At 33.6% G+C, this 72,089-nt stretch overlaps 1 protein-coding gene across 5 annotated transcripts; it reads left to right on the top strand.

Moving 5' to 3' along the window:
• Positions 1-26,933: 26,933 nt before the first annotated feature.
• LOC128241900 (uncharacterized) lies at positions 26,934-61,982 on the top strand. 5 transcript variants are annotated; one of them, XM_052959020.1, is made up of 19 exons: positions 26,934-27,279; positions 36,519-37,091; positions 38,635-38,739; positions 39,383-39,565; positions 39,649-39,867; positions 40,175-40,282; positions 41,343-41,486; positions 41,856-41,957; positions 42,365-42,460; positions 42,878-42,979; positions 43,798-43,902; positions 49,573-49,698; positions 54,100-54,162; positions 55,428-55,514; positions 55,790-55,855; positions 57,048-57,134; positions 57,782-57,844; positions 58,390-58,456; positions 59,732-61,982. In XM_052959020.1, exons 2-18 carry the CDS (start codon positions 36,533-36,535, stop codon positions 58,437-58,439), a joined length of 2,265 nt encoding a protein of 754 aa, XP_052814980.1. In that variant the 5' UTR covers positions 26,934-27,279; positions 36,519-36,532; the 3' UTR covers positions 58,440-58,456; positions 59,732-61,982. The 5 variants fall into 5 exon arrangements, 3 of the variants coding, with proteins under 3 accessions (XP_052814980.1, XP_052814981.1, XP_052814983.1); XM_052959021.1 differs by lacking the exon at positions 43,798-43,902 and adding an exon at positions 43,335-43,358 and having other exon boundaries at positions 26,935-27,279; XR_008262507.1 differs by lacking the exons at positions 58,390-58,456; positions 59,732-61,982 and adding an exon at positions 56,655-56,758.
• The last annotated feature ends 10,107 nt before the right edge of the window (positions 61,983-72,089 follow it).

Raw genomic sequence — 72,089 nt, 5'->3', positions numbered from 1 at the left:
ATCAGCTATACTGCGGTTTGATTACCTCACAAAGTATGCTAAAAGCTTCTAAAGATTTGTGTATTGCTCACTTGTTGTGTGTTCAACTTGTACCTCAGAATGTTTGTATATAACTAAAGATTGATTTTAGGACATCTGAAACATGTTGGTGTACATACAATCCTATCAGTTTTAGCATGTCTGTTTTCAAAGAAAATATCACCATGGTGCCTGGTCAGCGGGGGAGTGAAAACTCTTCAAATAAAGTCACAACCCTTTGGGCAATCATGGCCCTCTTGTTCAAATATTAGCATATTTTCTTGGTTGAAACATTGATAATCATTTCATAATGAACAAAGAGAATGACAACCAGGCAATATCTGAAGAGAATGATGAAGGTGATTCTGTAAAAGTGAAATGACCATGGAGAGAGAAATGGAATTCAAGATCGAGATTAAATGTATAAGGTAACAGAAAAGGTCTTGTTTCCTTCACCGGTAAAACCTGAATGTGTCTGTTTTAAAAGCTTGTCAAAAAGACATACATGTATCCCTGATGCAGAATGAACCCACAACTGTTTGAGTGAGATACCTGCCCAAAGACCAGATAATTAACCTTGCTCTCAACGAATCTTGTTTTGTCATTTCATTTTATTGATTAAGTATGTGTTCAGTGCACATATTATGAATAATGTTAGTTTCTTTCATGTACTACTATAAACTATAAAAACATCAAATTGGTGACTGCTTCGCCAATGGAAAGGGCTACAACAGATACCTTTCCATGGAGGTGTGAAACACTTCTAAATCAGCTATAGGTGACTTGTGCTTAACTTTACCTATCCGGTATATAAAACAATGTTATGTACCGTAAGCATACTTTGTAATCTTAAGCAATTGTTTGCAGGACATGTTTTTCTATTTTTGTACATGTTTTTTGCAGCAATGTTCAAGATTTGACCCAGGAGCAGCTACAGTATATAGTTGATCAGAGTGAAAGGCATCTGCGGAAAATATTTGGAGGATATATTCTCTGCGAGAGACATATTGCATTCAAGCAAAGAGGAAGAAGCATAAGTAAGGCATTTATGAGCTCAAACAATTTCAGGAATAAATGCACTGTAATTTTATGGATAATGTAGATTGAACTTTAGGCCACACCAAATATTTGTTTGCTTGTTTGATTGTGACCAAGAAAAGTTGAAGCAAGGAGCGGGAGCAACAAAATTCATATTTCCCATTTCTTTCACAACCAGGAGTTGACAAAGCTGATTTTTTTAAATTGAATAATGCCATAAATACATCCTTGAATTTTCCCTCCTAAATACAAGTTAAAATAAAGAACAAACAACACAAAAAGTATGCACATTATTATCCTCTTGTATTTTAATTCTTTATTGTTTCGTATGAACTGATATTTAAAAAAAAGATTCATAATTGCTGCTGTTAACAGCATTGTAAAAATGTATCCTGTTTATGTTTTTTTCAGGAGAGCTGGACTCGAACTTGCGTATTGGTTCTTACACAGGCCAGCATGTGGACACAGTCATGCATGTCCTTGAACACATCTTCTCTAAACCGGATAACAAGGTTTGTCAGCCACTTTTACAGAGCTCAAGATTAGAGGGTTATTTGTCATCAACCCTTTACTTTATGGCAAATGCCCTTTGAATTTCAAATGCAGTTGTACTGGCAAACTTTGATTTTCAAACCACTGGATGTGGTACTCATAATTTTCTTGAAATAATTATGGAAATTATATAGTCTTTTACTTAAAAATATCTTTTACACCCACATACCAGTAGAGTAAAATAACTTTTTGCATTAAAACCTTATCTTTTGGATGAGGAAACCAGAATTCTTATACTACTGCTTGGCAATACAATTTTAAACAATCCCTGCTGTATATAACCCAGGATCTAAGCCAGCCAAGAACGTATTTTACGAGTGCAGCGGTTGTAGGCTTGTGCTAATTTCAACCACAAGTGAACAATATGCTTGACCCAAAATGGTCAGCAATCAGTACCATTAACCCTACAGAATTATCAGGAGCTCTGCACTTGTAATTTAACTTTTTATGGTATTCTGCATCATAATGTTGTTTGGAAATATGGTGTTCATTATTCAACAATATTTAAATATAGAGAGAGATTTCCAAAACTACTAGAAAACTGGCGCCAGTTTTTTAGAATGACTATTTAATGCTATTACAGTTCTGTTTGGTTGGCGTCTCGGTTTTAGCTGCATCGTTCAACATGGTCGTTGTTTCATTTGTCTTTATCTTGTAAAGACAAATTGCCAATTAAAATTAAATGGAAAGAAACAGACTTATTTTCTTTTAATTTAAAAAATAATATTTTGTTAGACTAATAATATTATTTTGCCTAATTGTTCTCTCAGTGCATTCACAGAAATAGTCAATAGTGGAGTGAAAACATTGTTGATTTCTATTTCAGTACCTGGACTATCTGCTCAGGGTTCTGCTTTCAGAAAATGCTTGTGAAGATTCATATGGACATACAACATACCAGCCATGTGGTCAGTGAATGGATTCTGGCCCATGACTTCAACCCAACCCTCTATAATACTGGTATATAATATAGACTGAACCGAGAATGTTGCAGTTTGAAAAACTTATGTTTTTGAACAATGCACTTGCCTATTGGGTTAAATTATCTCTCCGCATTTCAAAGCAGAGGGAGACATATTAATTTTGGTGTGGATGCCAATCTGTCAAGTCTGTATCTCTTAAATCCCTGGAATTTGGGTGAAATGTTCACTACATCAAGAAAACATGTGTAATCTACACTACATGGGTGCTTGATAAAGGTTTAATTTAAGGTCAAAGGTGAATGTCATAGGTTTCATGTCTGCTTCATATCCTCAATGAAATATGAATAAAATAATCCAAAGATGACAAAGGGGGAGTAACATAATCGGTCAAACGTTTGTATTCATTGGTGATGGATTTTTAATAGATATTTTTAGAAACATTTCAGTATAATAATTAACCTTTCAATAATCCCTTCTATCAATGCATTTCAGATGCTGTTAAGACGATTATACAGTTGCAGAAACTACAGAGATCTCGGAACCATCTGAAGATGCTCTTGGTGCATCAACAGAAGAACAGAAGTGGAACATGCTTATCTTGGTAAACTGCAGGCTTCAATGAGCTTATTATCTGTAAATAGGTACATACTTTTTCCTGTTGCACCTAGACATGCATTGACTTTAGTACCTCATGATGTATGCTAAAAGTATGTAATGAATTGTGTGTGTTGAAGTTTAACCGCAGATGTTTGTTCACCTTGATTTATTGTTGCCCGAAATGACAACACTTCTTGATTAATACATTTAGATCTAATATGTTTGTAACATTTATAATTTATGTATCCAGTAAGTTAATAATTGCATGTGCTATTTATGTACCTGAATACCAGTACGCTTTCATAATATTGTAGCAGTTGACATTCAACTTAACTGTGTGTTTCAGATGCTACGGGGAACAATGGTACAGTTGCCCCATCCACTGTCATCTCTGAACATGCTGAAGGGCTGCCTGAAGGTAAATTGATGTTTTTATGTTGCTTACAAATGTAGACTTATTTTGTTTCCCATTAAAAGTGTTCGCTTAAAAATAAGAGTTTTATTTATGATCCAATAGCTTTGCCGCAATGTTGCTGTCTGTTATATAGACAAAGTATGCTTCCAGTTACTGATGAAATGTTTGTGTTGAAATGAAGCACCTCAGTGTGCACTAGGTCATCTTTTGTTGAAAAACTAAGTTGTTAGGTCACTTAAAAAAGCCCTGTTATACTCTAGAGACCATTTTGGCACTGTCTTGATAAATCTGGTCATAATGTTCTCATTGACAAAATCTTGGACAACTTTGATACTTGTTTTCCATAATTGTATTAAACCTGAGATTGACCATTGTTTAGACAACACAGCTCAAATGCAATCATATTTGTTTTAAAGGCTTTCTAAAGACAAGTCTCTATGAGTTTTTAGCTCTACTGGCCAAAGGCCAGAAGAGCTTATGCGATGGTAATGTGTACGTAGTATGTGCATCCGTGCGTCCGTGCGTTCGTGCGTCTGTAAACAATTGCTTGTGAACACGAAACAGTCTTCAGTTTTGATTGTATCTCGATGAAACTTGTACAGTATCTAGATATCCATTAGAGCTCGGTTCCTTTCGAAAACCAGCCAGATCCGCCCATGCATGCCTAGATTATGGCCCTTGATAGTATAAAAAATGCTATTGCGTAAACACTAGCTTGTGAACACGATACAGTCTTCAGTTTTGATTGTATCTCGATGAAACTTGTACAGTATTTAGATATCCATTAAAACTCGGTTCCTTTTGAAAACCAGCAAGATCTGCCCATGCATGCCTGGATTATGGGTCTTCAAAGTATAAAAAATGCTATTTTAAGCTAAGTCTATTTTTAGCCAAGTCTACATGAGCGAAGTCTATTTTTAGCCAAGTTTACATGTAAAGTCACAATTGCTTGTGAAGGTTTGTTCAAATTATGCCCCTGGGGTCATTTCTGCCCCCCCACGGAGATTGTCCCGCAAGGGACCAGTGCGGCAAATGCAAACGACCTCGGCGCCGTTTGCGTAGGCACAGGGAAGAGTTCTCTTGTCTTTGTAAGGCACGGACTCCCCCCCCCCTTAAACTGGGAAATGTTAAAAACCTTTTTGTCTGAAACCACTATGCAAATCCTTGCTATTTTGAACAAGGCTTTATTTAGTGGTCCACTACCATGGTTGTTCAAATTATGCCCCTTGGGTCAAAACTGGCACTGCCCTGGGTGTCACAATTTTCCTAGAGACTTATTTAAGAAATATTTTCAAAATCTTCTTGTTTCAAACCACAAGGCCCATACCTTTGATATTTGTTGTGGAGCATCATATGATGCAATTGAAAACATTTGAAATAATGCCCCTTGGGCAAAAGATGGCCCCACCCCTTTTGTCTTACTTATTAATTTTTAAAGCTACAGTAATGAAATTTTGACCATGTGAACAGTTTTGCAAACAAGCATTAATGTTGTCCTCGGATGTCCTTAACTTTGACCTTTGACCGACTTTTTATTTTTAAAGCTACAGAAATAAACTTTTGGTGATGAGTACAGTTTTGAAAGCAAATATTTTTACCCTCAGATTACCTTTACTTGGCACATATTAAAATAGTTCATGCAACTAATCTGCTTACAACACTTCCTGTCCTCAGATTTTGAACGTGCAGCGTTTTCAGCTAACCCAAACACTAAAAGTGAACTATATATGTGTTGCCTATTACTCAAATGTACATGCTCTGGATTGTAAATGACCACAAGAGCCATGCCAGTAGAGCATAAGACCTTTTGGGCCTCTTGTTTTACCTCCCAAAGTATGCAAAAAGCTTCCTAAAATTGGTGTGTTGCTGTTGGTTAAAATTGTACCTCTGAATGCTTGTATACAGCTAAAAATTGTGTACATGAGGCAAATATTTTATATCTCACAAATGATGTTGCAATCATGAAATGTTATACATTTTTGCCGATTTTGTGATTTTTTAATCCACTTGTGGAATGGTGAGACCAACATTCACATGATCATTTAGAGTTTCAAGCTCTAGTTCCAATTTCCTCAAACCAGTTTGCACATATCTTCGAACTCTTCTGTTGCTCATAAGATTGGTAGTTATATATAATATTATGATTTAAAGTGTAACGATGTTCCTGGCTTGGTGATTTATTCATGTTATTATTAAACCTTTATCTTTTGTCCAGCTTAAATCCTCGCTTGCATTTCAGCCAAGAACGTTCAGCGTTTAACAGAGGAGCAAGGCCATCTCCTCAAGAAAATGTTCGAAGTGTTCAACATTACAATGACACGGGAACTGAAGATGATAGACTGTATTAATTCAATCAAAAGCCACAAGTGTTTGAATTCTCTGAAGTGGAATTAAATTTAAAAAAAAACATTACACAGTTGGATAACGACAGATTGCACACTGAAACAACAATAAGTTTTCAAAGTGCTAGTACATCTTGTACATAGTGTCAAGGTGTCCAAGCATATCTCTGTAAGCCAATGGTTTACTGCATATGAGGTTAACGAGAAGAAGTTGGTAATTTAGTTGTTGTTTTTTTGTTGTTGTTTTTTTACATTTATATCTTATAGTGGATTGCAGCAAAAGGCCAGAGGAAAATACGTTTTGATTCTCATCCGTATTTTGAAGAAAAAAATGGGGCTGAATGGCATGTTTTATTTTGTTATATCTGACGGCCGGGCTGGGATGAGAATCTAAAATATTTTTTCTCTGGCTTAAGGCTTTATTCTCAGTATGTATCTATTATGTCATCATGATGAAGTCATTGTTACTATTCTACATTATTAAAAATTAGATTCAATCATTTTTAGATTTCCGGAGGTTTTGAAGAGCATATTTATAACAGCCAATGGGATCATGAGCACATTTCGAGTGTTGCATGACCCAGCCTTTTTATCAAAAGTTGCTCAGAGTTCATTTTTGTGTGACAGAGTAATAGGCCTTGGAAACTTCAAAATGGCTGAAAAGGCTTGTCCAAGTACTTTATTTTCACTTGCAGTGTATATCATCTAGGTCAATAAATATAATTTCAGTTGATTTGCAGAAAGTCTATCAGGATAAGAATTTGTCGATTGTTTCTTTACAATAATAATTTCAATAAATTAACTTAGTTTTCAAACAGTTTTGACACAATGAATTTATATTTTGTCACAACTAAAACTGGTTCCAAGGTCTACCGCATTGTAAATGAAAAATAGAAGATATGTGTTGACATGTCATTATAATTTTTGTCACAAATATATTTTAAGAGTTGCCGATTGTTTTATTCAAACAGTAATTTCTCATTTGAATTTTATGGAGAAGTGTATTTTATAAACATTCACAGTTAATGTGTAATTCCATGGTGTCAGTCATTGGTTTGCAGTTCATGTTACTTTGTTGTTTCTCACTTGTATTTTGTGACGTATTCTTGACATGTAAAGATGGCAAATGTATGTGATGAATGTGAGAGATTAACGTTGTTCATTGCACATATGTGCTTGTTAACCTCGTTCACTATTTTATTTCCCTCTGCATGTAACCAAAAATGACTTGTATATAAAATGTCCGTAATTTATTTAAAATTCCATAAACATGGCAACTCGACTCAGTCTCTGCAATATTCAAGTGTAGATCAAGGGGCAATCCCCTGGCATTATTAATTATTAAAATATTTAATTTTACTCGTTTTAATCTTCAAAAAAAGGTGAGGGCTCGCTCCACGGCGCTCCTTGTTTGTTTGATTTTAGATTATTTTTGCTCTGAAGCAAAATGATGACCCCGAATTCTTTTGCTTATATTTTTAATGAAATATATAAAATACATGTACTTAAACGTGAAATAAATTTGCCTTAAAAGGATGCTTTGTTTTACACTGATGGTGAAGATACAAAAAGTTCCTTCACGGAGTTCCACCTACAGAATGGAATGTATACAATGTATTGAGCAATCTATATAATGGACTTGAAGAACAAAATACTACGTCATTATCTTGATGAAACCCTGAAGTGGCTTTAAGGGGGACAGGGAACCCGCTGCTGGGAATTGGCTTTTTGTGCTCTAAATGGTAGCCAAAAAGTTATACTATAAGCCAGTGGCCAACACAGTTCGGGTAACCGTTTAATATTGTGGTCAGTTTGAAACGTTGAGTGTGAAATAATGAAGATTTACATTAACAAGAGGACAAATTTCAAAACCAAAAGAAATTAAGACGTTTTTTATGAAGTATATTTTTACTCTAGCACCGCTTATTAGCAGGCAACTTACAAGTCCGAGTTTCCGAATGACAAATATGTCAAATTCTCTTACTCAGTTATTTCCCTTGACAATAATATCAGACATTTCTTTTGCATCATCGCTTTTAGATTTGACAGCCAACAAATTATACGCAATGTGAATAATAAGATGAAAATAAGCTCCATGGGTACACATAAGTATAAATAAAGGAAGAAACATAAACTTAGGCAAAACTATGCAGGTATCATTTTTAGTTTTAATTCTAAGTTTTAATTTTAATTCCGTCGGTTGTGTTTGGTTAGAATAAGGCAAAGGTCGATCAAGGGTTAAGTACAAAGCTCGTCTTTGTTAATTGTGATTAAGTTGATGAAAGCAACACCACTTGAACACGTGTAACATGTCTATCCGGTCTCCGGACAGGTGAACAGTTGGTTAAATCGAAGTCTCGATGTCAAAGTAGTCTGATAGTCCGCCGATACAAAAGAGAAAACGATTTTAGACTCCTGGCGTCTATCATGTACCATTCCAAATGACATTAATGGTGCCGCTTGTTTTTACAATTTGGTTATGAGCTTGTGCGTACGCAAACTAATTAAACCCCAGTAAGGTGTTAACCCAACAATCCTTGATAAACACCCCTAGTTTTATACATTATATATGTTGTGTGTCGTTTGTGCATGTTTGTGTTGTTTTTCTGTGTTTCTGGCTTTAACCCTATGACATTATGTTTAAACTTTCGACTACTGAACTTGTATCTGTACTTTCAAGTCGTCAGTATTAACATACATTAATGTAGAAATGTTTGCTATGCACCTTTAAAGTCTCAAAATGCGTTTGATATAAGAGCAATAATCAACGATATCACGGCATTGTTCCCAGGTTTGAAGTATTAGTTTAGTTTATTTACTTATTTATTTTGCAACGATTGTGAAACAAAGTTGTAACGATTAGTCACTCAAGATGTTACGCGATAGTGTGGTGCTGTGTTATGCGGGAAACCTGAGTGCCAAGAGAAATACCACTAGTCCAGCTTGGTGACCACAAACCAAGCCAACATCCGCCCAGGCTGGGAACCAAACCCGGGAGTGTTAACCGAACAACCTTAAAGGCCTAGTTTAAGCCTTCTATAAGTGCCCCCCCCCCCCAAAGTACCCAACCTCTGTTAATTGATCTTAATCTTAATGCCTAATTGGCTTATCAGATCTCCAATCTAAGTATCCTGTTGCGCAGTTTTCATTGTTTTATTATAAAAATGGATCCTAAATGGCCCTGAGCCAATAAACCAATGCACAGGATATTGGCCCCTAATATTTGTGATAAGCAGGAGATGCACAGCAGGGGATTATCATGCCAAACATTCCTTAAACTAGGCCTTTAAGAGCTAAAGAAAGCGGGTTCTGACTGGCGTGGTTACACCGCCTCATACGACACTCACAGTAACTGGAACAAATCATACACCATGATTGAATTTTGACAAGTTTCCGTGGCAGGAAACAAAACAACACAGTCTGTTTAACTCTCATGGTGTGCGCTCTACCCACCCTCCGGGGCAAAACACTGATAGGTGCAAATATTTTTAGAGTCATCAAACAATTCTGAAAATAATGAAGCGGGAAGAAAAAAGCCGTGTACAATAATGTGTCAAATGCAGCATAATACTTGTTCAAAGTCGTTAATGCCACACACAAAGTACACAAACGCAAAATGTTATGGTTAGATGACATAAAGTAAAATCTGTATGATAAGGAATGGGCGGAGCTTACGAATGCTAAATAAATAATAATAATAAGAAGAAGAAGAAGGAAACAAAAGGCCCAAGTGGGATAGATTGGGGTTTGCTCTGGAGGAAGAACACTTGAGGTAAAATCCTCCTAGGGGTTAAAACTTCATGATGAGTGCTAGTAAACTCGAGAATTAATGTATGATTTAACACAAAGATATTTTACCTCGGTGAGTAAACACTGATTATCAACGTTATAAGTTAAAACAAGTATTCACTAATCATCAACATTATGAGGCAGTTGTGTGTAATATGCAAACGAGGAGATGACAGACACATGTCATACCATATATGGAGATGCCTCTAAATGATGTTGAAAAGTTGAAAAACAAACTATTGATGTTATTTGAATTCTCGACAGCAATTTACAATATATGCCCCATTTACAATATTAATTTGCAAGATGGTTGCTCTATCTTCAACAGAAAGGGCAGACCTCGGTACGTCGGTGTAGCTCTATAGAACTCACAAGTATATATAAACGCGTATGTGTGTGTGTGTGTGTGTGTGTGTGTGTGTGTGTGTGCGTGCGTGCTTGCGTGCGTGCGTGCGTGCGTGCGTGCGTGTGTGTGTGTGTGTCTGTGTATGTTCTTTCAGAAGGCCGCATTGTAAATAAGACGTGTGTTATTTTTTTTTCATAATATGATGCCTATGTCTTAATGTGTTACCTTCTTTAAATAAAGTTATTATTATTATTATTATTATTATTATTATTATTATTAGAGGCACAAGGTTATCGAAAACAAACGTTCTATTTCGTTCCCGTAGTACTGCGAAAGTAGATTATCGCATTGTGTGATACGGAATCAGAAAAAAACAGTGTGTAATACGGATTTCTCTTCCGCTTTCCATATTTTATGTTTAAATCCTGCAATATTTTAAACGGAAGTTTAACAGGTATGAAATAAAAATAAATATTACATGCTGTCTGCGTTTTCCTTTACCCTGTTTGTGTTTGCGTTTTCTCTTCGCCTCTCTCATCTGCGAGTGTCCTGGGTTCATCTATCAATTTAAATTAGAAATTAATTAGTATGATCATTTGTAGATTACCTTTGTATACTATTTCTCAAGTAAGAGTCATACGCATTTAAACGTGTTTTGTGATATTGCGTACGTAAACTGTGTGTTTTATACAATTATATTGACTAGTGAGCCTTCGATATCAGATCATATTCAAACAATATATTCAACAAATGTTTTATTATATGACATTTTATTTTTAAGAAGCCAACTGTTACAACCTCGAGTGTTATCCCATTTGCTTAATATATGGTGTATGCTAGCTTCATAATCATCTATTATCATTTAGATGCATAATTTACCTTGAATGATCTACAGAATCAATCTCAGTTCATTTCATTGACAAGAAATAAAGTTAAACAAAATAAATAAGCAATAACTTCTGTTTTCGAATATATCTTTAATCATTCAAAAGATAAACACAAAGACATTTGATTCCGGAAATGTCAATAGATTGGTTCCCGTTTAAATTCGCGAACAAACAAGGTGGTGATGAAAAAACTAAGAACGAAACCGGAAAAAAACTTTAAGCTGATTGGTTCCCGTTTTATTCGCAAACAAATAAGAACATAGAAAGAACACTGAGAACCAAACCGGTAAAAAAACTTTGAGTTTATTAATAGAATGACATTCTATATTTAGATCAGGATTATGAGAACATCCCAGTGAATACGATATATATTTCGCTTCGTCGATGGCTGTCTGGACCAATGAGAGACTGTCTATTAATAGGTCGTATAAAAAATTAAAAATGTTTAATGACAATGTACTATCATAGTATGTACAATAATACAATGAAAACTACTGGGACAAGTCCACTAGTCACAAATTCAAGTTTAAACTATAGAGGCGCAAGGTATGGACCTAAAAGACACTGCATGAGGGACACCAAGCGTACAAACACTACAAAAATACCACAAACGCATCAAAATAGCTTGATCAATAAATGATGGGATAACCGCGTTGGAACGGTCGGTGAAACAATTCGTAATAAATACTTTAATCGATCTGTCTACTTTAGTGTAGTAAACGTATGGATTTTTTACGTATAAGCCTTGTTGTTTATGCTTATTTGAAGTGCTATCAAATTAATGATTAATAATGGCTTCGTATTTTTTTCCAACTTCATCGGGTCATAAGTCAATTAATTGGGTCGATGTTAATTCATTTATCTTATTTCATAGTTGACAAATACTTCATTTCCGTACAGGTAAATTTGATTTCTGATTACAATTGCTTAAATGGTGAAACATGTACATCAATATGTGAATCTCTACAAATGTCGCAACGAAAACTTTGTAACGGAAAGTATGGTGTCGACATACATACACGAACTATTGCAAACATATAAAAAATACCTTGTACAACAGTTCAATTTGTATAAATTAAAGAGACTATCCAGCTCTGCACTGGCCATTCCATGCATAAGCGTTTTCAGCGAGTTTTTTTTCTGATACGAATAGTTAGCGAGGAATCTATAAACTCTGTTATTTAACCAACAAAGTCGGGATAAAGGACTGAATACATTTTGCAAAAGTTGAACGACGTGGAAAAAGGCAATGTTGCAACGAATAAGGTGAACGAAAGTCACGTAGAAAATGTGCCATTAAAGTAGGAAATTTTGATTATTTAAGGTGGTGGGATACGTTGCTCCGTCAAAATTGACGTTCAAAATAAAATATATTTAAAATTCTTTGTAAATTGGCCAGAATGAAGTGTAAGATATGTTTTCCTCATTTTCGTCGGTTAGTGCAAAAAGACGCTATCTAACACCATACCATTTGTTCACATTTTTGATACTTTTTGCGCCACTCGACTGCCATTTTTCATCATAAACTTATGGAAATTGCTTTAAAGAGCAATAACTATTATATAACTATTTCGATACTAATTTTCAAAAAATGTGTCAATTATTTAATTTGCGGAATAATTGGGTGTCTATAGATAATTGTGCACGTTTCTTTACGTCCACCAACTGGCATTGAGGTGAAAATGGCTTTGTTAAATGCCTGGCACTTCCTAGATTTTTTTGTATCATTTTATAGCCTGATATTCAGCCTTTCGAGTTATATAATATATGGGTTTTCGTGCTAAGTTTTGTTTGATTTAGCAACCAATTTAAAACAATGCGTTCAAAAATGTGGTTTAACCTTGCTGACGTCAACGTTGTTTTGATGTACGTAGTCGTAATGCTGGCGTTCAATTGTGATACTTTGAATAACTGAATGCAAAGAGAACGGCATGTATTCCAGTAACAAAAACAAAATGCTGTAATAGCGATAAGCAAATGAAACGGAAATATGTTTTTCTATATCAAAAGGTATTTTGATGGATTTGCATTAATGATTGATAAATTTATCGGTTGCATGAACAATGGGGATTATGCATGTACTCGTACATACGTAATGGTAAAAGTATGATTTATTTTACCTCGCGATGATCATCTATAGATGAAAATATTACATAACAGTTTTACGATATGTTATATGCATGTGATTAAGAACCATTTAACATTACTGAATGATAATGATGCTCCGAGTGGGGTTCAAACACGTGACCCTCTGATCAAGAGTCCGATACGCTAACCACTTAGCCTTCGCCACCGATTTAATATTTTAATGTTCCGGTGTCAACTGAAGATAAAACATATGCAACTCCATTAGCTTACGCAAATTCAACGTGCAATCTGAGTTAGCAGGTGCGCATTTTGTCGAAACCGTGCACTTGCTCAATAAAACCGGAAAACTACGAAATGCCGTTAAGGCCATCGCCTGTGAATATGTTAATCTGAAACGCGATACTCGATAGTACGATGATGAAAACGCGAAATCACGAAACTACGATAACGAAAACGCGACAGTACGATGATGAAAACACGAGAGTACGATGATGAAAACGCGACAGTACGATGATGAAAACGCGATAGTACGATGATGAAAACGCGACAGTACGATACTACGATACCGAAAACGCGAAATCACGATATAACGATAGTGAAAACGCGACAATACGATGGTGACAAAACGATAGTATATCGCATTATCATCATCGTACTGTCGTACTTTAGCGTTTTCGTTATCGTACTCAGCTATGCAAAGTAACCTTTCCTGGACGTACAAGCTACAAATTATCTGCTATCGTCTAAAATATATTGAACATAGCCTTCAATGCTCACAACGCGGACGCTGATGTTGCCACCCTCGGAGCCCTGCTACAAACAGTCGACGCTCTACCGCCCAAGCTGCAGATTACGCTCTTACAAGAAGCCCATTATAACCTAAACAGACTAAAAAATGAAAAGAAGTACCTGCTGACATATGGTATTTATATTACTGCAAAGGTATTAACAAAAGCCGAAGCAAAAATATTGGCCGGTACTGGACTGCACGGGAAGTTGCTCCAAGTAGCGTACCACCTTTTCCGGGTGCGATGTACTCCAAGTAGTGCTAAAAAAATTCGGCAAAACCAATCGCGGCTTTATCATTTATTTTTCGGAGTCGAATATTTTATTTAGCTTGTTCAACTGCTTCACATGTACAGAATAAACGTTAAGATTTTCTGCAAATCGTTATACAATTTACGATCGCAATAGTATTGTTTAATAAATCTTTCCAATTAACATTGGAGCTCAAACGTGTGTTTTATCCATTATTATTATTATTATTATTATTATTATTATTATTATTATTAGTCCGTATATACACGTTTGACGTGATTAGATATGCCAGTTAGTTCATTATTAAAAATAACGCCGACGTTCAACGGAACGTAAAGTTATTTACTTTGAAATTACGTGTTGTTTTAATTGTGAGGTTTAATGACGCAAAATTTAGCCCGAAAATCCCCATTTTTTATTTTACATTTCGAAAGTTTGAACATTTGGCTATTACATATAAAAAATTAGTCATAGAGACCGCCGTCGTCTAAAAAACTTATTTTGACGTTTAAGATAGCAAGGGTTCGTTACAAATTGAATATGAAAAATGCGAGTTATTCTGATATTTCAAATTTATCTCACTTTTGTGTGCAAATATCAAAATAAAAATGTATTATGTTTGTTTCAGTGCATATACATAACAATTAACATGCGATTTAGAATGAAATTAAAGAAATTATGGTGCCTTATAAGATAGCAGGTTTTTGCACTAACCTTAATCGGAAAAGTATTTTTTTCACATAAATGATTAAAGCAAGCCTAGCACTTTATGCTGACCAATTTTCAGTACATTTAAAAAATATTCATTTTTGACGTAGAAATTTTGTTTAGCAACGTACCCCACTACCTTAATTGTAGTTGTATGACCATGACTTTTTTTCAAATGTTCGATATTAGTGCCCTGCATAGCATAAATATTGAAAGATTATTCAATGTCCATAAAATGAACGATCTTCGACATATTAACGATACGATCGTAAATCTGTACTTTGACAAATGTTAAACCAAAGATGTTTCATTCGAAATTTGAACTTACTACAACAAAACTCGCCAAGATAATTGTAAAAACCTGGTGTTCGGATTTGTGGCCTCCCAGTATATATACATATCATCATAAGCTTGATGAATGTTATTTGTAAATTTAATGAAATATGTTCGTTGACAATATTTCTGTTTGTCTGTCTGTCTGTCTGTCTGTTAAACATATACAGTCATTTTCAATCACGTTTCTAATCAATTTACGCAATCAATTTTTTTCTTATTAACGTAAAAAGTCAACTAAAAGTCAAGTGTTAGATATAACAACGATAGAGCTATTTTTCGATGTTCTCTTTTTAAAATGAGAAATTTTAATATGTTAATATCTATGAAGACCTATTATGAGTTGAAACTTTCAAAACTCAAGGCGTCAATATTTGTGCTGACTTTCGCTTCTTCCAAAGAGGATGGTAAAATATTATCTTTATTGATTATTATTAAATGATTATAATTGAGTCAGTTTTTAATTAATCAGAGCAATTCTTTCTTTTACTCTTTAGTTTAATATCTTATTAGTGCACTGATTTTAGAATTCATGGATTTTATTAGATACGTTTTTATACTCACAGACAAAATTGCATCACTCAGTTTTGTAATGTATTTGGTCAGATGAATATATCTTCCATTTTTTATTTGACACATGTATTTTGCAGAATTGGATACTTTAAATCCTTTAAGTAAAATCGTCATTCTGTTTTCGATTTGTAAAAAGACCAGATTTTGCTCTAGAGTGGATATCGGAAGTACACTGGGAGGCAAGCATTCATTAATGATTTTAGTCGGACATTTACTCGATAAATTTGATATGTATGAATAGAGCCATTATTGCACCAGTGGATCGTGTAAATAAGTGTATGGCGTAGGGGGTATATCAAACAATTTATTTAAACTCTTCTGATCAGAACAGTTATACATAGGCAGAATCTTAGCATCTTTTAATGAATCTGGGAAATATCAGTTTGTTAATTTCAATGACTGACGTAAATGGATTAGCAAAACATTGTTTTAGGATATTAGAACCTTTTCCATCTAGTTCTTAAGCAATCGACATATGTATCAACTTATCAACGTAGTTGTTAATCTCTATCGAAGTGACGTAGATCAAATTTAACATTTGATTATAGTAGGTACCCATTGTGGAAAATTATTAACTTTCATTTATAATTAATTTGAGATACGCCAGTAAACAGTTGAATGACCACATCTATGACTTGCGTATATCCAAGAACATTTGTGCCGTTAATTGATTAATATAATTTTGGTAAACTTGCTTATTTGTTGTATCCTTCAGATGTGTGTTTTGGAAACTTTCACATAATTTTGTATTTCTCTTGTTGCAGATACATCTTATCTTAGGGATTTCTTTTTAAGAAGATTAGCTACTGCAATCCAATTGTGTTTGTTTAAAGCTTATTCAGATTAGAATAAGAGTGTATGTCTCAAAAATGGGATGATATTCATATTAATGTTAATAATATAATGAGACTCGCTCACTCGGAAAATGTGAAGTTTCTCTTCAAAATGGTTTTATTTTATTATTTTCCTGAATGTGTTTGTTTGAAGTATTATGTAATTCAAATGAAATAAAATCAATCGAATCAAATTAGTTAAAACATCTTTATTCAGTTCAATATACACAAGAAATCAATACACAATGTACGGATGTATAATATATAATGATTCTTGGAAGACAAGCATTTTCAAGATTTTAATGAAATTCGGTAAAAAAGCTGATATGGATGTGGACTAGAATGTGTCGCAAAACTACAAAAGCGTGCTTAGTAGCAGAAACGTGGTGAACAAAAATAAACGTTAAAAAGTAATAAATGATCACACATATTGGAATGCCATCCGTTATCAACGGTGAGCCCGCATCGCGCTCTCAACACCACACGTCAAACCGTTTGGTTGCAGCAATAAAGTTCTGGACACGTCCTGTGTTCATGTGTCAGGTTTGTAGCAGTGATAACACCAGTACATATTTATGGTGTTTAAAAAATGATAGTAATGTATGGATGGTGCCGAATGAGAAACTGCAAGGCGAATGAGTGAGAAACGGACGGAGTATCAAAGACGTAGGCCGGTAATATATGCGACATCATTAATTTTATACATATGTAAAAGAGATTACTCAGTAATTGAAACATAGATGATGAGATCAGCGCGTTATTTCAAGGAGCTTCAATTAAGGAGATTGTTCGAATCTTGAAGAGAATAAGGGTTTATGTGTGTATGTGTGTGCGTGCGTGCGTGCGTGCGTGCGTGTGTGTGTGTGTAAATACATTAAGCGTATACTCGCTAATCCGAACCAAAACTCCATCAAGAAATACGAGTGAGTAATTATGAATGAATGAGATAACAAGGAAGATCTTGCACGATATTACTAACAGTAATGGATATATTCCTTTTGAGGAAAAAAACACTAATTAGCAATGATTAACATTGATAAAAATTACCTTATGCAAAGGTGAAACACCCAGCGTGATATAAGTTTAGTTAATCTTATTATCATGTTGTATTTTTCAGAACAAGGTAAGTAAACGAAATTAACGTGTAAAAGAATGGTAGAATATACACGGTACTTCACATAAGTTTAAAAGCACCATGTACAAGTATAAGAAGACAATATACAATAATCAACTGGTCAATGAACTTTTCTGGACGAGGCCCACAAATAAGGCACAGAAATAAGTGTGTAAAGTGCGAATGTGAATATATGTTAATGAGAAAATACTCGCGACTTTAAACGTAATTACGAAATCAGGATAGGCAATAGAAAGCATAAACAAGATAGCAATATGAGCGTACTTACCATTGACTGACAATACACTGTAATACAAAGTTTAAGCCTATTTAAATCGAGAGCACAGAGACAAGCAAATATACACTTCGTGACAAAGCGAGCGTCACACAGTATGTTTAAAGATTAGCCTTTTGCTTGAAGGCCACAAAGTCTTTTGAGGTTTCGATGCGATATTTTCGATCTTTTTTACATTTAACGATGATAACGCCATCTGCCGTCCACGCACCAGTGATTGATTGTTTCCTCAGCATCTCACGTGCTTGAAAAAAGAGGTCACTGCGGGTGCGCGGCAGATCCTCGTTTAGATAGTAGCCACCATATCCTGCGCCCTTAAGCTTGGTCTTCTGTTTGAAAAGTTTATTTCTGGCGCGGTAACTCGTGAACGTGATAATGAAGACACGTGATTTCTGACACGAGGGCCCGCTGCTGTGTCGCTGGGGTGTGGACGCAGCTTTCCGAGTCAGTGCGACCTGTATATTTCGTCGAGCGAAAGGTTCGCCCCAATAGCGTTAGCAAGTTCGATTATTTTCTGGTTAGTAGATTCGCCGTCAGACTCGGGTATGCCCAAAAGCCTGAGATTGTTTCGACGGCTATACTGTTCGGCTTTGTCATGTTGATGGTATGAGTCATCCAGATGGGATTCTAATTTATTATCTCTAGCTTTAAGTTGAGAGTTTTCGGTCTCAAGGGCTTCCATTTTCTGTTGAATGGACAACGCCATCAACTGTACTTGTCAGAAGTGACGACAACTTGACTTCAAATGTACCTTTTAATAGGTTCCTTATCTCGACTATATCTTCTTCTCGAAGATTGACGCTAAGACTGTTATCAAGGACGTTCGCGCCGTTTATTTCAGTTGTATCGGACGTAAGGGAAATTGTAACAGCCTTGGCCTTCGTGAGATCGTTCGGGTAAAATGGGGATGATATATTTTTGCTTGCGCCCAAAACTGGTGTTTCGACCTTATCCGTATTTGTCATATGACTCATAGCCCGCTTTCTTTTCTGCGCAGTGAATTTGTAATAAACTTGAGCGTGGGTGGTTGACTGTTGATCGTTAATCCTTCAGGTAAAGTTCTGGTAGTAATGGTATGTGACACTGTGGTCACTAGTGCATAGACAGGTAAACAGGTATATGTTTTCGATACTTTAAACTTTAAAGTTCGATTGTCATTTAGTACATTTAGACGAACCTCTCAAACACCATCCGACGATAAAGTCAATCTTTATAAACACAAACGAATAATTTTATAAAATCCTTGCATTGCAAATTATTCAATTACGCAAAATTAACGCCCGCACGAAAAACTCTTAAATAGTCCGCCATGTTACCGGAAGATATTAGAATCAAATAAGATGTTTATTACTATGTTAGTTATATCTAACCTCTGTATGCTATTTCTCTAATATGTTTAATACGCTAAACGAACTTTTTCTGTGATATTCCGTACTTAAATTGTGTTTATAATGAAATGTGTAATGACGATGTCCTATTATATTAATATGTACAATAATGCAATCAAAACTACAAATCAACTAGTTACAAACGCAAGTATAGCACAAGAGGTACCAGGTAAGGACCCAAAAGACACTACATGAGATACTCTTAACATACAAACACCACTACAAACAGACCACACACGCATCAACATAGCTTTTATCAATAATAAATGGGATGACCGCAATGGAACAGCCGGTGAAACAAGTCAAAATATATACTTCGTTCAATATGACTACTTAAGTAAAGTAAACGTACGAGTTGTTTATACGTATAAGCCTTGGTGTAAATACTAATTTAAAGTAATTTTAAACTTATGATTAATTACGGCTCCATTTGATTCCAAACTTAATTGGGACAATTTAAAAGTCAATTCATTTGGTCGTCGCTATTCAATTATATTATTGCATAATTAAGAAATACTTTATTTTCTTACCGATTAATTTTATTTTATTTTGCATTTCCCTGGATAGTAAAACATGAACATCAATATGTAAATCTTTTCTGATGTCACTTTTAGTAAAACCTTCACGCTGTTCCCATTACAAACGTTTAAATAAAAAAAACTTGTACATAAGGTCAATTTAATTTAAAAAAGAATTGGGAAACGTTCCTGCTTTGCAATGGCCATTCCATGCAAGCAGAAGTGTTTTAGGAGCTAGCGATGAATCTACAAACTCTGTAATTTAACCAACAAAGACAGGATTAGGGACTTCAAAACTAAACTTACATAAATGATCTCAGATGTGGTCAGGATAAAATTGTTTCTGTTTTACGCAGATAATGCAAGCAAACACGACGAGGAAGAAGGTAATGTTTCAACGAACAAGATGAACGAAATTCACTTAGAAAATGTTCTTGCCATTGAAAGTTTGAAAGCTATTTAAAATACTTATGTAACCGGGGGTATAATATAACGCCTCTGTAGGTCTTGAATATATATTTATTGTAGATGTTGAAGATGAAGCCTGCAATATAAAAGATGATTCATCACCTTTTTGCAGTAGTATTTAATAATAACACACTAATTAATGATAATTACACAATATATACATATATATAATGAATAAAAGTAAAACAATACACTCGATCTAATATGAAATAACAATCTAAACTACCGGCAGCAAAATACTCTTTTGCAAGAATATTAAACGGTTTACGTAAACAATGAATAGTGGTCCGTTGGTTGCGGTGTTCAGTATAGGAATGAGTAACCGGGAAAGTTAGCACGGGTAAAATGATTAGTAAAAGCGCCATCTATAAATCTATAAATAGGTAAATCACTCATACTGAACCAACTACTTTCATACGTCACAAACTTAAACATTTACATACATGTAACATACATAACAAGACACTGACAGAACATTAACTACGGGCAAAACATGATCGCGCTTTATTAATGAATATAATGAATTTATGAAATGATCAGGTTGTTACATTTAGATGTAATGAGATTTGTGATAACAATTCAATTTCAAATAAAGAATTTAAATAATAGTCATTTTGTAGTTGAGTAATTTGTCATGACTATAATCATGAAATCGGTAATGAATGAAAAGGCAAGGGAGATAAGCTTTCCCTTTTGCACACTGTTTATTTTCAGGTTTAGCCGTTCTTGGTGTGGGTATATGCATGATCATTCGGAACACCTCGGCCATACTTATCGAAAACAACGTCGGATGTATGCGGGTATATAAGTTGAAGTAATTCGTTAATTTTTGAATTATACTAATTAAATGTAGAGTTTAAAGTAGTATTTATTGATCTTAGTTTAAATTTATATTGCCAGTAAAGTGTACTATTGCAAACATAATTAAAAATCCCAAGAGTTAAGTCATAAAGTTTAACTGCTCAATAAAATTACTACGCGATCTACTTGAAGCGGACTTGAACGTACCACCTCTTGAGTATGTAAACCGTCCAAATACATCCGAGGTTGTTTTCGATTAAAATGGCCGATGAGTTCCGAATGAAGCATGATTTTAAGCGCCATAATTGAAGCTATCGAACGTGAACAAAGTTATCAATACTAAACGAGCTTCACAGAAAGTTGTGCATTAAGGCAAAATAAAAAAGTACAAAACCGTCAAAACCATCTACCTGATTCGAGCGATTTAGATGTATTGGAAGATATTTGTATAATTGAGCATCATAAACGTATCCTGTCAATAAAACCTTACTCTTGTTTGTGATTGCGTTCATAGAATAGCCTATGTAATAATATCCAGAGACGTTTGTAATTTCCATGTTTTTATTGATTTCTCTCTAAGTATTGCTCTTATCCATCAATAGGTGTGTCTGCAGGTGTAGAAGCCTTCAAAACCAGCAATTAAGCTAAATGCACATGCTATAAGAATACAAATACATACTCAATGAGCTCAGGGTAATGTAAGACAAGTATATATGAAAGAATGCAAATGTATGCATATTAGAATAGTATACTCTGCTGAAATATGGGATGCAACATTTAAATCATTTTACTAGTATATAGGTCAATAAAAGGGACACTATTCTTTAACATGATACTTTGCTATGTATTCAATTGATGATTAACTTGGATCTAAGAGCGATATAGCTAAATGTTTTGTGTGAAATACATAACAATCCAAATCAATGAAGTCAATAATATATGACCATTAAATTGACTTAAGGCACATGTTGAATAACACACAATGCGGTATTAGATTGATATGTTTAATTATAAAATAATACTATACTATATGCAAAGTCATGCAATTTGTTATATTAGCAAATTATTTGATCATACTCAGGTGTTCTTTCGCATAGATTAATGAAATAGTGACAATAGTTAGTTTTTCTGATGTTAACAAAGGGGCTTTTTTTAATTCGATGGTTATTATCTGTTATTATTTGTAATAAGACGTGTTAATCCCCTTTATCTTGTATAGTGTTTTACCTAAGTTCGCATTGTATTGAAAACATAAGCATAGCATTGGAGATCTTTAAGATATCCGCTCTGATATTGTAAGTAATGTATTGCATTTTGTTGCAATGTTTGTTCAAGGTTTTAAGGACCTACTTCCTATATGTGATTTGTATATAGTAGTTTGATGTATAAAAGTTTTTATACTTGTTATGGCGTCAACGGATGGGTTCTGGTTGCTTTAAATACAATACAAACTAATAAAGAAATGGATGCGTTAGATTAATGTTTTTTGTATCATACATACTGGGACAATCATAAGATCACAAATCGATAATTGTCCATACCCCCCTCCCAACCACCCAGACACACACACACCTAAAAGGTGAACTTGTGCTTTCGCTATTACTCGTTTTCACAAGCTGTAAACCATCAGTAATTTCCGTCTATGTTATCTGTTTTTATATATAGGCATGTGTCCATGTATTCAGTAATGTATATACATGCTATATTTAGTTCAGTGAAATAAATGCTAAACACTTTTATTTTTATTGTCCAATAGTCAACATAATACAGTTCTCGAAACACTTTGACGCTCGATTTAAGCAAATGATGTATGGGGGCATTCGTGTCGTCGTTAATTGCTCAATATATATTTAATCTCGGGTATACACAAAGTTAACAGTTTTGAAGCGAGGTTTGGAACCTGCTTGAGGGGAATATGTTTTCTTTCAGTTGCTGGAAAAAGTTGGGGAGTGGTCATTATCGGCATATTCAAATTGATGATATAAACACAGTAAAACCTGTCTGGTCGAACCCGCCAGAAGATTTAGTTCATTTGCTGTCACCAATCATTTTCAAATGCAGCATGTACTAGTTTATTAAACACAATAATTTGGCATAAACAGACACAAATAAGGACGTTAAAGACCAGTCGCAAGTAAAAGTTAAACATCTGTACTTTTGCACTATAAATGTTCCCGACACACCAACTGCCTTATTGATATGGCATGTTGCTTTAAACATTGTTAACTGTTTTATGATATAGTGTTTAACCTTTGAATGTAAACAACGATGACGTTAACTTGTCAATTTTAGACTTAATGTCATACTCATATAAATAATCAATATAACACCTGTACATTTTGAGTGATAAGCCTATACCTACTTAATAAATAATTAATATATTAGAAATGTCAATTACAGGTAAAAATATTTTTACCTTGTTTTGTAATAGCTGGAAACCCACAAATATTAAATGACTGGTTGTTTTTACGGAAAACAATGATCGTCTCATAAGGTAGAACTTGCGTGTTATCTGCACCTTTCTTTCAATTTTAACACGATATCTTTCAAAAGAACCATTGTTTTCGATATATTTTCATTGTTAAATTTTCGGTAAATCAGATTAATTGTGGTACTGCTTATTTGGAAGTACGAGTGCAACTTTAACATTGGCTCGGTGGCCGATTTTCATCAACATTATCGAAACTTGATGATTAGTCGGATCCATCAGATTTAGCAGGAACTGTGGAACTATGTGAACGTTCTTGTTATAATTACAACGTTGAATGAATTGTGTAAAAGTCTTTATAATAGTAAAAGAAACATGGGTTGAAACTACTTCGTATACCGAATCCTGCTTTGATAATTCGCCATAACAATTCATAACAATTCGTGTTTTGACTTCGTTTCCCGTAAAACACCTTTCAATGTTACCCTCAATAAAATTAGAAGAATACTCTAGTTTGCATATGTATTTTTTTAACCAACCCACATGCTCTCATTTTCAATTTCGTATAAAAATAGACAGTTTACGGAAATCCGAAAAATATTTAAAGACACATATCATGTGAAGAAAATCAGCGACTACCCGATACTTTAAATAAGACAATCTGATCGGTAACTGAATATACAGTCACAGCTTATGTACTCTGTAAACCTTCGGTGAACAACTTGCAAGCTATACAATTATACAGTATTGATTGTATAAAACCTCGTTTGCTACAGGCCTAAATGAAGATTGCATTATAGAATTCGCTATGTTCTTAAAACCTGATTGTCGCATATCGTCTTACTTATGTTATAAAATGCTTTTAAGGTTAAACTGAAAATATCTCAGATCAAGGTTTACGTCCAATATTTATGCAGAAAGCTACAGAAACATGCTCAGAAGCAAAAAGTTTAAAAATAAACCCGGTTTAGTGGCATCGGGTAAATATTACTTCTGCACAGAAATTGATTAGAGGGCACAAGGTGTTAATCGTTAATAAATGCGATACATAAGGAGGTCGACAGGATTTTGTTCAACCATGACATTTTGAATAAGGTATTTTAAATAAAAGCATTGATATTGATCGGAAATAAAGCGAATACGTGAATGCATGATATTTGAGATAGTGATAATTAAGTACATGCATGTTTAATTCAATATAACAGAATGAATTAAGAGTTTAAGAGTTTAAGAGTTTATTGGCGAATCGGCATGTTTGCCTTTGGCCATTTACAAACTATCTACTTATGACATAGACACAAAAGTATAATGATTTATAAATCAATTATGTGATGACATTACATATATATTTACAAAAGCAATATCATATTTTATATACGAAAATATAACCAATAGAAGCAGCTAAACTTCTAGCTTTTCTTGTCATAATTTCATAGCACTATATAAAAACTTAGCTAATTTAAAAAAAAAAAAAACCTTTACCGACATCAATGAATAACAATATGATACTAAAATATTACACAAAATTAAACATTGCGGTGGTGAAATTGATCGGTCAAAATTAAAAGTAAAAAAGTATGTGTTAAATTATTAGAAACACTGATTGAAGTTCAATGCAACAAATGTAATAACAAAACGCAAATGTGACGCCAATTTCAGACTCTTACCAAATAAAAATCTTTTATTATACAAATTCTTATTTTTGAGGTTAGGTAGCTAATATCTAATTCAAAAGGTATTTTCCCTACCTTGTACCCAGATGTAGTTTATCTGTAATGATTTAGGATTTTAGAGGGTTTGAAGTCAATAAATAAACAATTCGATATAACTAGGCTTTATCACAGAGAAGTTATATGATACCACTAAATAGCTTATCCTTAATACATGCTATGAACGAGGCCATTCATTCCTTTTAAGTTAATATTACATTAACCGCAATTTGAGGTTTAATCAATGAAAGCAAATCACTGGGCTAACCTTCTCCTGCTAGACTATTTATACGGATAAGTGTCTTTTGAATCTTGATATTCTGCGTATATCCTTATAGGTGGCGTTATATTTATATTATTATGATACATATCACATTCAGAAGTTCATAAAAGTACGGTTAAGATAATTTTTATTGTATGTTTTGTGTAGTTTATTTTGTGTCTGAGACTACTACTTCTTAATAACATTTGTGCTAGCAATACATTTGTACAAAATATGACAAACTGAACTCTAGATATACTTTAAGGGCCTTCCACAATGCAAACGTTGGTGTGAAAGGCCACAAATTAAAACGTTTCAAAAGTGTATGTTTGATACAGTACAGTTGTGTGGAATAATCTGTTTTTGGAGTAAAGCAAACTTCCTTTGAGAAAAGATTCGGGATAATTAGAAGTTATACATTTCAAATGACACCAAATTTGCGAATGAAGATTGCATTATACCTTGAATCAAATAGCAGTTGCATTTTTCGGAAATGTATGTCAGCAGCTCAGAGTTTATTGGCGAATCGGCATGTTTGCATTTGGCCATTTACAAACTATCTTCTATGGGCAGACAATAAGTATAATGATAAAGCAATTATGTATGATAAAAACATATATATTTACAAAAACTCAATTATTGCGTCCAATAGAAGCAGTTAAACTTCTAGCTTTTTCTGTTCTCAATTGAATAGCACTATATACATACTAAGCTAAGTTTAAAAAAAAAATCCGTCTTTACTGACATGAAATATTTAACTCCATCCATATTTTGCCGATTATATTTAATACAATATTTATTTCTAAGTTCTTAATAGACTGTACAACATAGTAGAAATGATATTCAAACTCAACAGTATTTTGTGAACGGAGTTTACATTTCCTATTACATACTAATATTAATATAATGATCGACCATTCTCTAATTCAAGTACATGAGATGATAGTCTTAGTCTTGATAAATCTTTACGATGGTTGTCATTATTACAACACGTTAAATATACTTCAAATAAATATTCTTGTTTAAATCGTCAATAATATTCCATTTTTGGCGGAGATGTTAAGTTATCATACCATGTTTAAAAATATATGTCTCTTAATATTTGGGTTAAAAAAGGTATATTATTGTAATCTATATTAAAACCAACTAACAAATCACAACTACCCGCTCTGTTTCCTGAAAAATGCATTGCCATTTGCTTATTGGTACGAAATGTAATAAAATTGTCTTTCGTACAATTTGCTCAACTCCTTTTTACACCTACACATGTCACAGAGGATTATGCTTGCTAAATATTGAACCTAAAAACTAAACAAAATGATTTATTTGAAGCGTTTTATGTTTTGTTTATTCATACGACGTTTGAACAGTGGAAGGCGACACAAGTTAAACATGGTATTTAAGAGAAACCCTTTAATGTTTGGGATTCCAGATTTCTAACGGCAACTATAAAATAAAACATTGTACGAGTATTAAACCTGCTCGGTACCGCCATACCTTGCCGTCGACAATTTAACTCAACGACTGTCTACGTAATTCTTTTAAATTAGCTGTTCTGTAAAGGAGGGAATATAGTTTCTGTTAACATTTAGAAACCGGTTTTTATTTGTATTGTTTTTAATAATTCATTTTAACAATACTTTAATTAGATTGAAAAATACTTTACATCATGAATATATCAGTGCAATTGCATTTGATCGGATGCCATTTAAAGTGACGTCATTCAATCATGACCGAGGAATTTCTTCAAACATTCGTCTTAAACGGAGGATAATTATCGAAATAAAAACAAGACAATACACGTTCTTTTGAGCAGGTAATGATTCAGATTTTTTAATTGGTAGAAAAATAATATTGTGTTGTTCCAATTTCAGTTTGTATTTTGGTGACCTCTTTATTTTGGTATCGTTTAAAACAGGTTTTGGGTGCAGAAAAAGTTAATATCAAGAATGAAATACAGACTATTCAACAACAAAAAAGTTTTTTGGCCTTCAAAATTTGCAAAAATAGGTCAATTTACATCCTGTTAAGATTTAACTAAAGAGCATATATAATACCTTATTACGTTCTGTATAATGTACGGACGATAACTGGTTTTAAATATTAGTTATAAGAAACCAAATACCTTTCAAATGATTCCAAAATTGTACGAGCTCACCACCCTGTATAAACTATATAAAAGAGCAGAGAAGTCTTAATAATAGCTCTAAGCTATCTATTCAATCCTTTTCCGTGTATACTTGTCATATGCTGATATATTAACATCATATGAATTAATACTGTTTACACCAAACATAATAAAAAAGAAGTTATTCTATTTGATACGATTGTTTTAAATATAGTAAACTATTTAAGATCAATGGCTGTCAGCTGGGGTAATAGTACTTATTTACTGCTCTATGAAATTTGTAAATTGGATGGTTATGTTTGTCAATCTAATAAAAGGTGAATTATTTAATATCAACGGCCCAATGTTCCATAATTGGGTGTTTACTTCAACAACTCTCGGTTATATCAGTGAGGTGTTGTCATTTATTGTCAATTATGTTCGTTAATCATTTGACTTTGAAGGTAATTCATCAAACGTTTGGTGTTTCAAACACTTATGAATCTATTCGAACTACACTGCAAGCAGTCAGATTATGCAGTGCACCTTTTGTAAACCTTGTGTATAGATCACTTGTAATCGTAGCCTCATTTCGTACTGAAGATGGCTAGCTTGCTATGTGATGATTTTAAAACAACTGCAGAAGCAGAGACACACGATCCATTTGTAGTATTACCCCAAACGCGATGGCGTATTATCGTTACCATTACCTAGGTTATACATCTCTTCACAACTTTTAATGCGCAGTAGAGTAAATAATAACAAAAAAAACGGTCAGCGGCACTCACATCCGGATGACACAGATTACACAAGTATTGACAGCTTATTTAACCACATCGACAGTAACAACATTTGAGTCTAAATATTGTTTGTCCAATTAAAACCTATTTACCCAGATCACGTTATAAATCTGGATCAGACATGAGTTAAACTAAATACCACAATAATACGCCTTTACAAGTAATTGTTAGTATAATAAGCTTTCTTCCTTTATCACATGTCATGTTCATATTCAATACTTATTGATCTGAATCAACGTTACAGCAATATCTAAACTTCTAATCAGGACATACTTCTTTGTTAAATATCTGACTTATTTGGATTTTGCAGCCTTCAAATAGCTGTATGTCTGACGGCGTTGTCTGATCTATTGAAATGCCATGCTTACAAATGTTACCACAGTGCAATTGGTTGGTACAAAAACAATCAAACAATCAAAACTTGATATTTGTTTAGATAATGTGAACTGAATATGGATGACACGTATGCGTCAAAATTGTTTTAATCGATACAGCATCATCGTGTCCTATTTTCTTACTTAAAATTTAGTATTGGTATGCTTTATAGTTTCCATGCGTGTATATTGTACTGACACATTTGTGATAAATCATGTCAAAAGTCACTTGGTATGCTTCGTTGTGATTTTAAACTTCGATCATACAATAACTGTCAGTTGAAAACATTTTATAATATCTTTAAACTGACAGCCCTACTCAAAGTGTAATTTGATCATTTCTCAAGGTGATATTTGACAGATACACTATTTTCAATATTAAAATCCATTTAAACCAGCTATTATTCAGAAAACCGATACTTAAAAACATAAAAATAGGGTACACTTATACGTTCACCCTGAATTCAATGGAACAAATAATTAGCAGTCTTTTGTTAAAAAGGCAGATTTGTAAATATGTACAAAGCCAAATGATCTCATAGTTAAAACTGTGAAAGGGAGATCAACGGGCGGAAACCGGGTAATTAGACTTATTATGTCTTTTTGCGGCGGTACGGTAGCGTGCTTTAGACCATGGGTTTTCGCTCAAAAAAAATAGTTAGGATCAAAGAGGTCAAAGCCGCAGCTACTTAAATTTGAAAGCATGACTTAAACTCAAAACTTTTGTTAGCAATGATGTTCTGCAGTGTTTTGACCATGTGTATGGCAAACTCTTGTTTGAAAGAACTTGAAATTACGTTAAAGATTACTGGGGTTACAAACAAGGTCGCTATTGCAGGATTTAGAAAAGAAACTGTGAAGATTCAATAACGTTAGTTTCGAGTGGTTTATCGTCAAGGTTATCTGCCTGAAGTAAGCTTATAATGAGTCAGGTAAACTGATTGTGATTTTTATTGTAGCATCTATACCTGTACCCCCCCCAACTATGTATTTATCAGGTTTCGAAGTACTAGTTTTATTTACTTTAAAAAACGTTATAAAAAGCTGTTTTTATGTATGTTTTTAAATTCGTTGGTTAACTGATTTTAAGAAACATTATAATAAAACTTCAGTTCTATGTCTTAATCATCATATTCACCTTCATCAAATATAAGATATAACCGAATGTTTGATAAAAGCACAATTTGAACCAACTTGAAAATGATTAGTCTATCTTGGTAAATATATGTCTCTTGAAAACTAGTGTCATATTAAAAATCAACTGCATATACCACCATCTACTAAATATAATTTTGTTGTGTTTTTAAAAAGGTAATTGAGGCATTAGATGTGTTATATAAGCTATATTTTTGTTTAGTTATAATTAAATTTTTCTAACAATAAACACCGCTAGAATAAATGGCCGAGTTGTTTGCAAACGAACGATGCCAACGGCGAAGGTGATAAGTGGTTCTTAAGAAAGCTTAAAGTGTCAAATAAAGAAGAAAAATCTTGCGTCGGCGGCATAAGGATTTTTTTCACATCCATTAGGCTAAAGTTCATTGATGTAGCTTTGCAATAAGAAAGTTGGTCAAACATTAATTGCTTAAATCATCTTAGGAATACCTAAATAATCATGCACAACAATATTGCAATGCCGGCTAATATATCTGACATTAAGAGTTATTTTTGTCTTTCACTCTAAAGGACCCATATTCACAATAGACCTATGTAGTATCTCAATTAACGTTCTACTAAAGTTTCATAAACATTTCTACGACAAGTTTTGACACAATTGACATATTAACCTAACTTTTAACCGGGGTAATTACCTTCCTTTTAAGAAAAAGATTTTGACCTATATTCAGAGTTGGTGGAATATATGTCATTTTCAAAACGATCTAGATTTTGATTCGACAGGACCAATGCTCAATTGTTACCTTGATATGATGGAGATGATAATTTCGACCAATTTGCATGACATATTGCTTCAACATGAGGCCTCCATACTTTTATTACCAACATGTCCCAGCAAATTTGAAATATCCCCAAGACAAACCTTTATAAAGATTCACCAAATCCGGATATATAAATATGATCTTTTACAATGTATTCTGTTATATGACTTAGTGGGGCATAGACTGTTTTACCTTAACGAACCAACATCAAATTCGTTCGAGATGCTACTGAGGCAAGACATTTCTGACAAATTGTCATCGAAAATAAATGGACCGGACTGGTGTTATTTATAATAGAGTTTAAACAAACAAAGTGTTGAAGGCGAACGGATGATGGCGTAAGGACACCAAACGATCTTAATGAACCTTTAATCTCGGGTAAGAGGGTGGAGCGATGTATGATCAAATTAAGGACTATGTAGAGGTTTGATTTATTAATTGTCTCCTGGAACGTCAATACTTCTGTGAAAAACGCCTTAGTTCGAGTTAATTTGATATTAAAGTTTATCTTGAAATAGTCTACGGGTCCCGGCGCATAACCAACCATCGGGGCTGGAAACGTTTTGTTTATGCTATATAAAACTGATTGCATAGTTAAATCCATAATATATAACTTGGAACATATAAGGGTTGTTGTTCTCAATCGAAAGATAGATCTTCCATTGACTTGATCGCATGATGTTTAAATTGTGTGTATGTTTTTAATTATGTTTCCTGTTCTGAAGTTTAATCTTTACCAATGTAAATGAGGTAAAACAATTTTAACTCATTAATTAATGGGTATTAGTATACTACACCTTTTGCATGGTCCAACCACTGATTAGAAGGTCTTTGTCGGCGTTTCATACTAAAAGTCAATCATTCTCTGTTATAATATGTTTAGGTATATCCAAGGTGAGCATGTCCTAAACACTGAAAAATACGTTATTGCATGCGTGTCAGGCCACTATGTAAGATGCCTGAGTCTGCATGATTCAGACATTGACTAGTGAAGTATTTTCGGCGTATCAGAGAAATCTAAATTCGTTGTTCTGTAAATAAATGCGCTTAAAGTTAGCACAGGCATGCATGATCCAAACATTGACCAAAGTTTAAAATTTGGCTTGTCAGACCAAGGGTAAATCTTTGCATGCTCTATATTATAAAGGGATTCAAAAAAGGTCCAGGCAAGCATTGTCCAGGTATTCACGAGATTGTATCACTTCTCGTTGTAAGCTAAAAACACATGCCACATGAAAATGGGTTCAATGAATTGGTTCAAATGGAATGTACGCAATGTAAGATTTTGTTGTTGCATGGTCGGTCTTCATGCGAAATGCCCCCTCTCCATGATGGGTTGTAAGTCTTTGAGCATATAGGTATAATATTGTTAGGAAGTTGGTTTCCATGCGTTTTGTCCCTCCCCTCAATATGGTGAGTCCGTTTCTATGCATATGGTCATTTTGTCTCATCTCTACCTGCTTTGAATAGTTCCCTTTGTGACACCACACCCTTCCGATGGCGCAATATGTTGTAGGGGTTTATAAATAATAATAAAAGGGTGCTAGGTTTACCCTGTGAAAAGATGAAGGGTGTTGAATGATGAGAGGGTAAGGAAGCAATCGGTCGTAACCTGATGGTCTTTATATGTACAATCTAATAAACTAAGGAATACTGTTTGGGTTTCAAGCAATGGCGCACCTTTTGTTCATAACTTATATAGAGGACACTACACAGACAGGCGCCGTAGCAGAAACCTTAACGGAGATACACGGATAGCGTTTAAGAGGAAATAAAACAGAATACACATAGCGTTATAAAACAAAGGAAACAGTTACCGCATCAATAAAACTATCTGTAATTATAAATGTTTGCGGTGAATGAGTTCTTAACCAGACAACAGTGTTTCAAGTGATGGAGCTGAAGATAATGATTAAAAAAGATCGGCATGTGATTGTAGACAAGAATGCGGTCAAACGTAATCTGTTTGTTTCAGCAAAAAATAAAATTATTAGTATTATTATTAATTATTAATTATTATTATTATTATTATTATTATTATTATTATTATTTTTATTATTATTAATATTATTATTATTTTTATTTTTATAATTATTATTTTTATAATTATTACTCTTATTTGAAAAGCGCAACAACAACTAAAAGACAATATGAAATGTCCGATTCTATAATAAAACCTTAAGAACTGCACAGCATAACACTCAAATCGGAGATCTGAAAGTCAACACAAGGCATTAAAAATTAAGATCAATACAAAAAAGTTGTGTACTTTGTACGATTTTATTGTGTGTGTGTGTGTGTGTGTGTGTGTGTGTGTGTTGTTTTTTGTTGTTGTTATTTATGGAGGAGAAGAGGGGAGTTGTGGGGTCACTGATAGAAGGCTTAAACTAGGCCTTTAAATAAAAACACTAGTTGCTTCCTGCAGATTGTTTTTCTATACTACACTTCAATGTCATATAATTCAATCAATAATCATATGATTGGTAATCATACTAGATTGTTAAGCCTCTGGTAAAGACTTTCGCTACTATTACATACAAGTTAGTTATCGCACATCGTTAAGTCTCCTTATAAAGTCTCATTTAACATTGGTTTGTTGTGTAAAACCCGTACCAATTTAACAATAAACCAAGAGATGATTTTCCAATATCTTATATATGAATGTTATTAATTTAGTATGTTTTAAGATCAATAAATGCGAGAAAAAGTACATCAGACAGTTTCCTCGTTAGTAAAGATATGTGATGAATGTACGATATACATTGTTCTCTTGTATATCGATGGCCTCACGTATAAATTACGTCTCTCTGGCGAATGTCGTAGTTGTCAGCCTTGAGTGTATTGTGTATATGATGAAAGGTAAATTATGCAATATAATTACCTGCCAAAAGTTCGTCAGAATGTAAATTTCATCACGTCTGGCTTAGGGAGGTGTCGTGCCATTTATTTACATTCATGACCATTAATTGTGTGAAGATTGATTTATTTTTGCTCTTTTAGACATCGATCGGTCTTTATGATACCAAGCTTAGTTGCTTAGCTTTTCGTTAACTTTGTAACAACAATTAAATCATAACGTTTTTGCACTAGTTGGTTAGACATTTTAAATAATATAAGTAATCAGTTGTTAAAATAGATCATAAAATAATTGGTGTTTGAATTTCTTATAGAATTAATCGTCTCATAACACTGTAAAAATACACAGTGGATGTTTGAGTAAAAAAAACTATCTCTCTTGACCTTTGTAATATATTAAGACCGACTTTTGGCAGTCAAATGCCGGAACATGAAGCCCAACCAAGGTTAGCTTACCTAGCATAGACCTCTTGCAGTGACCACAACTTAAGTATCGTACTCTCAGAGAAACCCGTTCAGATTGCTTACTATATGTCTAATATTCTACCTCTGTAGACAAAGAGACGCATGATCCTTTGGTTTTGTTACCAACTCTGTCTCCGATATGCATGGAACAGAAACGCTACCTAACTTTTGTCAGGCGTTTATTAATATGCAATTTCAGAACCCGTTTGAACTTATTTGTTTCATCATGCATAAAATGACAATGATTTTAAAGGATCGAAAACCGGGTTATTAGAACGGTTGTCATCCGGCTGCAGTAAGAAAACATGCTTCAAACCAGGTATGTCCAATCAGTAACATCAGTTTGGGCCAAGTGGTCGAAGAAGCTGCTACGTAGAATTGAACATTTGATTTCAACGCGATACCGTTATGTAAAAATGATGTATAATGATGAAACCTGGTGTGTATAAAGTCTCTACGAATAACACAATGAAAACAAGAGCGCCGCGCAGCGGCGCCAAGTGTCCCCTACCGGTTTTAAGCCTTGTGAAAAAGATGAGCGTGTATCAAGAGAATCTCCTTGACAATTATAACAAATCCTACCCATAAATCTATCAGATTTGTTTAAGTCACCCCAGCCCATGTGATAGTGAACAAATGGCATTTACAGTAAACTTTTCCCATCAAAATTCAACAGTTTTGGCCGTAAAATCTACCGGATCACTTTGATGTATTGTCCTAAATCCACATACTAAGTTTCATGAAACTAACTTTGATACTTTTTTAGTTATAACAGAACCAAATTGGCTATATTTTTAATATCAATGGCAATAACACTAACGTGCATAATCTCCATATTGCCCTCTTTCCACATACTAAGTTTCACTAATCTAGCTTGGACATTTTAGATATCCGGAGTAGATAAAAAAAATCCGTCAATAGCTATTTTCTTAATAAGTCAAGAGTTAAAATTTTGCATAACTTTGTCTGACAAAAAAAACGAGCATAATCTCCATATTGCCCTCATTCCATATACTAAGTTTCATTAACCTAGCTCTGATACTTTTAGAGTTATCACAGGACCAAATTGGCTATATATGTAAGGTCAAGGGCAATAACTCTGCATTACCTTGTCTGACGAAAAAACATTAACCAACGTGCTAATCTCCATATTTCCCTCTTTCAACATACAAGTTCCATTAACCTTCTGATACATATAGAGTTATCGCAGGATCGGGATTTTTGTGGACGGACGGACGGACAGATGGACAGTGAAGCCGGTAGAGGACTAATTACAGGGACAAACCCAGTAGTCATGTTTATGGGTACAAGACAAGGGACCGAACTACAATACTGAAATAAACAAGAGAATAAAGACGCGCATTGGGATTGCAGATATGCCCTGTCAAAGTCTCCTTTACTACAATTACAAAAGTGGATTCCGTTGATGAACTTACGTTAGGAATTTTGTTCATTGATATACAGAAAGTTCACGTTGGTATTGCATTTGGGATAAGTGGTGAAAAATGTTGTTAAAAATTGTTTTTAACGCAATATTTAAGGAAGGAATGATGAATAGTGATCCAACAATGCAAACTGAAATGAACATTTAGATTGCGTTTAGAGTTATTGGAATTAAGTTCAATTGTAATATTGCTAAAACGTGTAGAAACGATTTCGACTCCACAACGTTTGTTTTATTCGTGTACAGTATTGCGTTTTTGCTTGTAATATATGAGACGTGCGTTTGGATTGGATATTGGTCTCGATGAGCTCACAATTAAAGTTCATGCTACTAAGAAAGATCACACTGACCATCCATAAGTGTTATATCCTTTCGTATCTGTCATTGCTTTAAAACGCTTGGTAAACAAACACATAAAAACGTTGTCATTGAATCTCGTCTAATCGAAGGAAGATATCATAATTACTCATTTGATTGATTCTTCATCGTGAGGTTGAGCCACCCAAACACCTATTTGATTTAATGTTTTGTCCAAAGTATTTGAAATGGTTTTAATACACAGTTTACTTTAGATCCATTTGACATGGACATTTGAAACGTATAATTACTTTAATTCCTCACAATGTAATACAAACAGCATTTCATAATTAGGAATTGAATGTATGGCTTGTGTGCCCGGATTTGACCTTAAATATTTCTGGACACACTGTTACTTGTTATACACGTGCACTAGCCACACATGTAAATAAACTAGTCATGCTTTTATAATGAGTATAAGATAATTAAATAAAGGCAACTGTAGCCAAACCTGTCAAGAAACTGACGGAGTACGCACGAATCCCTCAAGGAAACTGATATTCTCGCCAGTATCATCGCACTTTGATAGATCCATGCATACGGTCAGTATTTTGATAATAACGAATCACAATCCATTCCTTTAATGAACTGCCTGTCGGTGATTGAAAATATTTTCCGATGAAGGCAACATCTTCAGATATGTATCTTGTTATTGTTTGTTGGCCCCTTATTTTAAGCGCTTAAACTATGCTAATTATAATGTTTTTTATTGCAGCTTTGTAATTCAAAATGGCGTGTAGTGGAGAAGAAGGGGAGCAGAATCACGCTAAACTGATACAGCTTGAGAAACCTGTTCAAAATACGCTGAAAGCTTTGCTTGAAAACGAAACAACTAAGCAAGCAACAACGATTGACCAGTTATTATTTAATCACAGGAAATCTTTTCGACGCATTGGAAAGTCTGCTCAACATTTGCTTTTCCCCCAAGGGAATCAGCCACCAAATCCAGATGCATGGGATCTATCATTGTCCTGTAATGTTTTACGTAACTGCTTTTTGATGCAAACAGCCCAGGAAAACGATGTTAATGCTGTTCGTACTACGCGTAACGACATTCATCATTTGGCTAAGCCGTTTATTAGCAATGCCGATTATGCAAAGTATACACATGTCTACAAGAGCTTCATCACAAACACGTTGAATTATATAAATGATCAAGATTTAAAGGCAGTCATAAACGAGCAAGTTCAAGAAGCAGAACGGCCCGTTTCCAAACAAGTTATTGAAATGTGTCATTTTTTTCACAAAAGTTATTTCTCCAATGCTGACGACGTGAACGGTATTAACGGTAAAAGAGTTATATATTTTGTAAATTGCATAGTTATTGTTAATTAATTAGAGATAAAAGACTATTGTAATTAAAAAACAACAACAAATGGAACAGTTTCAATTCTTTATATATTTTTAGGTATCATTTTAGAATTATTGCTTCATGTTTTGTTTAAGTAAACTTATAATCTATTTTATTTCCAGCTTGTTCTTTTTTTTGTCAGTAAAATATGACGATTGAATTAAAAAATATACAGAGTGTACCAGAATGCTGCGATTGTGTCAAGCATCAAGTCATTACCCCGTGTGCCATGTTAACATGAAAAACTTTGAATGATAGTCGCATTTGAAATACTAAATCGCGATCGGTAAAAGGTTTTTATAACGGGTGTTCCATATTTAGGTACTGTTCTGATTCTGGTACTCACCCAGTATATGAAAAACAATACAGAAACAAGTTCAGTATTGATTTCATTGAAGCGGGTGAATGCCAATTACACTGAATGGAAAAAAACAACAAGCATTCACAAATCAGAAACATGAAAAAACAATTCAAAGCTCTACAAACAACACACTACATATATATTATATAACATTTAAACTGTTTATCAAAGATTATTAGGTACCGCATTGGAACGGTCAGGAAAATATTAAATAGATTTTGTGCAATACCTCACACTTATCCCAACATAACCGAATAATGTTGAAACGTAAATGGTAGGTCTTATCAAATAATGCATTGATTTGTGAAAACTTAAGGATTAAATGAATATAAATAACATTAATAGGTGAATCCCAAGTACTTTTATCATTAGGGATCCCAACTATTTATGCAGGCGAAGAACAACAATTCAGAGTTGCAAAAATAACTTTTCAAATAGTTTATGTAGTAATTGTATGAAACGAAAAGAATCCCACACAGTCAACCTAAGGTTTAAAATATATTATCATGAAAAGCGAAATAGCAAGCAGAAAATATTAAAAATAAAATACAATAAATATTAGCAAAATATTTTTAAATGATAAACCTAAGTAATCTATTGGAATAAATTGAATTCATACACTGAAACTGCAAACGTGACAGCTGGAAATAACGGTTTTAAAGATAACACATATCTCGACTAATTTTGAAAGGACGGAAAGCTTAGGTATAACGTGTAAATACACTACATTTAACGTTATATTTTTGTAAGGAACTCATCCTAGATAATCAAAAGTCTTTTTTAAAGTTCTGCTATATCATATCCACGTTTTAAATAAGATCCCAGCAATTCATTTCGTCTATCTGCCCAACCAGTTGCTGGAATTGTTTTATTTTAACGTTGTTCTTTTAAAAAAAAAACATCATATAAATCGGGTAGAGATGTACCGTTAGCAATCAGCGATTACTGACAACTATTATACATAGATATAATATAAAAATGACCTTTCAAATAACGTTACGTGCGACACGTATCATCAGTCGGATAATTCCGACTGTTGGTGCTATAAAAATATCCCCTGTGTATTGTCTTTTGTGTAATGGAATCTAAATTGAACACATGAGTATTTAAACTTTTCAGAGAACATCGATGAGAAACATGATATTCTTTTCGAGGAACTTCAAGAGTTGAAGAGATTTATCAGCACATTGTCAAAAGAGTCGCAGTCGAAGCTTAAACCTCCAGGTATATTATATTTTGATATACATATATGCACATTACGGCCAGGGTCATGGATATTGTTGTGCACATGTATATTGGTTCATGCAACATTAATTTTCTTTGGTAGTTAAGTTATAACAGAGTATTTTCAAGTGTATAACGATGCTGACGACGCCGCCGAGGACACAAAAGCAAATGGTACAGTGCTTCGACATTTCTTCGAAATATATATGCTAATAATGCGAATCGCAAAATCCCTATGCAGTATATACGCCACATATGTATTATGTCTCTACCTTCACTAATTTTCATAAGTATGTTCAAGTTTAATACAATGCAAATGATTAATGATATAAATAGAATTTTGGGTTGGTTTGGTAGAAACCAATAGGTGCTTCAATTGAGCTTTAGTTTACCAAATATCTCTTTCGAGAGGTGGAAATATATACGATAAATGAACTAACAGTAACAGTCAAATATTGATGAGCATTATTTATGTCTTGTGGATGAAGTATTAATAACGATTGCCGTTTTAAGTACAAATTCCCCTGGTCAATCAGCACAAGATGAACACGTTTTATGTTATGTATGCTTATCCAGTCAGCTTTAAACTAATGAAAAAGAATGCATTCCAGATAAATTAACACGTTTTTCGTAATGTTTGCAGATATAGCCAGCTTTAAACTACTGATAAAAGAATGTAGTCCCGATGAGGAAAAAAAAATATCGCAAATCTTGGTTCGAATTTTTGGAGAAGAATTAGGAAAGAAATGCAACACACTGCCGGATGATACATGTGAAGCGCTTAAAGATGTTGTGAGGAAGCTACTTAAGCGTTTTCAAGAACAAGGTAACCAGAAATATTTGTTTTACTACAAAATTTCTATATGGGATATGAAATGTTAAGAAATAAGGTATCTTATTCTATTCCAGCTGAACTGATATACGCCGAGTATGGATGTGTGTGTATCTTCACCCGTTTTTACGACTTTTTATCCTACATGGATTTTTTGGACGATTTGGTGAATGGAAAGCTAACAAAAATTGCGCTTCCACTTCAAAATGCTTTAAGATGTTGCTTTGGAATCGAAGACTTACAAGTAGAGTTGGTCATGGAGGATGAGCAGTTCTTACAATGCTTCAAAAACACACGTAAAAAGCGTTTACGATTCCAACGCGTATTCTATACTCAACCATGCCACGGACATATAAACCATGTTGCATATGTCCTTGACCGTGCTAAGATAAATAAATACGTGTTTAGAAACAAAACAAGCTTCTGAATATTAGGAAGAGAAGTAACACATGCAATTTGTTTGATTTTGGAATGCTGTAAAGTGAGTTATGGTACATACAGACCCAAAAGAAAGCAGTCATTAATTAAACTATTTTTCGCCTTACCTCTTTTAAAACATTATAAAAAATTCTAAAAGCTATTTATTCTTTTTTTCATTTTCAGTGGACTGCGTGAAGAATGTTCACCCCTCATTGAAGAAAACGACACGTGAAAGCGACCAATGTGACAAAACGTTACCAAACAGTGCTGCACAAAGCCCAGTGCATTCAGGTGATAACAAAACCCCAATAAGATGCAATTTTAAGATTCAAAACAAACAGTAGCAACAGCAGTAGAAGAAGCAGTAGTAGCAGCAGCAGCAGCAGTAGTAGCAGCTGCAATAGTATGAGTAGTAAAAGTAGTAGCAGTAGCAGCAGCAGCAGCAGCAGCAGCAGCAGTAGTAGTAGTAGTAGTAGTAGTAGTAGTAGTAGTAGTAGTAGTAGTAGTGGTGGTGGTGGTGGTGGTGGTGGTGGTGGTGGTGGTGGTGGTGGTGGTGGTGGTGGTGGTGGTAGTAGTAGTAGTAGTAGTAGTAGTAGTAGTAGTAGTAGTAGTAGTAGTAGTAGTAGTAGTAGTAGTAGTAGTAGTAGTAGTAGTAGTAGTAATAGTAATAGTAGTAGTAGTAGTAGTAGGTGTAGTAGTAGTAGTAGTAGTAGTAGTAGTAGTAGCAGCAGCAGCAGCAGCAGCAGCAGCAGCGGCAGCAGCAGCAGCAGTAGCAGTATCAGCAGTAGCAGCAGCAGCAGCAGTAGCAGTAGCAGTAGTAGTAGTAGTAGTACTAGTAGTAGCAGTAGTAGTAGTAGTAATAGTCAAAATGTCATCGTTTAATATCTATACATAAGTAACTTATGATTACTGTGTTATTGAACATACACTTGAGCAGCATCACATAAGAGTTATTGTAGTTAAGTACTTTGTTTAAACATCGTGTTCATCAAGAACGACGGAAGAATAACCTGTACTTTAAATTATCTAATCGTCCAATGAAATATTACCAAATCAAGTAAATTTATTACCAACTGCTATAGGAAGTCAATTATTAATGTTACTTACAATAATTTGCTATTCAAAGTATGGCACGATGGTAGTCCCAGGTCTTTTCCTGGTCAATTGGTACATTTCCTCTTATCAATGCTTTAGTCCGAAAGCCCGAGTAATAAAAAATGCCTCTATGTGACTAATATTCAGATATATAGGTAGATCGATTCATTACTTTGTAGCATTTTACTACCAGATTAAACACACATTGGTTCATTGTTATTTTCTTTTACTATTCAAGCGCATTGTTGTTTTCCAGACGCACCCGTTGCTGATGCTCCAGACATTATAATGTCGACCTTTTACACTGAGCTTGACAATAACATAGATTTAACTATATCCAAGAATGATGCAAACAAATATGGAATGGTTCTAAAAGATGCCATAGAAATATTTATAGCTGGTAAATGACATAACATATATATTCTAAACTTAGATCCAAATGGCTGTATAGTATACCGTTTACAGAAAACATAAATAATTGCAACTCGGGGTCAAACGTGATTTCAAATTCTTTAAGCTCAAGGCTTTATTCTCAATTCTGTGTACACTATTGTTTTGTGCATAATTAACATGTTTTTTGTTTCAATGCAATACGTATTTGGTCTTCTTAAATTTTGATTATGCTCAAATTTGTAGAACTAAACTTATCGTAAATATTATATCGAAATAAATATTGTTTAAACCAAATTCTTTCGCATGCCTGTTGTATCCAATGCCTATCGTAACATGCTTATGCATATTATATTTTGACCCCGCTACCTTCACCCAGGTCAGAGTCAGAGACAAGCCCCTGCAGTAGGGGCAGAACGAGAGGTAAAACGGTTGACAAAAGAGTCCAACAAAGCCGAAGAAGAGTCCATTTCGCCGACAGGTTTTTACGAGTTTTATATTTAATAAATGTTCTGTCGAAACAATAACAAATGTGTCAATAATAAATTGTTGTTTTGTACAATGTCTTAAATATGGTCTTCAATGTTACCAATTTCATTTGTTACACCAATCCAACATAAACCGTAAACGCTACTGCGTCTTCAGTTCATAAAACGTTGCATGCTTGATTTTATAATGTCGGTCATAATATTGGGATGAAATTTGTATTGATATTGTCATTGTGAAATGTGTTCTCATGCAATAAAATATTATTAAATTAAAAAGTTCATAAAACGTTTAATGAGAAAACAATATTGCTACCTGTATGGGCCTTAAATTTGGTATTGTACGTTGTTACAAATTTGCAATATACGCAATGCCTTTACTTTGAACTAATTATTTAATCAGGAAAGGATCAGGTACAATCTAATCCAGGAGAAGCAATGGCCATTCGATTAACCAAACAGTATGCCGAAAGTGCAGACGGACTCATGTTGCAAAATGGTATACGAGATAGTATTTATATTAAGAACAAATATTTTGTGGGTATAATTATCAACTGCGATTTCATACGTTAACTTGTTCTTTTTACTCTTCGTTACGTATTTTAAGTAAACATATGGTATTATATTAAACTATAATTACTTGATTGAGTTATTTCTGTCGCTTAACATTAAAGCTCTCTTAAGTTTAAGGTTTAAGAACATGTTCTATAAACAGATCAAAGTGACTGAAAATGATGTTTTCAGCAATAGTTAACTTTACTATTTTTGTTTTCAATGTCAATCTGAAAACGACGACAACAACAAAATCCATCCACAATTGAGCTAGAAATGATAATGTCAAATATACATGAATTTGATAATTGTTTTCTCCCGTGCATAATCTGTTCGTTTCATATGATATCCATTCTTCAATCAGGAACTGGTGAGGAACAATCGCCTTGGGTAAAGGCAGAAGAGTTGGGCATTCGTTCAAAGGAACAGTCGTTCGGAATTATAGACGAAACCCTATTGCACCAAGGTAATTCGACAAAACATTCTTCTGAAGCCCTGTTGCGGAAAGATAAAACTACGAGTAAATTACTGAAACAAATATTGCATGTGCATTATTGTGAGCCTTTTAATCGCTTAAATGTTAAACGTTACCCTTAATCTATCAGCAAACATGCATATAATGTACTCAGCCATAGTAATGACTATAAATGTATGTGTTACTTCGCATGGTGTGTCCTTAACATGTTTAACGTTGCACATGAATAGAATTGTCCTTTGTAGTTAAGAGTATCCACTTTTACTTCGAAAAATCTGTGTTACCCTTTCCAAGCCATACTTGCTCGATAGATACAGATCGTTATTGACAATCTCTCGTCTTATAGGTCCCTACGAACGCCCTGTATCAGGTAACACGTTCTCGCCTCCTACGTATCCCGACTTAAACTTATTGCTACATTATTCTTCAATTGTATCCATATTACACATCCCTGAAATCAGAGGAAACGATTACCCAACTTCAACTGTCCATCTTCAATAATGTTCTAAACTGAGACGGATACAGACAGGGCAAAGACGTTAATGTTGGTTTAAACAGTTTTTGTTATATGAGACAATTATACGTCAGCATATTACAAGGATACAAAAAAATTAATTGAGGAGAAAGCTTAGAGCTAATATCAAAACCTCACTCATTATCCCTATTCGGCTGTGGTGTGTCGTTTCTCTTTCCTGTCATCTGCTTATCACTCTTTATCTTGAAATTTCGTGTGTAAATGCAGTAAACTTAAGATAAATCCTTTTCGCTACTTAATATTTCACTTTATTCTAATCCGTCTACTTAATTAGGAAAGGGTCATGTTCAATTTCCCGCGTTGGAAAAAGAGAAAGCAGCAGAAGGAAATTCAATAAAAGAGTCAACTGAATATGTAGATGAAGACCTGTTACCAAAAGGTAATTCAAATGATTTTTTGTGGCTAGAACAGCCGCGGAGATGCATGGCTTAACAAAACCTAAGGGGAGATGAATCTCTACCGCGACTAAGCTTATTTAAGAACTAAATTACGGGATCGATGTCACTCTCGGGATATAAACACACTTGGGTTGATTAAAGTGTTTGGAGTCCCACGCGACTTCACGCGTACTTTAACCAGACCAAATGCGTTCATATTCACTAATAATGACATCTATTACGCAAAATTAATTCCTTGTATTTACACAAATATTTCATTATTTCATTCAAAACTTGTTAAGAAATAATTCATTTCATTAAAAAAACAGTAATTCATTTTTAAATAGAACGACGAGACCATAAAGTGAAACATTTCATTAAATGTCGTCAGAATAACACTGGAAAAAATAACTTCAAATCACTTTCAAATGTAAAATTGAAACGCTTTTGACAACAATACTTTAAACATATCATGAATTTACTCTTTCTTACATGTTGATTTAAGTTTTCCTGGGCCTGCTGACACAATACAAACAATAACAAAATAAATAATTTTCAATTTACATGTGTATTCTTGTGTGATGACTCTCGATCCGAACTATCCAAAGATGTTGTGTTCATCGGATGATAATCGCAATTGCCGAAAAGCAGTTCATTTAACGAATGGAAGCTGAAGTGCAAATTTTCCTTGTTTAGCCTGGAAGACTTTAATCAAAATCTAAATAATTTGATATTCAAGCAATCGCAAGCTATTTTTCTACATATTTTCAACATTGTATAACACACAGGAGTGACAATACTATAAAATGAATATGAAAGCATTTATTATAATTGACTAACATAGTTAATTCAAACGCAGTAAAAACACCACGCACGTCTATATTTTACCAGCTGACGTTCTGTTTTGTTATGTTGGTTAAGTTGGTTGTAGATAATTATAATCAGAACTAAATTCAAGTAACCATCCACACATTCGATGCTAATTGCACAAAAATTGCCAATAAAGTATGCATCACACACGGCGATGGGTTAATAGCCCCTATTTTTGTCAACTAAGATTGTTTTTCCTAAAATGGTAAACAATATATTTCAAAAATACTTGTATTCCTATCTTTTTTAACTGTCTAGCTGAGGAAATTGTGAATCAAAACAAAATGTTCAATATTTCTAACTGACGATTGTTTTTCGCATGCATCTCATTTTCTGTTAATAACTTTATGTCGTGAATCAGTTTTCAGCCTTTGTGTTTACTTCTTTGCTAAACACAACATCACTCAAACGAAGAAATAACTCTTTCTTTGATCTCTACGAAAACTGCCTCACTTGCCCTGGGTGGTATCATTTTAAGAGTGGTATGACTTCAACTGTGGTTACAACCTGTTGATTATGAATATGATTATGAATATCACCTGGAATCTGCTCCTTTTTCGTTCTGGTTTCGTCCCGTGCGAATTGTGTTATTGAATCGACACATGTTTACTTCTCTGTTTCTGACGTATCACGACTTCAGCATTAAGCAATGCAGCAGAGAGTAATAATGTACCGCGGTTATCCGACGCCTTTTCTCGTATGGTCTATCTTGCAATTTAGGAAATATGGTTACATGATTGCAACGTTTTCAATACAAATGACGCTTACTTTAATCATTTTCGTTGCTGACGTTGTCATGGTCTACTCTCTGTGCCGGTCTTTACCTTGACTTGACTCGTTTTGGGTGTAAATGTCACATCCGAATAATCTGCGCGGTCAGACGTGGCTCATCGAATGACATTTACGCAATTGGCCAGCAATGTAGAACATGTATATACACACTTTTACGCTAGTATAATCTTTTTTGTATACACACGATCATCGTGCGAAGAAACGATGCATCTTGGAGACGAACTGAAACAGCCTTTGCCCTAATTGAGGTTTCCAATCTCAAAATGAAATTTACCTACTCCTTCTTCAGGCGCCTAAAATGCTTTTGTTTAGGTATTTTTTTATCCTCTTTCAGTTGGCATATGTGTCTATATTTTATGTGTCGTTCTTTTCTCCTTCAACTTTGGCATTTTTGGTCATAACGCTATATTTTCCATATTTTCGAACGCTTTCTATTACTTGTCAGCTTCTGTTTGGAGTAATTCTGCCTACTCTCTACCATGTCCATCATTTCTATCCCATACTGCCACTTTACTAGACTTTCCTTTGCTGCCGTGAAAACGCTTTGTGTTTTTTCGCTGATTTTCTGTTCCTTGTCGTCATACTGTTTAAGCTCGGACCCGTCCAGTACAATGTGTAGAGTTAACGCTATTCACTTCTAAGACTCCACGTTTTGATTCAGATGTTGTACTTACAACATTTGCTTGACCCTTCGAGCTTTGAAATCGATGAAAAGTTATAATAAACTAATCACAAACTCTGCTTGCGGGCTGTTTCTTTTGTATTATTTCAGCATTTGTTGCATGTTTCGTATTCAATGCATTGTTCGAAGATTTTGTGAATAATTTCCGCTTTTGCTATATATATCACAGCATATCTGTTTTATTATTTTTCCATTTTTATTTTATCTAATTTTCTTTTTATGAACACAGAGTGTTAAACTTAATATCAAACATATATTAAATAGGACATAGGCAAGCAATGGCGGATAAGTTTCTGAATGATTGCATAGTTCTTTTGATAATTTAGTATATGATTTACTTTATACTTTATCGTCTTCAGCTTCATTTTTTTACGATTAGGCTTAATACTTTGTATTATTTGTTTTCTTTAAAAGTGTTGTTGAGTTAACCTGTCTATTACATTATTCCAATAAGGCTTATAATCTATATTTTGCATTCTTTAATACATGTTGACACAACAAACTCCCATTCACCATTTACAACGCGGTAACCCCAACATTTGATAATAAATATAGTTCGTAAATGTTGTGGTATGTATGTGGTATTTGTGACTTTGACATTGTGCCATAAAAAAGTCGCCGGTTGGCTTCTAGACTCATCGTTGTATTAGTAATTTCAATATTATGAGCGATGAACAATTTAAACAATATCAAAAGTGTCAATATAAATATTAGCTGGTCCCTGGTCATTGTGTTAATCTACTCATATGTCAACTACCGTGCATTCTTTACTATATACTTCACACAGTTGGTCAGGTTCATCACACACTTAAGTAAAACAATTCTGCATGACAATAAGTACAACGTATTGATCCTGATAGTCTCAAAAGTGTGATTTAAATGTTTCTGCACGTGGTAATATTTGATGGTATCTCAAGAATCGTACATGATAGATAAAAATGAAAGTCCTATAAAAGTATATATCTATACGAATTTTTCGAAACCAAAAAGCTAAAAAGTATGCTACCGATCTGTGCAAAAATATTAAGAAAATCGAAGGAGGTAAATCAGTAAGTATGATCAAAAATCCCAATACTGGTCAGGGTCATCACATTTTTACGATTGTCAACACGGTGTCAATGCAAATAATGACCCTTATCTGACCTTGTTTGACCTAGGAAGTTTGGGTACAGTTTCTTGGATATTGTGACTAACCTGAAAATCAGAATTGGCATTATAACATTTTATTTACAACCTTGTATGCATTTTACCATCTTGTTTATATCATGCATATATTAATCAATAATGCATGGTATTTAGTTAAATATCAACGCAAGGCAAGATCTTTCGTATGTTAGATATTTAATGTTAATTTTCATAACAGTTGTGTTTTGTGTGACAGGTCTGACATTTCCTTTCTAAAATTGTTAAGATTATTGTTATAAGTTTTTTTTTAATAATCTGTCTTTATGCTTAAAATCATTTACATGCTTAAAGTCAGTAAAAGTTTTTTTAAGGAATTAAAGTTACTTACAGTTACATTTCTAATGCGTTCTAATTAATATATCACAACCATTTTCTGTTATTGAAGTTCTTTATTTTTTTAAATGTCATTTATTTGTAAGGTATAATATTCTGCAAACCAAACATTTCTCATTTGAACCATACTGTGTTACGGACTTCAGCACATTTAACGAAGGACTATTTTATCAGAGGTTTGTTTAAGGTCACATACTAATAAATGAATTTCATATATATTCTATAGACAATTGAACAATTTGCACGTTACTAAAGTAATACTGATTTCTTTGGCTTCACGACCCGCAACACCATACACGGGGAGAAAGTTCCACATGTGTACTCATGTATGAGCACAGTTAGAAAAAAAAGTTAATAAGTTTTTAACGTATGTGATGTGCAATACATACGTTTAATTAGATCTTTGTTTGATATTTTAAACAATCGTTGCTTTAAGCAGTTTTTACAGTCAAATGTTTTCATAAAGGTCAACACGGATCACGTTTAATCACGAACACGCTTTCTTTATCAGATATTGTTTTTAGAATAAATAAATAATGTATCACGTCAATCGTTGTGGTATACGGTATACTATATAAAACTTGCTGCTTATTTTCTTTTAAAAATCAATAAAAAATGCTCATACATTTTAGTAGTGGAATTAAGACGAACAACACTCTGTTGAACATTTTCACTAACAAACGAATTCGTCACTTTTTGTAAGACATGCGTGCAAATTATTCTCATATTTCGTGATAAAAAAAGTTCTGTAAACTTACTCACTAGTTGAGCTGAAACGAATTCGTCACATGCCAAGAAAAATAAAATAAGAATATATGCATTCAGTTTAAACGCACGAAAACATCGGCGAAGTCTGTGATTCATAAGGAAGAAATTCCAAACAATGACATAAAGCAATTGAAATATAAGCGTGGCAATATGAAATAAGAGAGAACAAATCATAGTAGAATATAATATAAGAGAATCGAATAGTATATAATATAAATGAATAAAATAGAATATTATTTAACATAGCAAAATACGCGTAATACAATACAATTTATCATAACAAAACAGAACACAGCATTATATAATATAATAGAATGATTATGATATAATAGAATATAAAAGTTTAAAATTTAATATATCAAGAAAACAGAAAAAGGCAGTCACCACTAGCTTTGACATTTAGAATTCCTACGTTACACCTATCATTTTTCCGGCCAAATACACCATTATTTAGTTTGTAACTGAATGAAGTGCGCCTTTTAATAAGCTCGTATACAAATATGTATCTCCCGGCAATTCATCAGGTATTATTACACACACACACACACACGCACACACACACACACACACACACACACATATATATATATATATATATAAAATATATAAATATAAGATGAAACTGTAGTTAACATATGCATATTGCAACATAGCAATTTAGGTTTCAGACTTACAAATAAGCTTTTCGCTATGTTTAATTATGACGCCTGGTTGCCCGATCTGGTATTTTCTTTTTCTACTTACTTATTAACGCATAATAAATGACGGACAATACAGTGAGTATCTTAAGTAATTAGCTACTGAGCTTGTTTTTTTGGTTACTTATGATATCTATAATAATTTTCCTGGAAAAGAGCGCACATGTATTATACCTTATTTAATTACTTATACCTCTATATATGGTTTTGTTGTTATAAACATATTTGTTAAACTATGCACATATCTTGTACATTCACATGACATAACTAAAGTGAATTATTATGTACGTTCGTATAAATCTTGTTAAAATATATGCCTGTCTATTTTCTTTTTACCTTTTCAGAAGTGACGGTACGAGAAATAAAGCCTCTGGTACGGTTTGATCAGAAATCATCGGATGAAGAAACGTACGGTTGGAGTCCGAAGAATCAAAAATTGAAAAAGTCAATACCAAATACATATGGATGGAGTGAGTAAAAATAATTTGTCGGAATTACCTAATAGTTTGAATTTTAATTTTGACTTGATTTGTCGATGGAATCCTAATTAGGAGGGAAAAAATGTCTTTTTTATGCGATTTAGTCAATCGTTAAGTGCTTTCCTAACTAACGCAAAATCTAAGTATGGCATCCTTGGATGTTAAGTTTTTTTTTTATAATTAAGGCCACAGCAAAATGACCATTTGTTAGTAGGATATGCCGCAGCTAAGAATTGAGAAACGAAAAAAAGCTTCCGTACAGATGTATTGGCTGCGCAGATTTTTCATGCTTACTTCCGAATTTTCCTTACTTTCTGAATTTCTTTTACCTAGAATTGAAACCTGCAATGTCGACTTTACAGTTCTTAAAAGATTATTTCCATGCTATGAATCCCTCGCGCCTCGAAAGCAATATTGCCTCTTGGCCCGACAAAAACCGATTCAGGTAAACGCAAAACAGCTGATATTTGTCAACAGTCTTTTTTGTCGGGAAAGTTTTGCAGATCGAACCATTGATATTATTTCTGGTATTAATTTCTGTTTTCGTTATGTGGAATGCTCAGTTTTAAAGTAAATCAGTGTCATAGTCAATAGATTTGAGTGCCCAGTAAACAACGGCAATTTATAGCGTCTTGAAACGGATATTTATATCACCACCTTCACTTAATATTTGACCGGTGCAACATTTGCAAATCTGTTAGATACTGCTTCAGTTGTATTGTCCCACGATTCAATACATAGTGTCAATGTTTTTTGTATGTTTCAATCTTCTGTTATGTCAAAGTCACAATAAGTTTATCATGGGCTTCAAATGGTTCAAATTTAGACATGACACCATATTAGGAAAAGCTTAAACGATGAATTATCGTACTAGTCTTAAAATGCTTATTGTGATCGTAAGTTTGATTTGTATGGCATGAATACGATAGTTGTTTCTTTTTGATCTTCGAATAACTGCACGTAACTGTTAAAAATGCTGTCTGCATGATATATCCACGTTTAAATTGCTGTGTTAATTGGCATTTGTTTAATATTGAGAAAGAATTTCATGTTACACAATGAAACGTTTTCAGTTATAACTGAGAGTCTATATATCTTTTTTATAATATGTTGAACGTTTCGCTTTCGCTCGCCTCTGATTTGTCTTACATCAAAATAAAGTATTTTTATACATGTTCGCTCGCTCGCTTCTACTTTTTACTTGTTATTTAATGCTCGTTTGGTTTCAAAACTTCAAATACACATGTAAGAAAAGGATTATTTTTCGTTTTATGGTATTAGAAATTATTCGAACATTATATTTCTTAATATATTTGCATTGATCGGTCGCATACTTTTATCTTTAAGATTTCGAAAAATTCGTATAGATATGAACTTTTATAGGACTTTCATTTTTACAACCTTATTGGAATGATTTAATAAGGTACTGCTTTTTGAGAATTTGTCTGTTAATACTCTGGCCGTTGATATGGTTCACAGAAGTTAAATTCTTGAATGTAGTCGAACCTTTACTATTATCTGTAAATTACTGTAAAAAAGGCTAATACTTAATACTTAAGAATAAATAAATAAGAAACACATTTCAACATTTTAATTATTCATTTATTCAATCATTTATAATACATGCGTAGCTCGTGACGTAGATAGAACATTCACGATTCCTATGAACTATGATTGGATACATCAACAACTTATAGAGGTTAATTTTTAGCTCGACTATTCGAAGAATATGGAGAGCTGTACTACTCACCCAAGCGTCGGCGTCGGCGACGGCGTCGGCGTCGGCGAGGGCGTCGGCGTCACACCTTGGTTAAGGTTTTGCATGTAAGCACCTTTAAGTCATTATCTCAGCAAATACATCATGTATTGCATTGAAAATTTTGATATGTATTCCCAACTATCTAACCTACTAAATTAAAGAAGATAGATAACACTTATTTGAATTTAATGCAAATAATGGGTCTTTATTATTTGACTTAGAAATTCTGGTTAAGGTTTTGCATGTAAGCACACATAGGTTAATATCCCAGCAACTTCTTGATGTATTGCATTAAGATTTTATACAATGGTACGCAACCATCCAACCTTCCTAATTAACCGAGTTATATAACTCTAGTTTGCATTAAATGCAAATAATGACCCTTTATTATTCGACTTAGAAAATCTGGTTAAGGTTTTGCATGTAAGCACACTTAGGTTAATATCTCAGCAACTACTTGATGTATTGCATTGAGACTTTACACAATGGTACGCAACCATCATACTTACTAAATTAACCAAGTTAGATAACTCTAGTTTGTTTTCATTTAATGCAAAATAATTTCCCTTTATTATTCAACTTGAAAATTCTGGTCAAGGTTTTGCATGTAACCACCTTAAGTCAGTATCTCAGCAAATACATCATGTATTGCATTGGAACTTTAGATATGTATTCCCAACTATCTAACCTACTAAATTAATGAAGTTCGATAAAACTTTGTTGAATATAATGCACATTATGGGCCTTTATTATTTGACATATAAATTCGAATACATCATGTATTGCATTGAAACTTTATACACAGGCTCCCAACTATTCAACCTTCTTAATTAATCAGGAACGATAACTCTATCTTTTATGGGTTTTTTCATTTTTGCTCCTTTATTATGCGACTAAGAAATACTGGTTAAGGTTTTGCATGTTAGCACACATGGTTAATATCTGAGCAACTACTCATGTATTGCATTGAGACTTTAGACAATGGTACTCAACCACCCATTCTACTTGAATAACCAAGTTAGATAACTGTATTTTGCAAATGACGGCCCTTTATGATTGGACTTAGAAATTCAGCTTAAAATTTTTCATGTAACCACATTCATGTTAATATCTCAGCAAATACATAATGTATTGCATTTGAATCTAATCTAATTTTACAGTGATCCATGTTTCGCCAAAACTTTTAAATCCTTACACTGAAAAGCGGCGTAATAGTCGAGCGCTTTGTCCCTGTGACAGCTCTTGTTTTTCTTGTAGCCTATGCTGATAGGCGAGTACAGATAGACATGCTTTCCGATTATATTTTTCACATTTTAAGCCGATTGGAATTATATAATAAACCTAATATTAGTGCGAGAATAAATGTTTTGAATAAAACTATTTTAAAACAATTCATTTAAAATTCTTATCCAATCACAATTTCAAGAAGGAATTCTTTTTTATGACCAACCTTTCTGGTTGGGTGGGGGATATTTGCTTGCGATCGTCCTTTCGCCATATATACCTCCTATTAAAGCTGCACTCTCACAGATTAAACGTTTTGACAACTTTTTTTATTTTTTGTCTTTGAACGAGCCAATTTGTACGTCAATCCGTGGAAACCAGTTAATAAGACTGCTGACAAAATTTATGTTGCAGAGTGTTATATCTAAGTTCGAAAATTGATGTTTTATGTATTTTTTTTATGCAATAAAACATTATTTTTAGAACGGAAATATAAAAATCTGCGATCTGATCTTTTGTCAGCAGTCTTATATCATGGTTTGCAGATATTTACGCAAAACAATGCTCTTTCCAATACAAAAAAAATAAAAAAAAATGCAAAATGGTAAATCTGTGGGAATGCAGCTTTATCATTACACTTCCTAGAAATATAAGAATCCATGGTTTATCAAACTGAACGGGTCCTTTTTGGTGATTTTGCATCGATCCAGAGATTGTCAGAATCTAATTTATTTAAATATTGTTCAGCAATGAAAGGGCTAGTAAGAGTGTTTTATCATTCTATGAAAACAATACCTAAAAGAAAAAACGTGCTTAAAAGCGTTCGGAATCGTGTATCACATGGAGCCCAAAATGTTCAATTTACTCACCTAAAACTTCATTTGTATCCTTTAATTTATTACAAATAAATAAAGGCTATGTTACAATATAAATGAAAACTATTAACGCATTGGTATTTTTATTTTTTATTTTGCATGAACATTAGTGAACATGGGTCTAGAAAACTATACTGTTATTTATTTTCACAAAAAGCTTCGTTGTCGGCGTTTAATAACGTGGGTGGTGTCGAATACTTTGAAACATATTTACTTTCATTTGATTTCTTAGAAGTTTATGATGACTTGAGTGCTTTTCTGTTTGTGAGAGTTGCCTAGTAGTATCAACCTCTCACCTTTGGGTTCGATCCCAAACAGGGGTACCTCCTTATAGTCCCTCCTAAAATGGACACAAGTACTTGTTTCTACTTAGGAAATGGATACAAGCGTCTATAAGCTATCAGTTTTGGTCACAGTTAAGCTAATAGAAATTAGTATTAACTATCGATTTTCGCAGTAAACTGTAAGCCGTATCTGAAGTAAAACGTAATACAAACAAAGTTTTTTTTATAATATATCGCTTTGCAATTGCAGTGGCGTGTAGACTTGTGACCGTGACTTTGCTGTGCTTCGTTCTCGTGGTTCCATTATCGATTGGTAAGAGTATATTACTTAGTCCTGGTTCAATTACTTCTATTGAAAAATGCTGATTGCTTCCCCGTTTTTGAAATTGATAGTGGCCACTCGGTAATTGATGTTTATGGAGAGAAAACTTGAAAGTATAACCCCGTTCCCTCTTTGACAATATTTGCAAAACAATGAAAGAATAATTATATTTTATTTTGCAAATGCAACATGATATATATTCAAATGGTTAAGATTTACAGGAATGGTAATTGTTATGAACATCATAAAGAAAACTGTTAAGAGCAACTGTAAAGGATATATTCCTCAAAATAGGTCAATACACACACCAAATAAACTGTAGTCTTCTGAAAATAAAGCATGATTATCTAAGATCACATATCCTTGAGATAAAATGCATTTGTTCAGAAATATAACATAAATTGGCATATGATAGTATACAATTAATTTATTTGCGAAGAAAATGCATAAACAGAACATGTGAAAGCTGTCCATACAAAACAAAAAGAAGGATGAATAATTCAGGACACTAGAATAAAACGACGAATATAAGTCTAAAGAGACGCCGCACACTAGTGGAACACGTCCGAGAGAATCAGAGAGATAAAGTTTCGTATAGACTTCTCCATTAAAATAGTGTTATTGATACTATATTTCCTTATGACAATGATATAACACGAGCAGACATTCATACATATGCGATCATATACAGCGTAATGCTATGTAAAAACGAGAAGTGCTACAATCTAAACCTAAACAGAATAATTAACAATACAGTGGATACAAGGTGATTAAGTGTGTTAAATGGTGCAAAAAATGTTATATTCTTAAAATTCAGCAAGGTACTATTCATCTAATTAAATGTCAGACTAAATTTTGAAACGTCATGAGTTCTCGGCAAGAGATTATCACAACAACTTATATTTTCAGACATTGCCTTAAATATACAGTAGTGTATCTACTACAGTCCGTTTTATAAGAAACTACATGTACTAAGATGAATGTGTGTCCCCGTTGTGTTCAAGCCATTATTGGTATCTACGACGCACACTTATATATAGAGACGAAGGCTATGAACAATGATTTGTTATTTATTAAAGCCAGTTCAGTTACTCCATAGATTAGGATTGTTTTGTACTGTTCGTTTTATTAAATATAGTCAAGATATTGCTTAGAATTCTGGACGATGTCAACATCGAGGCAATGATACATACATTTTCAACACAAATATTATATACATGACTTTTATAAATCATACAATATATACTTTTGTAAAGTGGTTCATGTCACATTCGAGAAAAGTGGGACCCGATCAAGGATAAAAAACGATGACCTAGGACGGTCTGACTGGAGACCACCTAAAGGTAGAGTCACCAATACAACCAGTTAGACCCTTTTAGTTATGATTATGGTAGAACAAAATGATGCTTAAACTTATCTTTTATTGTAACTAAATTAATTATACTAGATCTAAAAAGAAGCTGTAAAATTGTATTTATTGTAAAATTAGCTGTATTCTCCTATTTACCAAGCAACGACTAAGTAAACTTGAACATTTTTTATGTGTCTTCTTTCGAAAAGAAATGTATACACTAGGCAAATTATGTTATTTTGAAAGTGTTTAATGACATATTGACAGATCGTTCAGATTCATCAGGGGTACAGGAAAATGCGTCAAAACTGCGTGAGCGGAGCCGACTTAAAGGTAGAGTCACAAATTTAACAATTTAACCCTTTTAGGTATATCAATGGTGTTACAAATGTATGCTTTATCTTATCTTTTGATTGTAACTTATTTAATTTTACTAGATCTAAAACTAAGCTGTACAATTATACAGGAGTGTTAATTAATATGTTAGTCGCGTAAATGTGTCAACACCGTGTTAGTGAAATGATACTTGTATTTGTAGGCAATAGACTTTTATCAAAATATGCATTTGGGAGTATATTTTGGAACGTCATGAACTGTTTGCAAGAGTTGTTCACGAAAACATATATAATTTTCAGGAATTGATTTATTTCAACGTTAACAAGTGTGTATCTACTTTAAATATTTGTATATAAGCTTTAGATGAATGGCCCTATCGGGTTAAAGTCATTATTGGTATCTATGACGCACGGATTTTCCAAACGTATACAAACCCGTTGCATGAAATATATTTTTACATCAAATAACCAGTTATGTTTGTTAATATCTAAATTACACAATGCTTCATACATAATATTTTCATAATACGAATTGTTGGGAGATAATAATTTTACCAAGTATTTTATACGATTTAAAAAAAGTAGAAATCTGCTTTATTACCCCATATATTGCGGCATGGCTTGATGACAGTTTAGCTCAGTGCGATGTCTTTTGATTTTGTAAAGACAGACACCCGATAAATAACGAAGAATTAACGTTACAAACGCATCAAACAATTAACATTTCGATTTGGTACTGATATTTAAATATTTTGATTTATTCAATTGAACATTCATTACGTTCAAGTTTTTTCCAGCTTATAATTTAATGTGTGCCGCGACAAATGAACATCATTCTCAGATAATTGAAATTGTCTACAGTGGTACGGAGAAATATTCAATCAATGGGTTGAATGCCACGGTAAGTGTGTACGTGCAGAGGCGAAGTTTGAAATACTAGTATTGACGTGACGCAATGAGACTACGAAGTGCTCCTTGACTCGTAACCTGTACTTTTTGTACTGTTTGTTGTATACGTTCACTTTGTAGTATGTTGTTGCAAATTTCAGGATTTGTTTATATTAGATAAAATTGTCAGCTGATAAAATTTTAAATGCATCTTATGAGTCGATTGTTTTTTTTATGAATGCAGTCTCAAAACTTTCCAGACAAACCGCGTATAAATCATACAGTATAAAATTTTGTTAAAGAGTCTGATGCCATAATCGAGGAACTTCGGACACGATCACGGATGGAAAACGCTGACTTAGGATGGTTTAACTGGAGACCACTTATAGGTAGAGTCACCAATACAACCAGTTAGACCCTTTTAGTTATGATTATGATAGAACAAAATGATGCTTAAACTTATCTTTTATTGTAACTAAATTAACTATACTAGATCTAAAGAGAAGCTGTAAAATTGTATTTATTGTAAAATTAGCTGTATACTCTTATTTATCAAGCAACGACTAAGTAAACTTTAACATTTTTTATGTGTGTCTTCTTTCGAAAAGAAATGAATATACTTCGTTGTCGGCGTAAGCATTGTAAAACAACGTGGGTGGTGCCGAAATCTTTGAAACATGTATACTTTAATAAAAAAATCTTAGACATATGGTACACGTTTACGATGACTGGAATGCTTTTCTGTAATAATTGTGAGAGTTACCTAGTGGTATAAGTATGAACCTCTCACCATTGGGTTCAATCCCAAACAGGGGTACCTCCTCATAGCCTCCTAAAATGGACACCAGTACTGGTTTCTACCCAAGAAATGGAAACGAGAGTGAGTCTATAAGCTCTCAGCTTTTGTCAAAAACGAGCTAGTAGAAATTAGTATTACCTTACGATTTTTGCAGTAAACCGTCAGCAGCATCTCAATAAAATCTTAATACAAACTGCCCCACGTTTTTGTATTTAATATATCGCTATGTAATTGCAGAGGCGGTTATACTTGTGCCAGTGATTTTGCTTGTATTCGCTCTCATGGCTTCAGTGTCCAATGGTAAGAGTGTATTTCATAGTTCTTGTTCAGTTATTTGAAATGAAGAATTCTGATAGCTTCCCCGTGTTTAATATTGTTAGTGGCTACTCGATACATAATGTTTATGGAGAGACAACTTGAAAGTATAACCCCATTTAACCTTTAGCAATATTTGCCATAAATGAAAGCTATGAATATCATAAAGAAAACAGTTAAGATCAATGAACCAATTCCCATATAAGGTCAATACACACACCAAACCAACTGCAGTCTTCTGTAAATAAAGCATGATTATCTTCATAATTATAAGATTACATATATGCCAGTGTCATATCCTTGAGATATAGTACCTTTGTTCCGAGATATAACATAAACTGTCGAATGATATTGTACAATTATTTTATTTGCAAAGATGATCTTTGAAAGCAGTCCAAACAAAACGGGGCGTTAAAAGGAAGATGATATAATTCAGGATACTAAAATAGAACGACAACTATAAGTCTATAGAGACGCCGCACAGTAGGCAAATTATGTTATTTTGAAAGTGTTTAATGACATATTGACAGATCGTTCAGATTCATCAGGGGTACAGGAAAAAAGCGTCAAAACTGCGTGAGCGGAGCCGACTTAAAGGTAGAGTCACAAATTTAACAATTTAACCCTTTTAGGTATATTAATGGTGGTACAAATGTATGCTTTATCTTATCTTTTGATTGTAACTTATTTAATTTTACTAGATCTTAAACTAAGCTGTACAATTATACAGGAGTGTTAATTAATATGTTAGTCGCGTAAATGTGTCAACACCGTGTTAGTAAAATGATACTTGTATTTGTAGGCAATAGACTTTTATCAAAATATGCATTTGGGAGTATATTTTGGAATGTCATGAACTGTTTGCAAGAGTTGTTCACGAAAACATATATAATTTTCAGGAATTGATTTATTTCAAAGTGAACAAGTGTGTATCTACTTTAAATATTTGTATATAAGCTTTAGATGAATGGCCCTATCGGGTTAAAGTCATTATTGGTATCTATGACGCACGGATTTCCCAAACGTATCCAAACCCGTTGCATGAAATATATTTTTACATCAAATAACCAGCTATATTTGTTAATATCTAAATTACACAATGCTTCATACATAATATTTTCATAATACGAATTGTTGGGAGATAATAATTTTACCAAGTATTTTATACGATTTAAAAAAAGTAGAAATCTGCTTTATTACCCCATATATTGCGGCATGGCTTGATGACAGTTTAGCTCAGTGCGATGTCTTTTGATTTTGTAAAGACAGACACCCGATAAATAACGAAGAATTAACGTTACAAACGCATCAAACAATTAACATTTCGATTTGGTACTGATATTTAAATATTTTGATTTATTCAATTGAACATTCATTACGTTCAAGTTTTTTCCAGCTTATAATTTAATGTGTGCCGCGACAAATGAACATCATTCTCAGATAATTGAAATTTTCTACAATTTCTTGAGTTGTCCCGCACTATTTCCACGTCTTATCCGCACGTAATTTTCAACGATTTCCGAAGACCATAACCTTGCTTTTGTCAACTTTCCAATAAGGCCACATCTAGCACAATTTGAGTTAAGGTCTTCCAGAGTATATTGCCACTATTCTGGTGTTTGTGCTATTAAGAATCGGGAGTTTTAATTACTTGTATGGCATATACACTGTCAGCTTCTTATAGTAAACCGATTATAAATCAACAATTGCAATGAGATGTACAACTTTTTATATGTTATGCCATTTATTGTCCTACGGTTCCTATGATTTAAACTCACGAAAACAATTATAAGAAAAATAAAAAAGACAAGCATTGTTTTAACTGTTGGGTTAAATGGTGTGATATAATTTGTATATTGGGCTTATTTTCAGTTTCCCAGAAAAATTAAAGAAAAAGCAACCCTGCAGTGTGAAGATACATGAAGGTACCTTTTGCTGCGACATGATGAATTCGAAAATCTTTTCACACATTGTTTGCGGTTTATTATGTATGGGGCTTAGTGGTTCGACATATGTCGGGACGTCAGTAGGACCAGAAGCAGCTGATCCTGGAAGCACAATAACGGTTTTGTGTAGAAATAAAGGATTGCTTTCTGAATTGGATACAATAACTATGGCCTACATGAATGAAACTTTATGGAGTTAAGGTGTTAATGAAGGGTTACATTTTTATTTGCCGACGTTTGTTTAGATATAGAACCATTTAAAACAAAGCACAGTCGGCTAAATGCTGTCTACACACGTATTTTCTTTAAAAGTTTTGAAGTTCTAGTTCGGAATCCAATGTTAGTGCTCCTGTGTGTGAAAAGAGATTATGGACATCCCACAAACGCTGGATCCTTGTGTTTTAAATGTATCTAGAAAACATATAGAAAGTAATTTTGCATACTTCCGGAAAAGATGTGCTGTAAATGTAGTCCAAAGTCGGGGATGTAGTACTGTCAGTCAATGAGTGTTGCAGATCAACCAACGGATACGGTACGTCGGGATTTAATGTGGAACAATGTTGTAGTCATCGCAACACATAACAGATCAAGTTGCGGCATCAATGTGATTGGTGTACAATTTGTCACAAACGCGAAAACATGTACATCGAAGAAACAATAATTCCATTACTAAAACAACGTGTATTCAGTGTAAATAAAACAAATAGCTCTCAGTAGTTTTATTGATTATACCTTAAGTTGCATCACAGAAAATAAAAGCAAGTGATATTCAAACTTATGATGAGATGTGAACAGTTGAACCATGTATCGCTTAAAATATATTACATGTCATGTCAATCTGCAAACACGTTGGTTCCTATGCATGATGTCGAACAAAGTTAGATAGTTGTATTTTATTTTGTCAAAACTTGTCTCAATTGATGGCTTATTCAAAGCAAGCTTGTTATTGATTGTAAATATAATATATACTCGTACACAGCTGGAAAAACAATATCGGACACCCCTAATATGGTCGAATATGGTTTTCCCAGCTGTGCACTCGTCCATATTTATTCTCTACATTTTTATTTAACATATTAGCATGATTTCTTTAAAGGGACTGTCTCACAGATTTGCACAAAAAAAGATTTTTTCTGTAACATATCTCAGGACAATTATCAAATAGAATGTGTTACGCTTTGACCTCAAAATTGCAAAAAAAATACCAAAATGTTAAACAAAAAATGTGACGGAGACCGGGTTCGAACCCGCGTCGCCTAAATTGAAGTCCGATGTCTTCCCTACTGCGCTTACAAGCATTATACTAAGGGGTGACATAACTAAGCTATGAATCTACCTCAGTAATATCACGTGATAACACCGAATAGCCAATCTTGCATAAGGAATGAATTCTACCCGGTAGATATACCCAGTAAAACAAATAATGGAAAATACGAAATAAATGCTAAACTTAAACAAATTGTAAACTATGTAGTACTTCAATAAGTAAGTCTCAATGCATCGTACACATCGATGACAAGTTTAAGTCATGTTTCGACAATTTTTATTTCGCTACTTTTTCATCTGTGAGACAGTCCCTTTAAAGCGTTTTTCGCTGTTTCTTCATCTATTAAGTCATTGATATCTGATTGTCTGAGGAATCATGTCACTCTTACTATAAGAGCGTCCGTCGATCTCTACTTTCATTCGGAACCATTTAATTCCATTCGGTCTTTATTGTTGGTAAAACATGGGTCGATTTAATCGTATTATAGAAAACTTTTTGGTATATGTAAACGCACGTGCTCCTAGATATGCACATATATTGTATGTTCACGTGTTGAAAGGATAATCTATGATTGGACGTAAGTTATTTTTGTTGTTTTTTCACTGAATTAGTGAAAAAATATATGTAGTATGTAAACTCTTTAATGGTTATCGCGTGTTTTATACTAGTGTTCATTTGTACGTTTCTTGTAGTGTGCCTTTTTCACAATATTCCGAGCGGAAACCTCGGGTTATATTATATTTATGTGCCACTGGTAAATGTAATTAACATTATCATTATCATTATGTCTATGCATTATTGGTATGTTTCATTTTTCCGTTAGTTACTTTTTACCTATAAACGCTTAGCCATAATGATTAACAGTTGTTATACACATTTTGAGAAGCTGTAAATATAGAATATATCATTATAAAAAAACTGTGTTATTCATTCCTGTATATAGGGCTGTTAATAAAGACTTGGTTCGTATCTTTATTGTCTAGTGAAGTAATAGTGATCATCGTCAAATATATTAAATAATATTAAGCTGAAACATCCACCTGTTTATTCTGTAATATTTGTTTTGAAAACATTAAATACGAGTCAAATTATTTCAAAATCGGTGGCGACAGATTGTAGCTATCAAAATACGGTGTAAATGGTATTTGTGAACAACTTTGAACGAGCGTGACAGTGTTGTTTTATACTGAAACAGTTGGGAGTGTGGTGAATTAATGTACGTTTGAGAACAACATCTTAACGGTGTTGCTGTAGACCTTAAATCTGGACAAGCTGGTGGTTATCAGACCAAAGCGATTATAACTGCAGTATGCATAGATGAGTTGTCAGCATTCATTCATAGTCGTACATTCATAGGGCACTTTCTTTTGGAAACAAGTCGGCCGTACGGTTGTAGTCGGAAAAGAGAGAGCAAGAAACGCAGTTTGTATCTATTGCTGCAAGCAAAAACACTGGTGGTCCCGATTATCCGAAATCGAGTATGAAGATGTAAGCAGGAACACTGTCGTTCTTCAGAGTGAGCAATAATTGCTAAGATCGATTCACAATTGCGTGTAAGTAGGCACCTGCAACTCATAAAACCAATCGAACATAACTCATCATGTTTTCTAGGCAAATACATTTTCGAGAAATGCCCTCTCATAATGTTAGTATGATTGTAATCCACGATTCACAGACACATTTAATATCGTTAAGACATCAGGAAAGCTTGCGTTTAACTCGAAATGCTAGTTCCTGCCCTCAATACATTCAGTTCAAACATGTTGTAAGACTTATCGTTTCTTGCTATGCGTGCACAGAAGTATTCCAAATCGCAGTCCACTTCAAGCAAATGGGGACAACGAATGTTACACCGGATGTTTTTTGTAATTTCGCGTCGAAAATCTGAAATAAAAACGTATCACACGGTGGAGAATGTAAACATTATTACGACATCGCACTCGAAACAATAGCTTGCAAGAAAGCAATGTGTGTGGATATACCGCATTATCCGATATACCTATTTTTATAGCTTTGCCATGGTATCAGATTATATTTGACGTACAGATTTCACTTATTGCATTTATTTACTGTTGAATAATGACTCGAATACTGATAGTCTATTCAGAGCCCAAAAAGCATAAACTCAGCATAGTATAAGTACTAAATATCCAACCAAATCCCATATTTGAATAAAAGATAGGCATTAATGAAATATTTAATTGTACACAAATAATGTGTAAGCAAATGAGCATTAACAATGAGTAAAGGTTCGGAGTAAACTATTTCATAACTGTTTTACAATGAAAATGGTTATTTCTACACGGGTTATATACACCATATGATTTGATTTCTGTGCGGGTCTACATGACAAGACGAGAACAGGAATTCAGAAAAGAGTCATGATAAAAACATTGGTGTGTTTCACAATAAATATCCTCTTAATGAATTATGACCTGAGTTAAATTGAATAAACAAGGAAACTTGTAAACGTGTTTGGGGGTTTTCACATTAGATATAGGAATTATTTCCAAGACGCGCCAAACCCTCATCGCAGTTAAATTGCAAAAACATGCGAAAAACTGCTATTAACTATCCCCTTTTAAATTATTTTTGAATTCCGTTTAATTTAAGCTGAACACCTGGACAATGAATCCTAGGGTGTTATAATTCCTGCCGCTGAAATGGACCAGTGCATCCTATTTGATGTATATGATCTCTTATTACTATGCCTACTTCTTCAAATGCTAATAAAATAAACCAGGTTATTTTAAGTGTTTCAACTGAACTTTTTTTTCTCTTCTTATCTGATACTATGAAACGTTTCAGAAGTACAATCCTCGCGATACTGATAATAAAAATAATATACATGTAATGCACTTCTTTACATAAAAGCCTTATACAAAACGTAAAATTGGTGTGGTTTAAGTGGACTGTTAAATGTTGTATGTTACATCATTTTAGCTAGTGGTGCTTACTGCCATAAAGTTTAAGCACCATACAAAGGACTTGCATCAAAGCACTTGTAAATGATATATTGTTTTTGTTCCCTTTACGGCACTATTTCATTCCCGTCAGTCAAGTTTTATATGCCATTCTATAATAATTGAAATAGTTTTCTTGGTCAAATCGATGATAAATTATGTAGCATTGTAAGAAACTAGAATACAGCGGAATGAGATGTTTCGCCTGTTAGGACCGCGTATCATTGTGAATTAAAATAAAATATAACATACGTTTAATGTTAAAGTTAAAAAGTACAAATATATAGAACATCTATTACTTTATCAGATCATTATACTAAAAAAGGAACTAAGTCAACTTATAAGATGTATAAAGGACATGACTTAAGTGTTGCTAGGGCAATTTTCTTGATAATCGAACTTGAACTGGAGAAATTATCACCAAATTTCATCATGATATAATAACTTTCTACACTAGTAATGAACCAATAATTGTATCATTCGAACTCTTGTTTATCAAAGGGGCGCTTCTCCCGACAAACGAACATGGTCGGGACATTTTGTCCACACACGTAAGTTTCAAGATTATTGCATTATAAGTGTCAAATATATTATCTGCACCCTACCATTTTTAACTTTAAGGTCGATGTTTTAAGGAATGCGATTCATCTCAAAATCCGCCATGACTGATATATTCCCCAATAACCGAGTGAACTTATAGTTATTACAAATATGTTAGTTATGGTCGTAGCCTGGACACTGACCATATACAATGTCATGATTGGGTAGGCAAACATTTAGTCTGTACAAAATAGTACCTAATTTTAGATAAATAGGTAACGATTTATTCTGCGATCAGACAGTAGGTATGCACTGTGCTGTTTGTGGAGTTTTGAGCTGTTCTTCCATGCTTCTTGTTTGTGATTTTATGTTATATGTCTTTGGCGTTTACCCAGTGCCATTAAACCTGGTTTATGTTTAAACATTTTGCTACTGAGCTTGTTTCTATAGCTTTTCGCATACATATTGACTGGAACATTGTGATCGAAATCGAAAAGAAAGTTTAAACGATGTGTTTTATTTGATGATGTTTCCTAGCCTTTATCAGGTTTCATCCTTTTTCTTTAATTCATATATTTGATTTAAAAAAAACTTTAGCTGTTTCAAATTACCTTATGTATGTGCTTTTGCACAATCGGTGTAACAATAGTCGGAACACGATTTTTTAAGATTCAAAACAAGTTATCGGTAGGCCTTCAAATGCGATTTTATTTCATATAAATCATGAAGACACATCAACTTAAAGGGACTATACACCAGATTAGCACCAAAAAAGTAACGAATCTTAGGACAATTATGTAATAAAATATTTTACTCTTTGATATCATAAATGTAAAAAACTACCAAAATGTCAAAAAAATCCTATCGAAGACCGGGTTCGAAGCGGTTTGGCTAAAATTGCAGTTCTGTGTTGTATCCACTGTGCTACGAAGGTTGTCCACGTCTGGAATATTTAATCTATAGACATAACTTGGTAATATCACGTGATAACATCGACTAGCCAATCACGCATAATAATAAATTCTACTAGGTATACATTATTAATTAATCTTTTTTAATTGAAAAAATACAAAAAAAAATGCTAAAAATAAATTAATTGTAATCTATGTGGTACTTCAGTTAGTTAGTTTAAATGCATTGTACACATCGATACCAAGTTTCTGTCAGTTTTTAACAATTGTCTTCTTTTTTCGCAATTACATCATACGGTGTATAGCCCCTTTAAAGCAACATTTAAAATGGTTCATGCTAAGTTAAAATAAACTGATTTACCCGTTAATATGAAAACAAACAGATCACTTTTACGTAAGATAGCTTATCAATTATCGGAAACCAATCATGACACCTCCCAGACTATGACTGTCAATAAGTTAGCACAAAAAATGGCATGGCTCTTTGAGTAACACAATACATATATAACACAAACGACAAGCCCTTTGAGCTGCTGGCCAACTTGGGGGTAATGACATGCGTACTTTCTACGTCAATTAAAACATGTAATACACTGTTTTCAATAAAACAGGCGAAAACAAATTATATGCGCAGTAAACAACACCGAGGTTATGCTTTATATTCAAATTCACAAAATGTCATTTTCCTTTAACTGATAACAAATTAAACTTTATGGACATTTGGGCCCAACGGCCAAAACAACTAGGCTAAAGACTGGCCTTGTATATGACCAACGGCTCAACATAAAATGTGCCAAGCGGCTAAACCAATCGTAGTAAGCCATATATAGATTAAAACTACTACTTTTATATACCTTTTCCAGGACCATCTCTTTGAAAAAGCGTCGTGTGTGTGGAGAGCGGAAGCCTTTTACACCAGTAAATGAGCTAATAACACCTCTGAATACTAAGCAATTACATGCGATATGCACACATGTTGATTTCAGTATAGGTAATTTAATGCATTCTTAAGCATATTGAATGTATATACTAACTGCAATAATGAATAAATCATTGGACTCATCGTTTTCACATCAATAGAAGGGACACCACTCTTCAACATTAAATCTTGTTCAGGATTCAACATTGGTCTAACTTGAAATAAAGAATTGTGCAGCTAACCGTATTGCGTGAACTAAGTAACGGACCTATACAGTGAATGAAGTCAATGGCCATAAGATTGATATTGAAGAGTAGCAAATCAAATACCAAATATGCATAACTTAAGATTAATTTTGTAACACAATGAATACCTATAAAGTATGACAATAAGTTGGTTATTATGCCTTAAGAGTGTTTTAAGCTACATACTAATTACAAATAATGTATTACGTAAGTTACACATTGTTAACAAATAATGTATGAGGTAATTTTACTTATTAAAAGTAGCATATTGAATACCACCTCTTGCAAAACAAAAATCATATGGAATTATAAAAGTTACAGTATGTTGTACGGTAGGTCACGTCAATTGTGATGTTAGCGAAACCATTAATTATTATCCGGACAGACAGGCAGAATTGGGTATTGTATAAAAAAAAACTTCTCTTGACAAAATAGGATATGCATCAGAAAATGTCAAATACGGTAACAATGATACTTGGCATATTACAAGTAAAAATATAGACAAACAAACACTCACAAAGAAGAAAGATGCTTTAAACATTCACCTAATGGATATCTTAATCAAAACTTAAATGGTATATATCTGAAATAACAGGATAATAAGGATTTGGGTCGCAGCACAATAAAATATTCGGACAGCGATCTTCATATTTTTTACATTTATATACATATTCTTAACAGCTCTAAGCTTTTTCCTATCAACTCCTGGTGTATATTACTTATCATAACAATGATGATACAATACAATCTCTGTTGATCATTTTAAAAAAATTCACAATTGCATTGAAACGAACCCGAAACAAAAACATATCTGTAGTAGAACGACCCTTGCGAACCCCAAATTGAGAATCGCTCAGGACGTTAATATTTTCTGCCCAGGTGTTTAGGTTATAAGCAATAATTAATCAACGAGATGGGAACTGAGTATTTAAGAACTGATCGACTCAAAACTTTTTTCCCTCTTGCGTGATGTTATGACCCTTTAAAATGTCTTCATATGTAATAGTGTTACTAGTTCCTCTAACATGTAATTTAAGTTTTCAAACTCGTTATTTCTTGTAAAATCGCCTGCTTCATAGCTTTCAGCAGAAGGTATATCATTTTGCAATGATGATATAATTGTAAAAGTAGTCAATGAAACAATTTTTTTATATCGGTTTTAGGCGTTTTAGATAATTTCTAAAAAACATGTGGATTAGAATGTCTTTTTCTACGTTTAATAAATTGGCATTATCAACTGAACATCTGGATAAGGCAGAATCGGGTACATAATCTTTATTGTCTATTGAACAACATAATATGTATTAAGGTTTATTTCTCACTCTTGCGTTCAATTTGCCTATAAAACTCTGCCTTATGATGGAAAACTACCAATGTGTTGTTGTAGTAAATCAAAAAGATCAAACTTAACAATATTATATGCTGACGAATTTTCTGGCCATATGTAAAGCCCGTTAAATACATATCTCTATCCAAATAAAATAATAAAAATTCTTCAACAACCTAATAGCATTGTGTTTATCTAAAACTATTTCAACTCCATTGTATATCGAATTCGTAATGAATAATTAGACTGCCGCAACATGACTTAATCGCCGCTTCTGTCGCTCCCTGGTCCCCGGATCAATGTTCGCCGCGCCATCAGCCCAATCAGGTGTAGTATTTCGTATATATTAAAGGAATAGTGACCAAAGTTTGTTTTCCTTATTTTGGCAAGATGTTAAATTGTAAATATCAACGGTAAATATTTGTTATGATTTAATTGTAATACAATTGTGTTTTGCGCGTTAACTACGTTAATTTCTATAGAAATAACATAGCATATTCTTGAAAGTGTTTGTATTAAAAATATATTTCTATAAGGTGTAATATTTAATATCTTTATAAGTCGGCTTATAACGTTATGTATGCATTTCATTTTGTTGATATGTTTGTTCATTGGTTAAAATGACTTAAACCCTTTCATATTTCCTATTCTGTTAGGATAATAGATTTTTCTCATTTTTAAATACCAAGGGACAATACTCTGTTGACCTTGTCATTTAACATGGTTTCGGTCAACCTTTTAAGCATTATGCGGTTGCACCCTGTACTCTTTATTCGGAACTTTCGGTTGTTGTCATAGAGTTTGATGTATTCCATACAAAGCGGTTACGTTTCGACAGCGTCTCGAACTTTCATCGAAAATTATGGTCCCCTATGCTATGTAAATTTATATATTGTGTTTTTATGATAGAAGAAATGTTAAAATTATCGTTCAGCTGAAGCCTCTATGCTTGTCAATTACTTTTATGGAGTTTTATGGCATTATTACTTTTCGCGGGGTTTTGTGCCTTTCGTTTCTAAATTTAGAATCTTCGGGATTCCCGTGAGGTCATTAGCAACTAGGTGCGCGTCATGGGTGTTTCTCCGCCTCATGTTAGCACGTTGATGCTTGGACCCCTTTTTGTTTAAATTGGCTTTGTTACATGTCAGTACCTACATGTTTGGACCCAGATATTATAAAGTACAATTTGACCTGCTTAATACCGCATCTTTCTCTTTGGCGGCTGTAGGGGGAGTTTTCTATTTTTATTGATCAGTCTAGATATATTGTTATATATGCATTAGTGAATCAGTGTACTAGTTATTGATTTATACGAGCCATCATATTTTTCATTATGGTTTAATAACTCTGTGACACCATGCCTTTTAGCAAACTGTGTAGATCCAGATTTTCTAGAAATTTATATGCGTATGGATGCTTAATCTATATTTATGTAGATTTCAATAGCATTTCTTACTCGATTTATTCTAGTCAAACTGTGTAGTGTTTCGTGTTTCTAACTGGATTATGCAGTGTCATTAGTTTTAGTGATGGAAATGTACAACTAGTGTTTTGTAATTTTCAGTTTTCACCATTAAAAGATCAGAAGCAGAAAATGGTCTTTGTTGGTTGACACTTGCTGCAAGGTCCTACGACTTCGTGTGGCAGCACATTTCCTAAAACCTGTCTTTTTAAAGTAATTTTTCTTATTCTCTGTTTGTGTATCAACTCATAATTGAAATTATCGATAAAAATAGACGGCTAATGGAAATCAAAAACTCTAAATATAATCATGTGAAGGAGACCAGTGACCATTTTAAACTCAGATTACGTGACGCTAACAATGTATTCTCAAAAAAGTGACAGGCACTACTCATTGATAAGACACAGCTCGGGGTGCAAAAATGTCTGATAACGACATTAAATATTTTAAGCTTATGCAAATATTTAAACAATCTAAGTTTAAAACGCTATAGCAGTAGATAAATGAACCGCAGTAATTGATAAATGCAGATAATTAGCATAAAGACACTGGGCTCTATTTCAACAAAGATCGTAAGGCCCATGATCGTAACTTTCTCGGCGTAACTCCGTAATTTAAGATATCTGCGTTTTAATATCGTAATGTAATTTGTAGTTCTCACATCTGTATGGGCCAATGACAATCGAGGAATAACCCTATCTGCTGCAACTCCATATCATGTACGGAAGATTCGTATATGTACATACTTTTTCTTGAGGGTATATTGTCAATCTACTTGAGTTGGTAAAATCGTCTTTCTTTTTGATCGCTTTGTCCTCTGTGCATGTGCAGTGTAAATCATAGGCCGTAAAGTGTACAGCCTGCGGCCTCGCTGTGTTCATTTCATTATCTGTAGATCGCAAAAATAAATATATACTTATCGCAAAGATTTTGTACGTAACTTGAACCCGATCACTCCTTAGACGCGTACGGTTTATGACAAAGCTACTATATGGAAATGGCACCCAGGTTCCCGATTATGATATAAAGGAGGTAATTGAAATCACTTTGACGTCACGATCACAGTTTCAAGTCACGCAATTTTCTATTTTCACTTTGTTAACAAGCAACCGTTCGGCGTATACATTCACTAACATTTTTGTTAATGCCTCTAAAATCATAGGTTAAAAACTGATCGAAGCTTACACGTGTGGCCTCCGGGTAGGTGTATTTATATTGCAAAAAAAGTGATAAAACTTGCTAACCAGGTGAAAATATCCACCAAAACACCAAAAACTCTTCGAACACCGCCATTTTATTCCGCATCACACATTTTCCTCACTTAGTGTTCGGAAAACACAAATCACGTTGGACTCCCTGTTTACGTTATAAGTGGAAATCCAATATCAGCGTCATCATCATCACCAGCAGCAGCAGTATCAGATACAGGATCAGCAAAATGGAAATGTTCGTGGTTGATTTATTATCTACATGTTTGAAAGTCTCTAAGATGTGCCAGTTTAATTTCGGAAAAAAACATACATTTATATTTAAACATGCAAACCTAGGGCACATCTATCAAAAATTACGTACATTAAATATTTGCGTATCTGTATTTTGAAGATATTTTATCAATATGTGATAAAGAAAAAGCTAATCCAAATGCCTACATTTTTAGAAGTCGGGGTAATTAAGGTATTACATCAATCCTCTCGGTAGAGGTCTTTTCAAGCATCATCAAATGTTCTTGTAGCTATGGATCATATTAAGTCGTTGAACTATTAACAATCGATTCTTTTTTGGGAGATAAAATATATTTCAATCTGATTAAAAGTTTGCGTACGCCATTATTGACATGTCTGATCACTGTTGAAGTTGTTCAAGTATTGCATGATTCAGACATTGATTAGTAGGGAATTTTCGGCGTATCATGCCAAATCTCAGTTCTGCTTTTTTATTTAAATAATTGCGTTAAAAATAACATTTACTTGTATGATCCAAACATAGACCAAGGGGTAAAATTCTGCTTGTCAATCCGTATTAGTCTGTAATAGGTAGGTAAATGATTAGACCAGTCTAGCATTGTCAAAACAATTGTAAGTAAGGTATTTACGGAGTCCTATAGACCAAGGCATATCCTTTTATGCTGTTTTCACTGGTTTAAAGCTAGCTATGCTAACATGTGTTAAACATTGACCAGTGAATATAATGTGGCGTTTACTACAGTTCTTAATCTAACGTATGCAATATTGAAACATAAACTATTGACACCAGATATAATTTCCGCATTTAACATTGAATCGCGTACTCCGCGAATACATTTCTGAATTTCTTATTATTTAATTAACATTTGTTCATGTTGGTATTTTTTGCTCAAGAACTATTATAATACACATAATATTTAACTTTGTTAACTCACATAAATTGGTGCAATTTTCGTACAATGTATAATACATGATCTTCATCGTTTACCTGTCATTTTCCCTTCATCAGTTAATATGGTTAATACACCATTTTTAGTTCGTAACCACCTGCAAGGATCTGTACAAAGATTTACAGCCCGAATGCGTGTGTAGCGTAAATCATTATAGCATAAAAATACCAAATCAGTTACTTTTAAGGTTAAAAAGGTGTTAAAAGTCATGAAAAGGCAAAAATCTAGTTTCATAAC

The sequence above is a fragment of the Mya arenaria genome, chromosome 7, assembly GCF_026914265.1.
Source record: "Mya arenaria isolate MELC-2E11 chromosome 7, ASM2691426v1".
NCBI classification, from domain to species: Eukaryota; Metazoa; Mollusca; class Bivalvia; order Myida; family Myidae; genus Mya; species Mya arenaria.
This window is presented reverse-complemented; position numbering and strand designations above follow the sequence as displayed.

What these genes read in the sequence shown, in the direction of transcription:
- LOC128241900 (XM_052959020.1), top strand. Translation starts at nt 36,533, where the DNA reads ATGGCGTGTAGTGGAGAAGAAGGGGAGCAGAATCACGCTAAACTGATA. An exon ending in CATAGAAATATTTATAGCTG is followed by an intron (nt 41,487 to 41,855) that starts GTAAATGACATA and finishes ACCTTCACCCAG; the next exon opens with GTCAGAGTCAGAGACAAGCC. An exon ending in CGTGGTTCCATTATCGATTG is followed by an intron (nt 54,163 to 55,427) that starts GTAAGAGTATAT and finishes ACTTTTGTAAAG; the next exon opens with TGGTTCATGTCACATTCGAG.